General features: G+C 35.2%; 1 long non-coding RNA gene and 1 pseudogene across 1 annotated transcript; both read right to left on the bottom strand.

The window, feature by feature from the left end:
* Positions 1-48,471: 48,471 nt before the first annotated feature.
* LOC132267290 (uncharacterized) lies at positions 48,472-54,735 on the bottom strand. The gene is made up of 3 exons (XR_009468963.1): positions 54,518-54,735; positions 50,269-50,399; positions 48,472-49,171 (listed from the first exon to the last, which is right to left on the bottom strand). It is a non-coding gene; the product is annotated as an uncharacterized LOC132267290 (long non-coding RNA).
* A 4,163-nt stretch (positions 54,736-58,898) lies between these two features.
* LOC132267289 (ribonucleoside-diphosphate reductase large subunit-like) lies at positions 58,899-65,515 on the bottom strand (annotated as a pseudogene).
* Between the last annotated feature and the right edge of the window lie 6,574 nt (positions 65,516-72,089).

The following is a 72,089-nucleotide window of genomic DNA, read 5'->3' as shown; positions in this document are numbered from 1 at the left end:
TTACTCTTTAACTAGAACAAATAACTCAGCTATTCTGTTGGAAAAAGAACTCTTCTGGTTGTTCCATAATATTTTCCTCATAGGAAACAATATGCACTATTGTTATAATACTGTAAATGATTTTTGGTTCTATCCAAAATCTTTTAGGATTAAGAACCCTACATTTATAAATATTTCTTATCTGGTGAGGTAACTTATAACAAATTTCATCTATAGACAATATCCCCCCACAACTTTGGGATAATCCTGAAATTTTATATATGATATATTTCTTATGGTATTCTAACTCTTGAAATACCATATATTAAATATTTCACTTCATCTACCTTTCCAAGGTTCTATATTCGCTTCTCAACAAGCATGTATAACAGTCTCTAGTGCATATGTATTCACTTCATCTCTAGTTTGTTCTTATAATATGTCACAGATGTTACTGTGAATTAATGCTAGATATATTAATTACAATGGGCTCAAATTAATATTTGCTTCTACATCTCTTGTATTTATGAATTAAGTTATTCATATTTAGGTTCATGTTAAGTCAGTCATATTAACATGTCATAACCTTTCATGTGTCACACGTCACATAACACAATCATTTAAGCAAATAATTATCTTATTATTTAAGCTTTGGATACAATCACCACAGAGTGAGCACTCACTTCTCAGCTATCATTACTAGTTAAAAGTGAGTTCTTAGCTATCATTACTAGCTTAGATTAAGTACACTCTTCTCATATCTTACTACTAGGTTATGATGAGCATCCATTTTTTAGCTATTACCGCTAGCTTGAAGTTAAGTTTGTTTAGCTATCAATTCTAGTAGTTCATAGTTTTAGTACACAGTTATCTAAGCAGTCTACCTTGGTAGTTGAGTAATTTGTTTTGAAGAATATTCTTCAAAAATTACTACTTTACAAGTAGTATTATTCACTCCTACATGAGCAGATATGATGTATAGCTCAAATAACTAAAGGCTAAAATGGCTACTCATCACCCTCATGTTTTTTACTATCAAGTTGAGAGCTAGAACCAACTAATAGTGTTTCATCTTCCTCTTAGGTTCTAAGCACCTCATTAATCATTTTAACTTATAGCTAAGCTAACTAGTTTACAACTCAATAACATTTTAGCTTTTAGCTAAATTGTACATTAGAGCTAACTAGCTTGATTTAGCTTGTCTCGGTGTACTTGCTTAGTGTATCCATAACATTTTCCATTAAACTCTTTAGAGTTATTGGAAAATCTTCTCTTAGTCAGCCCATTCACAACTATACGTGTCTTAAATACTAGTATAGATCTTTTTCCTTTGACTATCGAGAGAATTGACATAGTTAGACTAGTCAATTTTTGTTTGTTGTATTAATACACAAACTAGTCATGAACTCATATATAAAGTAAATAATATCACACATTAACTATATTGTAAAATTAAATTATTATGTACACTAAGTAATTCAACTACATAGTTCAATATTATAGTATCAAATAAAAATAAACATTTATAAAAATAATATTGAACTTGCATAACAATATAGTTTCATATTATATCACATGATTAATTATATCATATAATTAATATAAGAAATAATAATAATCAAGAGAAGAATTTGCTTCCTTAAAGCTTTGTGGCTTATTCTCCAATAAACATGCTAGAAAATCAGGAATAAAAGATTTAGACGTTCTAGCCTTCTTACTACCTCTAAACTCATCTTTATTTTCATTATATGATTTATCCACAAGAAAATGATATGCAATACTGTTATGAGCATAACATATCAAATGTTATATGTAATGAACCACTCCAACACATGGTATGATACTGTTTGTTTTGAGCTTTATCCCAAAGTGCCACATACCAATTGGAGATAACACCATCACATAAAAGCACTTCACATTTTCCTTCCCTAAGTGATCTGGGACCATGCACCCATAGCTCACCCGGTGTGGTAGCCTGTCGGTGCCTCTTGCACTCGCCCACGGCACACCCACTCACAAGATTGCCACATTTTAGGTCCTACTTTAACTTTCTTAGGAATAGGAACTGCAACTTTAGTTAGACACCCCCCACACTTTTAAGAATTTATAGAAAGGTTTTCAACCTTTCCATAATTCATATGGTGTCACATTCGCTTTCTTTTGAGGTATTTTATTGAGTAAAATAATTTGCAGCAAACAAAACTTCCCTCCACAAATTCTAAGTTAAACCAGAATTTATCAATATAGCATTCATCATTTCTTCGTGAATGATACCATATTCTAAACAAATATCAGCACATGATGTTTTGTATTCATAAATTCTCAACCTCACTTTTGTAATGTTTAAACATTTCTAAGGTTTATCTTTATTCCGTAACAAATATACATAACATCATCTTATGCAATCATTGATAAAAATAACAAAGTACCTTTTTTTTTCACCTCTAGTTGGCACAAATTTAAGATAATATAATATACTACATAATATCATATTACAGAATTAAAATAATTCAACCAATATTGAATTATATAAATAATTCAATAATCTACTTATATAACATGTTTCAATTTCACATAATATTGAACATATCAATATTTAATATATTATCATATAATAATGTATATAACATTATTTTATTATATCTCAATTATTAATACAATTTATATTTCTTTATATCTTAAATAGAAGCATATAATAAAATCTACACAATGAATGAATCTGTCTTAAGATTGTTGGTAAAATATATGCTTCATGTGGCATTTAAGATATAACAAACCTTATACTAATATGTCATGAGATAATTAACAATATGCTAAGAAATCATTAATTAAATATGCAACTCTATATTTAATTAAATATGCAAAATAAATTAATAAAATCATAATAATCAATAAAGAACCTGGACCGAGGCTAGTATTGGATACTATGTCCTTAAGACAGATTCGCCCCGCTATGGTGCTAACGGACTCAGTGGCGTCTATCTCCCAGGATACAACGGTCTACATCCACCAGTAGCAGCACTACAAACTCGTGGATACGGCGAACCTTCTCTGTGTAATACTCTCTCTGACTCAAAAATGTATCTACATTATATAAATGCTGAATTGGGTGCAATCCGAATCAAATGGTTCGGACCAATCTTAACATGGCTCAATGAAATTGGATTAGCGTCTAAGTGGTTCGGACCACTTAACCTATGGTTTGAACCCACTTGGGTTGGATTTAAGTCTAGAGAGGGAGATAGAAGAAAATGAAAGAAATGAACCACTTGCAAATGATCTAAAGGGGGGGGGGGTATTTATAGAAACAGAAATGCCTTTTCGAATTGGGTGTATCTCTTCATTATTGGACACAACAATTGCAATAGGTTGCAATGGTTCACATGGTGTCTGTTCACCACTAGACACATCTATTCCAATAGGTTGCAATGGTTCACATGGTGTCTGTTCACCAATAGACACATCCATTCCAATAGGTTGCAATGTGCCTTTTCGAGTGGGGGCAACCATGGGTTATGATGGTTCGAAAAAAGGTGTAACCCTTTAAAAAAACTAAAAAGTGGTTTTTTTTTTTTTTTAATTTAAAAGGTGTAACCCTTTAGAAAAACTAAAATATGGTTTTTTAATTTAAAAGGCGTAACCTTTTAGAAAAACTAAAAAGTAGTTTTTTAATTCAAAAAACCAACCATCCAAAAAACCCACACATTTGTGAAACCCATTTAAATAAGCCCAGCTCAAAATTAGGCCCAATCCAAAATTCCAAAAAAGAATAATCTGGACTTTACAATTAGGCCCAAGCCCAAGCTTAAATCCTAAACTCAGCTTATTTAAATTTCAATTTGTTTCAACATTTTTTCTATGTGGGACAAACACTTCCCACATTTTGCATTCCCATTTAGGCTTATCAAAATACCATACTTTGGAGCTAATTTCTCATTCACCCGGAAACGGATTTAAGAAAGTAAATATACCACGTTCATCTCCTTGCGGAGAGAAACACGCTCGTCTAGAAATCCGCAAAAAATTATTAGCGGAATCTATTCCATATTTGATTCATGTATGGTTCATAAACTAACAGATTTTCATCTTCCAACTAACAGATTTTCATCACCAACTAACAAATTTACCTCACCAACTAACAGATTTTCATCTTCCTCTTAGGTTCTGTGCACCTCATTAATTATTTTAACTTATGGCTAAGCTAACTAATTTGCAACTCAGTAACATTTTAGCTTTCAGCTAAATTGTACATTATAGCTAACTAGCTTAATTTAGCTTGTCTCAGTGTACTTGCTTATTGTATCCATAACATTTTCCACTAAACACTTTAAAGTTATCAGAAAATCTTATCTTATTTAGCCCATTCACAGCTATACGTGTCTTTAAACACTAGTACTGATCTTTTTTCCATGACTATCGGGAGAATTGACATAGCTAGACTAATCAATTTTTGTTTGTTGTATTACATACACAAACCAGTCATGAATTCATACAAATTCAATAATATCACATATTAAATAAATTATGTTGTAAATTTGAATTACAATGTACATTAAGTAATTCAACTACATAGTTCAATATTATAGTATCAAATAAAAGTAAACATTTATAAAAATAATATTGAACTTGCATAACAATATAGTTTCATATTATATCACATGATTAATTATATCACATAATTAATTTAAAAAAAAAGATTTGTGACTCATTCTCCAATAAACATGCTAGAAAATTAAGACCAAAAGATTTAGACGTTCTAGCCCTCTTGCTACATCTATGCTTATCCTTATTTTCATTATATGATTTATGCACAAGAAAACGATATGCACTACTGTTATGAGCATAACCTATCAAAGGTTTTATGTAACGATCCACTCCACCATATGGTATGATATTGTCCGCTTTGGGCTCGAGCCCGCATGACTTTGTTCTTGGGTTTTATCCCAAAAAGCCTTCATACCAATTGGAGATAATGTCACCACATAAAAGCAGTTCACATTTCCCTTACCTAAGCATGTGGGACATTTCCCAGAAAGCCTTTCCTCGGTGTGACCTTGTGTTCGGTCCTTGTTCAGTTTTCCTCGAGATGTTCCTAATTTCGGGGACGAAATTTCCTTAAGGAGGGTAGGTTGTAATGACCCGGTCATTTTCCTTCCCTTTCTTTTTCTCAAATTTTACGGATAATTTTTTTTTCTTTTTTTTTTTTTGTTGAATTTTCTTTTCTGAGTTCTGTTATTCATCATTTAGTGTCGTCTCGAGTGCTCGGAAATAGTTTCTGAGACTCTTTCCTATGGATGGACAACTTCCTTTAAGGACCGAATCATTTTCATTTTTTTTCATTTTTTGGACACTATTCACTTTTCGTTTTTTTCCCGAGAATGATTTTCTTCGCGTAACCTCACTTTTTGTGCTCAGATTAGGTTCCGATTTTGCAAGCATCCATGATATGTTATTTCCATGATATTTGTACTTTTACTTTTTGAAGAAAAGCGTGCTAGTAGCTTACTTTTCCGTAAAAGGCATGGATGTATAGTTTCTTCGGAAACATTATTTGTTTTTGGGATTTTTTTGTAATTATAGAAAGTAATTATTTTATTTCTTAGGGACCTTTTTGTAATTTATTTTGGAAGATATTTTCAAAAAGGACCTTTTTGTAATTACCGAAAAGTGTGATAAGTGTCGCGCTCTCATTGGTCCACTTGTAAGCGTCTCATTGGTTAACACTTGGAAGCCTTGGATGAGGACATGTGGAGGGTGGAGATTCACCCACTTGTTGGCCTAGTATTGGTGCACTTGTTGGCTTGGATTGTTGACACGTGTAGGTTTAGATTCAGCCTAGAATGAACCATTGGATTAATGACAAGTGTAGGCTTCTAATTAAAGTCTAGCTTTTGTGTGTGTGTAGGCATGGTGCAAAACTAGGTGTAATTGACTTGCTTTGACCAAGTGAGTGGAGGATTACACCAAGGGGGTTAATATTTCATTTTACATGATTTTTATTTCATCATCTTCCTCACATAAAACCTTAGCCACCATTGAAGGAAACCATTAACCTAGGCTTAAAACCTTGGCTTTGACCTCCTTCCACTCACCTTGGACTCAAAACACTTGTCTCACCTTCCCTTATATAACCCTTGAAGGAAATTCAAAAATTCATTTGTTTGTTTTGGATTCAAGAGGAACAATCCTCTTGTGAGGGGGGGTGATTTAGGTTTTTAATCTAAGTGTTTTAATTATTTTTATACTTTACAATAAATTGTTTACATGTCTTATACTTAATTTTTAAATTAATAGGCTGTAGTATCTTGCATGAAATTAAGATAGGACATGATATTCTTGAAAGTCATGACTTGATCTATAACTTGTATTAGTATAAAGCCATTTGGAGTTGTTTTAGAATTTAGAGATTTAATTATTTAAAATTAATTAATTTCTATTTAACTGCTTCACTTACTTAATTAAGTTTTTGAGTTGATATATGTGATTACCATGATAGTACCATTGGCATATAATTATTTGGAGTCATTTGAAATTGATTTAAATTCTAGAGAAATTAATTAGTTAGTTTAATTAATTTCTATTCAAGTGTTACATTCATTTAAATTGACATTTGACTTGATATATGTAATGAGCATGGTATGTTCTTCAACATATATTAAATTGAGAATATTTGAATGAGTTTGGAAAACTTTATTTAATTATTTTCTTGTATGAAATTTAATTCACCTAGTTGTACCTAGTGTAGAATTAACTTGTAACTTGATTTTAAACAATGTCTTGACATGTTCTTTCATATATATTAAATAGAGAATATTTGAATGAGTTTTGAGAAAATTATTTAATTATTTTCTTGGCATTGATCATAATTTACCTTATTATAACTAAGGTAGAATTGGCTTGGAACTTGAAATTAAATTAGGCTTTACTATGACCTTTGACATATAATATATTTAGAATTTTTTAAGTTGCTTTGTAATCTTGAGAATTTAATTATTTAATTTAATTAAGTTCCATTTGTATGCTTTCGTTCAGGTAATTAAGTATTGATGTTATATTCCTGCTTAACTTATAATTTGCAACTTGGTGTATGATTACAAGATGATATTCCATGAGAATAAGTTATGATTTAACTTGTTGTATACACATTATACTTATATGACATTTAATATGCCATTGTAGCTTGAAGGCCTGTATCATATCTTGTGTGTATTCCATGACTTGATTGTGCATGGCAATTGGCAATGTGCATTGTGTATATGTGATATACTTGTTGCACAACTTGATGATTTTTGGAAAGCTTGTATGAACATTGTAATAAGTTAAGGCTAGAGTATGTCTCTAGTACGGGGGATGAGAGTTCCCTCTACAACAGATAGTGCGCACTAGGTAGTTCCTTGCGGACTAGTAACCCGAGATCACTGGTTTGGTCATTGAGGCCATATGTCCTTTGTCTTTCCGCCATTGGTTGATTTCACATTCAATTCCTAGTTGTAATTGTGCATTACTTTTAACTTGTGCTTGGGCGCATGGTACTTCATTTCTTGCTTAGTATACTTTTATTTGTATGCTTATGCGCCTTATATATCAAAAATGCTTTGTATACTTGGATGCCATGTATGTCAACAATGTTTATTATACTTAGAAATGTATATTTGAATATATATGTTGTATTCTATTTCAATATTGCTTAGCACACTTGGTATGTACACTTGCATATTGATGATTTACTTCCTAGATAACCTAGTAAACTTGTGTCTTGTATACTTGTCTTAAGTGCATTTCAATATTGATTGTATACGTATACTTGTATATTGAATATCTTGTTACGTGTACCGCGTGCTCCTATGTTATTTAAATTGCATGAATGATGTGGTTTATGCTAGAAATATTCTAAGGTAGCTTAGGATGCTCCCCAAGTCTCATTTTGACATAGACGTTAGGTGGCGTGAGTCCCTTTGACTTGTTTCACCTTAAGGTGATAATTTTGTAAAATGCTAGGTCTATACATGCTCATTTCCTACGAGTAGCTTTATGTTACTCACCCCGAAGTTACTGGGGATTTGTTTCAGGTACGAAGGCCTGGTGTGATGCTTATCATTCCTTGAATGACTTGTAACTTTTAAATTTCCATTTCATGCAAATGTTAGCATGAAATGTCATTTTGTATTTTATATGTCAAAACTTGTATCCTTGATTCCATATATGTAATGGGTACATAAGTACACCTTTTACGATGTGTTTGACTTGTATGAGATGAGGCCGGAGGCCAATGACATTTATATGGTATCTTACGAAATTCTTGACTTCATGAAATATAATGAAAATATTGAAAAATCGCAAGTCATTACTTCACCATGTTTGCATCATGTGTGGGAATTCATTTCTTTTTCTTCCATAGAGTCTTATTAATCATGTTTGAAGTGTGGCTAAGGGCTAAAGGGTAATTTGACTCCATTTTATATTTTTGGATTTCAAATTTTCCATTTCAAATCCATTTTTCTCATATTTGGCCGTTGAGGAGTCGGATTTTGAGTTGGGGATTCTCGGGAGCCGTGGACTATTCCCGCGTGCTTTGAATCATTTATTACACTTGCGTGCACATTCATTTCAACCTAGAAATGCATTTAGGGCCAAATGCATACTTGGTGCAAAGTTGCATTTTCTGAGTTTTTGACCCTTTATTGATCTAGGGCCATTTTGGGCAGTTCACAGTGTATTTTTTTTCATTTTCTCTCGCTTAGTCAGGTAGAAAACTCGATTTCGGGAGGGGTTTCTTTTTCATGTTTTCCCAGAAAAATTCATTTGACAGCCCGTGATTGCTCTCAGTTGTGGATAGATTCTGAAAAAAATCTATGTAGCAGCTTTTTGGACTCTCTTGACCTATGTTGATCTAGAGGGTATTTTAGGGATTTTACAGTGTGTTTTTTTGGTTTCCTTCTGTGTAGCCAGGTAGGAAACATGATTTTAAGGGGGTTTCTTCTTCGTGTTTTTCCAAAAAAAAATCATTTAAGGATCCGTTTTTAGCCTCAATTTTGGGGAAAAAATCAAATGGTGCTTGCTGTCAAAACACTATTCCTGCCCAGATTTTTAATCCGGAAAGTTAGTTTTTTTTTTAAACTTTGATGTTTCATATCTTCTTCGTCCCGACTCCAAATCAAGCGATTTTTTAGTCCAATTGTATGCACGGTTGCATGCAATTCTATCTAAAAATACCATTTTACCCTTTGTAAAATACCCTTACCGCATTGATTTTAAACCCAAAAGTTAGTTTTTTTGAAACTTTGACGTTTCATATCTTCTTCATTCGGACTCCGAATCAAGTAATTCTTGAGTCTAGATTTATTAATTTTTTCTTATCTATCTAATGGTATTCTTAGTTGCATCTAGTTTTGTCAGAAAAGACCATTTTACCCCTTGTAAAGTACCCTTACCGCACTAATTTCAAACCCAAAAGTTTGATTTTATGAAACTTTAGAGTTTCATATCTTCTTCATCTGGACTCCGAATCAAGTGATTCTTGGGTCTAACTTGATTAATTGTTTACTATCTTTCCAATGGTGTGCTCGATAGCACCCAATTTTATATTTTCAGAATTAACCATTTTGCCCTTGGGGCTAAATTTGTCCGATTTTCTTTTAATTTGTTTCCGCTGCTTTCTTTTAAGTCCCATGACTCATAGGAAGTCACATATGTGTCTTAGGAATATGTACATTCCCAAGGACGTTGCTTCCATGTGAAAAGACTATTTTGCCCTTGAGGGCATGTTCGGTCTTTTTCTGATCATTCATTTCTGCATTGTTCTCGTTGAGATCTGTAGCCTCATGGAAGGTCACTCTGGCTTCTTAGAGATGCATTGCATCTCCAGGGTCATGTTTTCTATTTCCACTTCCGCATTTGGATCCGTTATCGGGTCAATCTTCAATTCATCATAGGACATACTGGCTTAAAAAACCAGGGCCGTCACAGGTGATATCAGAGCTCCTAGGTTCGAATACCTTGGACGGCGGGTTTTGGGTGCATATCATGCTTGTGTTTCCATGCTTTATATGTTTAATTGATTCTTGATAACATGTTTTGAATTGATAACTTGTCTGTTTGCTTATGTGGCAATTTGCTTACAAGCTTACCTTAGCCGCTTTAATATACGATTTGTGCTTATTTATCTTAGCATATGGTATATGCTTGTTTATCATAGCATGTTATATGTACTTGTTTGCCTTAGCATACTGTTTATGCTTGTTGGCCTTAGTACATTGTACGCACTTGTCTGAGTTACCATGTTATTTATGCTTGTCTGCTTTAACATGTTATATATGCTTGTTCATCTTAGCATGACTATATGCAGTATATCATCATGCTTTACATCCTTCGCCTGTATACACTAACATGCTTTATGTGATTTTTACTACTTGTGTGAGTAGGTAGCCTGTTGTTATGTTGTATGCTAGCTGTTTACTTTTTATGTCTTGTTTTGACATTGCATGTTGTTGCAGCTTGGTTGGTAGAGAGATTCTTGGGGTTTGTCGTATCCCTTGGATATATGTTTTGATGAGTTTCTTCCTTGGGTAGGTGCAATTTATTCTGTAAGGAACCCACGACGAGAACCTTCTTATCCCTTTTGTCGGTTTAGTTGTTTCGAGACCTTGTTCTGACGGTTGATACGAGTAAGGCTCAGGTGAGCATAGAGTTACAGCTTTTGTCTGGTGGAATGAGGCGCGGGCCAGGTAGGCATCGTTTCGTCTCATTTCCTTCGTGGCTTCACGACGAGGTCGAGGAGTGTCCGGGGTTTTGGTATAGTCTCTTGGGGTTTCGTGGTGACCTTGATGTGATGACATCACTGGGGTCTTGTTTCTAGCATCATGGGACGATAAGTTGGGGTTGACTCCACTCCTTCCTTGGGGATTTGGGAGGCTTGTCTTCGTGAACCTCAACGGTGAGGTCTCCGTGTCACATCTTCTTAAAATGATGATTAGGGATTTGGATAGGTATGTTGACTTAGGATCCTTCTTGGGTTGCCTTGGACAGCTCTTATGAGCTACAGTTGGATATGAGCGTTTCGTGTAATTAATTGCATTGATGCAATTAATTACTCTCCCTTATCATTTTACGTTTCCGATAGAATCCTGTCCAATTCTCATCGAACTCGTTGACATCTTAAGTTGAGTTCTCTGCTGATGTCTCGTAATAGCTAGTGTTGGGATTATCTATTGCATCGTTGTTTCATTTTGTGTGGCGTTAGGGTTCCACCTTAGGTAGGGGCTAGTCTTGGGAAAGACTTATAGACTCCTTGTTTCACGAACCTTAGTGGTCATTTGGGGGATAGTTCCTTTCCTCGTAGTGAGAGATTGGACTCATCCAGGTTCGGTTGTACGTTTTCTACGTGGTGTCTTTTGAGAGGCATTCCATTCATTTCTTTTTATTTTATGAACTTACCATTTGTATGATCTCTTTTTACATGTTTATGAGCCATTATTTTAGGGCATGCCTTAGAAACATGCTTAGGATATATGACTATGTGGTAATTATATGTGGACGTAGATGGTGTATTTTCATTTACGGTATCCGTTAACATGCTAGTACCGTTAGTGGTGTATAGCGTGTTGTCATTTATTTGACCCCTATGTGATAGGTGGCATGTTTCATTTACCTTATGTGTACTGTGTGCTTAATGCTAAGGTATTATTTAATTTATATAATTTAATTTTGAGAGTATGCGATATGTGAGTAGCTGGTTGTACTGTTTCATTTTCCTACACTTAAGTTGGGGTTTTGTGACCTTGGTTGTCGGGATTTTCGTGAGTGAGCTACGTGGTAGACTTCTGTTTTGAGGACTTAGTTGTCCATGATAGGGATTTTAATCTAGCATTTTGTTTCCATTTCTGACCTTAGGATAGGTCTGCTTGGGATGGTGTCTTTCGGTTTCGTGGAGTCCGATCCATTGGCTTGAGGGCATAGACTTGTCAGGCTTTGGATTCGTGATCGAAGGTTATTGATAAGGGTGTCTTGCAATGTAAGAGTTGCTGACTCTACTTGCACTGAGGATTTAAGGCCTTAAGCGTAACGATGTCTGTGACATTATTGTCAGAGTTTTAGGATTAGCTATCCCAGCTCTCACAAGATGCCTGGTTCCCGTAGTGCTTTTGGTAATGATCATTTTCGACCTTGATGTCTTCGTATCGATAGGTTTTTCAGAGTTGAACTGGTTAGGGCAGGTTATGAACTAGTGTCTTATACTGTCATGCTACCGTACAAAGTTGTGTGTTCTGGGAGGGTGCTAATTGTTGTCGATGCTACCTTACTGACGAGTAAGTGTGGGCAGGTGCTAGTCACTATCATTGCTACCTCACATTTGAGTACCTCGTGGGCGGGTTCTGGTCACTGTTTGTACTGCTATATCATTCTTTTCTTTTGTCGTGTTTTGATGTTTCATTGTCTTGGGATTCTCTCAGTGGTTGACATTGACTTGACATGCCGATTCATTCGATGAGTTGTTTTCGGTTCGTGGTTTCGCGTTCCTTCAATTGGATCTTAAGGCTTCTGGAGTTGTTCTTTAGTTCTTTAAGATCTTTTCCTCGGTGTGACCTTGTGTTCGGTCCTTATTCGGTTTTCCTAGGGATGTTCCTAATTTCAGGGACGAAATTTCCTTAAGGAGGATAGGTTGTAATGACCCGGTTATTTTCCTTTCTTTCCTTTTTCTAAAATTTTGCGGATAAATTTTTTTTTTCTTTTTTTTTCGTTGAATTTTCTTTTCTGAGTTCAGTTACTCATCACTTAGTGTCGTCCCGAGTGCTCAAAAATGGTTTCCGAGACTCTTTCCTATGGATTGACAACTTCTTTTAAGGACCGAATCATTTTCACTTTTTTTTTCATTTTTTGGACACTATTCACTTTTCGTCTTTTTTCCGAGAATGATTTTCTTCACTTAACCTCCTTTTTTTTGCTCAGATTAGGTTCCGATTTTGCATGCATCCATGATATGTTATTTTCATGATATTTGTATTTTTACTTTTTGTAGAAAAGTATGCTAGTGGCTTACTTTTCCATAAAGGGCATGGATGCATAGTTTCTTCAGAAACATTATTTGTTTTTGGGATTTTTTCGTAATTATAGAAAGTAATTATTTATTTCTTAGGGACCTTTTTGTAATTTATTTTGGAAGATATTTTCAAAAAGGACCTTTTTGTAATTACCGAAAAGTGTGATAAGTGTCGCGCTCTCATTGGTCCACTTGTAAGCGTCTCATTGGTTAACACTTGGAAGCCTTGGATGATGACATGTGAAGGGTGGAGATTCACCCACTTGTTGGCCTAGCATTGGTGCACTTGTTGGCTTGGATTGTTGACACGTGTAGGCTTTAGATTCAGCCTAGAATGAACCATTGGATTAATGACAAGTGTAGGCTTCTAATTAAAGTCTAGCTTTTGTGTGTGTGTAGGCATGGTGCAAGACTAGGTGTAATTGACTTGCTTTGACCAAGTGAGTGGAGGATTACACCAAAGGGGGTTAATATTTCATTTTACATGATTTTTATGTCAACATCTTCCTCACATAAAACCTTAGCCACCATTGAAGGAAACCATTAACCTAGGCTTAAAACTTTGGTTTTGACCTCCTTCCACTCACCTTGGACTCAAAAGCATGGAGCACAAAACACTTGCCTCACCTTCCTTTATATAGCCCTTGAAGGAAATTCAAAATTCCTTTGTTTGCTTTGAATTCAAGAGGAACAATCCCCTTGTGAGGTAGGGGGTGATTTAGGTTTTTAATCTAAGTATTTTAATTGTTTTTATACCTTATAATAAATTGTTTACATGTTTTATACTTAATTTCTAACTTAATAGGTTGTAGTACCTTGCATGAAATTAAGATAAGACATGATATTCTTGAAGGCCTTACTTCATCTATAACTTGTATTAGTATAAAGTCATTTGGAGTTGTTTTAGAACCTAGAGATTTAATTATTTAAAATTAATTAATTTCTATTTAATTGCTCCACTTACTTAATTAAGTTTTTGAGTTGATATATGTGATTACCATGATAGTGCCATTGGCATATAATTATTTGGAGCCATTTGAAATTGATTTAAATTCTAGAGAAATTAATTAGTCAGTTTAATTAATTTCTATTCAAGTGTTACATTCATTTAAATTGATATTTGACTTCATATATGTAATGAATATGATATATTCTTTAACATATATTAAATTGAGAATATTTGAATGAGTTTGGAAAACTTTATTTAATTATTTTCTTGTACGAAATTTAATTCTCCTAGTTGTACCTAGTGTAGAATTAACTTGTAACTTGATTTTAAACAATGTCTTGACATGTTCTTTAATATATATTAAATAGAGAATATTTGAATGAGTTTTGAGAAATTTATTTAATTATTTTCTTGACATTGATCTTAATTTACCTTGTTGTAACTAAGGTAGAATTGGCTTTTAACTTGAAATTAAATTAGGCTTTGCTATGACCTTTGACATATAATATATTTAGAATTTTTGGAGTTGTTTTGTAATCTTGAGAATTTAATTATTTAATTTAATTAAGTTTCATTTGTATGCTTTCATTGAGGTAATTAAGTATTGATGTCATATTCTTGATTAACTTATAATTTGCAACTTGGTGTATGATTACAAGATGGTATTCCATGAGTAGAAATTATGATTTAACTTGTTGTATACACATTATACTTATATGATATTTAATATGCCATTGTAGCTTGAAGGCCTATAGTATATCTTGTGTGTATTCCATGACTTAGTTGTGCATGGTAATTGGCAATGTGCATTGTGTATATGTGATATACTTGTTGCACAACTTGATGATTTTTGGAAAGCTTGTATGGACATGTAATATGTTAAAGCTAGAGTATGTCTCTAGTACGGGGGATGAGAGTTCCCTCTACAACATATAGTGCGCACTAGGTAGTTCCTTGCGGGCTAGTAACCCGAGATCACTGGTTTGGTCATTGAGGCCATATGTCCTTCATCTTTCCGCCATTGGTTGATTTCGCATTCAATTCCTAATTGTAATTGTGGATCACTTTTAACTTGTGCTTGGACGCATGGTACTTCATTTCTTGCTTAGTATACTTGTATTTATATGCTTGTGCGCCTTATATATCAAAAATGCTTTGTATACTTGGATTTATATACTTGTATGCCATGTATGTCAACATTGCTTAGTATACTTTAAAATGTATACTTGAATATATATATGTTGTATTCTATTTCAATATTGCTTAGCGCACTTGGTGTGTACACTTATATATTGATGATTTACTTACTAGATAACCTAGTATATTTGTGTCTTGTATACTTGTCTTAAGTGCATTTCAATATTGATTGTATACTTGTGTACATATACTTGTATATTGAATATCTTGTTGCGTGTACCGCGTGCTCCTATATTGTTTAAATTGCATGAATGATGTGGTTTATACTAGAAATACTCTAAGGTAGCTTAGGATGCTCCCTGAGTCTCATTTTAACATAGACGTTAGGTGGCATAAGCCCCTTTAACTTGTTTCACCTTAAGGTGATAATTTTGTAAAATGCTAGGTCAATGCCTGCTCATTTCCTACGAGTAGCTTTATGTTACTCACCCCAAAGTTACTGGAATTTGTTTCAGGTACGAAGGCTTGGTTCGTGATACTCATCATTCCTTGGATGACTTGTAGCTTTTAAATTTCCATTTCATGCAAATGTTAGCATGAAATGTCATTTCGTATTTTATATGTCAAAACTTGTATCCATGATTCCATATATGTAATGTGTACATAAGTACACCTTTTACGATGTATTTGACTTGCATGAGATGAGGCCAGAGGTCAATGACATTTATATGGCATCTTATGAAATTCTTGACTTCATGAAATATAATGAAAATATTGAAAAATCGCAAGTCATTACTTCACCATGTTTGCATCGGGTGTGGGAATTCCATTCTTTTTCTTCCATAGGGTCTTATTAATCATGTTTAAAATGTGGCCAAGGCTCAAACGGTAATTTGACTCCATTTTATATTTTTGAATTTCAAATTTTCCATTTCAAGTCCATTTTTCTCATATTTGGCCGTCGGGGGGTCAGATTTTGAGTCAGGGCTTCTTGAGAGCCGTGGACCATTCTCGCGCACTTAAAATCATCTATTACACTTACGTGCACATTCATTTCAACCTAGAAATGCATTTAGGGTCAAATGCATACTTGGTGCAAAGTTGCATTTTCTGAGTTTTTGACCCTTTACTGATCTAGGGGCATTTTGGGCATTTCATAGTGTGTTTTTTTTCATTTTCTTTATGTTGTCGGGTAGAAAACTCGATTTCGGGAGGGGTTTCTTTTTCGTGTTTTTCCAGAAAAATTAATTTGATAGCCCGTTTTTGCTCTCAGTTGTGACAGATTCTGAAAAAAATCTATGTAGCAGCTTTTTGGACTCTCTTGACCTATGCTGATCTAGGGGTCATTTTAGGGATTTTATAGCGTGTTTTTTTTGTTTCCTTCCAGGTAGCCGGGTAGAAAACGTGATTTTAAGTGGGGTTTCTTCTTCATATTTTTCTAGAAAAATTCGTTTAAGGGTCCATTTTTAGCCTCAGTTCTGGGAAAAAAAATCAAATGGTGCTTGCTGTCAAAACACTATTCCTGCCCAGATTTTTAATCCGGAAAGTTTTTTTTTTGAAACTTTGACGTTTCATATCTTCTTCGTCCCGACTCCAAATCAAGCAATTTTTGAGTGTAAGTTTATTAATTTTTTCTTGTCTATCCAACGGTATGCACAGTTGTATCCAATTCTATCTAAAAATACCATTTAAGCCCTTGTAAAGTACCCTTGCCACACTGATTTTAAACCCAAAAGTTGATTTTTTTGAAACTTTGACGTTTCATATCTTCTTCATCCGGACTCCAAATCAAGTGATTCTTGAGTCTAGATTTATTAATTTTTCCTTGTCTATCTAATGGTATGCTTAGTTGCATTTAGTTTTTTCTAAAATGAACATTTTACCCCTTATAAAGTACTCTTGCCGCACTGATTTCAAACCCAAAAGTTTAATTTTATGAAACTTTGGAGTTTCATATCTTCTTCATCCAGACTCCGAATCAAGTGATTCTTGGGTCTAACTTGATTAATTTTTCGCTATCTTTCCAGTGGTGTGCTCAGTAGCACCCGATTTTATATTTTCAGAATAACCATTTTGCCTTTGGGGCTAAATTTGTCCGGTTTTCTTTTAATTTATTTCCGCTGCTTTCTTTTGAGTCACATGACTTTATGGGAAGTCATGTATGTGTCTTAGGAATAATGTACATTCCCAAGGACGTTGCTTCCATGTGAAAAGATTATTTTGCCCTTGAGGGCATGTTCGGTCTTTTTCTGATCATTTATTTCTGCATTGTTCTCGTTGACATCTGTGGCCTCATGGAAGGTCACTCTGGCTTCTTAGAGATGCATTACATCTTCAGGGTCATGTTTTCTGTTTCCACTTCTTCATTTAGATCCGTTATCGGGTTAATCTTTGGTTCATCACAGGACGCACTAGCTTGAAAAATCAAGGCCGTCACATGGTAAACCCGAGAAGAAAGTGAGTACAGGGTCTTTACTTCCCCTAGGTATCAAAAATGAACTTACTCAATTTCTCAAGAAGAATTAAGACGTATTTGCATGGGCGCATGAAGACATGCCTGGTATAGACCCAACTATCATAGAGCACCGCCGAAATGTAAATCCTAACTTCAAACCTGTCAGACAAAAGAGGTGGACTTTCGCTCTAAAGAGGAATCAGGCTATAGCAGAAGATGTGAAAAAGCTCTTAAAAGCCAATTTTTTTCCAGAGGTGTACTACCCCGACTGGCTGACAAACATGGTCCTAGTGAAGAAGGAAAATGAAAAGTGGAGGCTATGTGTAGATTTCACCGACCGTAACAAAGCTTGCCCAAAGGATAGCTTTCCTCTCCCAAGAATCAATATGCTCGTTGAAGGAACGGCTGGACACGAACTCCTAAGTTTCATGGATGCATATTCTGAATACAACTAGATATCTATGTACACCTCAGATAGAGAAAAAATGGCCTTCATCACTGATAGAGGTTTATACTGTTATAAAGTAATGTCTTTTGGGCTCAAGAATGCTGGTGCAACATACTAGAGGATGGTGAATGCAATGTTTAAGTATCAAATTGGTAGAAACATGGAGGTATATGTTGATGACATGTTGGTGAAAAGCTTAAAAGCTGAAGACCACTTGACTGACCTATAGGAGACCTTCGAGGTGCTTAGGAGGCATAAGATGAAACTTAACCCCAGCAAGTGTGCCTTTGGGGTTTCCTCAGGAAAGTTCTTGGGATATATGGTAAGCAGAAGAGGAATTGAGGCCAATCCAAAAAAGATCAGAGCAATCATTGACATGAGATTGCCAAGATCAACTAAGGATCTACAATGACTAACAGGGAAGATTGTTACCTTGAGTAGGCTAATCTCTCAGTCAACTGACAAATGCCTACCTTTCTTTCATATGCTAAGGAAGGCTTTTGAATGGACCCCAAAGTGTGAGCAGGCGTTCAAAGAACTAAAGCAATACCTTAGTTCTCCCCCAATACTGTCTCGAGCCATACCGGAAGAGAAACTATACATATACCTTGCGGTCTCCATGACAGCTGTAAAACCCCTAATTTTAAAAAGGATATAATTAGAATTTAATTATTTATTCTATTGTATTTTAGGTGTTTACATGGCTATGTGTTTATATGGTTTCATGTTATATGTTTAATTGAATTAATTTTAATTGTAAGTGTGTGCTTAAGTGTTTTGTTTAAATTAAGTGTTATATGAAATTATTTGTTATTTGATTTTGATGATGTATTTGTTTAATTGTATATTATTTTTTGGTTTTAAATGATTAATTATTTTATTTTTATTTTAATTTTTAATTTAAAAAGGAGTTGAATTTGGATAGTAGTAGTGGACCAAATAAAAAAGTCATATAAACTACTTAGATAGACCTACATGGGTAAGCGTTATGACCCATGGGTATTGTAGGTTATTATTATTCTTATTCTAATTAATAATGATAAGGAGGATTTAGTTATATCTATATTTATATATATATATAAATATATATATATATACATTATATTTATAAATGGTTACATAGATATGTGGATACGTAATATTATAAGGTAGTATTAGTATTACTGTATAGTTATATTATTTATTTTTCTTTTTCTGTATAAGCAGACTTGTATTACGTATAGGATTAGGGTTAAATATTATTGCCTATATATATGTATTTAAGTCTGTAGAGGAGGAGGCTAGGTTTATACGTGAGTTGTGTCATACTTAGAGAAAGAGAAATAACAGAGAGGAGAGAAGAGAAACCGAAAGACAAAAAAGAGGGTTTTGGGCCAAAGAATTAGGCCGGACCAAGTAGGAAGGTTGAGGGTCGTTCGAGGGTTAGAACCAAAGCAGAGGAGTCCTTGACGACAATCACGATCGCCAGAAAAACTTGGAAGAATAAGTTAAGGTTTCAATTCGAAACCTAAAGGCAAGTTCTATCTCTAACTCCTTCCCCTAGACTTGTGTTCTATACATGCCTAGGTAGTCTCCAGGAATTAATTTTATATTAAAATTGATCTAATATGCATGCTTGAATTGAATTAAAACTGTTTCTATGGTTAGTTTATGTTTTGGATTAAATCTTGATTTTTTTTTGCATATAAGCTTGTTTTGATTCATATTAATGATGCCTAATTATTTCATATAATTAATTGGGATTGCTTGGGACTTAGAATAGAGGGTTAGGAACTTTAACAAGGGCAATCAGAAATTTAGAAAGTAGCCAGAGTTGATGGAGCCGGCTCCATTAGAGTGAAGCAGGCTCCACATCTTAAGGAGGCGGCTCCTTCGCAATGGAGCCAGCTCTACATTTTAATGGAGCTGGCTCCCTTGCTGGCAATGTGTTTTTCTTTGGATTTTTGGGTTTTTAGCTACTATTTTGATAGATACAATGTTACAGAGTCATTTAAGTTGCTATAGATGATTTAAATTGACTGAGATAGACGTAAATAATTTATAGAATGTGTAATATACACTATTATGAGTATGGTTTTGAATAATATGAAATTGAGAATAAGTTTGCATATTATTAATGAAGGATTTAATTGCCTAGTAATGTTTCAAAAATTTAATGGTTGTAATATGATTTATAATCATGAGATATCAACAGAATAATATGATTATGTTTTTACATATTTAATTACGGATATGCATGTTGTCAAGGATTAGGGAAAGTTTAATTGCTTTTTGTTATTCTAGCAAATTAAATGGATTGTTATGAAATTTCTTTTCAGTATTTTAGTATAATGTGCTTAGTTTATATTTCTGATTATCATTACATCATGCTCTGGATTGTAATTGATGTTTAAATTTATCATTTATTGCATCAATTATTGGATTTGTGGATGATATGCACCAATATGTGACGGTGGCATATTAGGGATGGATTATATCAAAACGCTAATTCCTCCCTATTCATACATAAAAGAATGAATTAACTAAAAAGTTAAATCCTATATGGATTCATGTCAAGTTAACTAAAACAGTTGAATGACATATTGGATGTTTTATTTTATGTTCTGTATTAGGATGGATTATATTCATATATATATATATATATATATAGTTATGAGTTATGATATGAGCTTGAGTCTCAGGATCATGGTTTGGGTGCGTATATCGCCTAGGATGGATAACTGGATATAGTAGACATTGTGTACCCTGGTAGGTTTAGGTATACATGCCCACTTTATGTGGATTTTGCATGTTACCTTCTATTCAGGTTGAGACAGACCTATGGACTAGTAAGCGTCTTATAGTGTGTGTGTATATACATATATGGACTATTTAGCTATTGTTAAGTTATCTAGGATGTATCTACGTATCGGGTCTCTACTTAGACTGTAGCAGAGTAGAACTTGTTTGTGGGCCTGACCGACCATCATTTTTTAGGTATTCGTTAAGAGTAGGGATTGTTCGTGCTGAGCAGTGATCGTCTACGTCATTCTTTTGGATTGTCTTCATAGGAGTTCTCTTTATGATTTCAGTATCTAGTTGTAGACCGTTGGTTGTTCAGTTTTGGTTTTCCAGTGGTCCACATATTATGGATTCCCGAGTTGTATATATTAGAGGATTTCTTGTATCCGAAGAATTTTTTTATGAGGTATTATTTATCATTTTAGTTTCTGATCAGCATTTCAGTTATTCTTATTGTCATTTGTTGTATTCTGTGTTTGATTATTACCTATTTGTTTATGATATCCTCGGGTATTCGAGCGTGGGCCTGGCCAACCCGCATCTGAGAATCCGGGGGTATCACAGTTGGTATCAGAGAACTCCAGGTTCAAGTGTCCTTAGGAGCGTCTTTCGTTATATGACTTCCGCATTGCGTCTCTTAAAACTTAGAGCCCATATTAGGATTCGTTGTACTCTATCTACGGTTCGTTAGGAGGAGATAACGTCAATTATATTCTGTAGTCACGGAATGGTTAACACTAGGAAGAGGATGAGGTCCAGGGCGAAAGCGATAAAGACCCAAAGGAATAAAAGGGTACGTTGTCGATTTCTTTGCCAGAAGGCAGAATTTGAGATTGAAGGTTTAGTTCCAGGTTGGCATTACTTTAAATGTATAAACCAAGGAAGGATTTAGGTGTACGTAATAGGTCACCGCATATCGAGGCCAACACGACTTCAGTTGTTCTCAAAAAGGAGACAAGCGAAGAGGATGAGCCCAAAGAGGATCCTAATGGAGGATATTTCAGCGTATCCAAGAAAGAGGGTACTAAATCTAGAAGATGAAGGATCGATCGAGGATGATCTTATTTGCAAGTAGTATAACGAATAATAGTAGTAGAATTGGTGTTGATCAATCTACATATAGTTAAACTTTCTTATCATCTCTAAAAGAGATATATAAGAAGTACTCTTCAGGAGTTTGGGAATGTGATGGAGTTCTTATCAGAACGAGATTCATGATTTTATATCACATACAAGAGAGCATTGGTATTAGGTTGTGATGTTATAAGTTACTTTATAAAGTCTCGTTTGATGGTTTGCATTCCGCGTATAAGGAGGTTGAGGGTTAAGCCCTTGGTATTTGCTTAGGCAAACGAATGTTGCTTTTAAGTTATGTTTAAAAGGATATGTTTCGAGGTTGGATGATTACCTACGAAACTATAAAAAGGAAATTTTGCGAAACAATTTTTCAAGTTGATTTCAGATGAGACTTTCTTTTCTAGAAAGAACGATGTTTTAAGTAGGATTTTATTTTTTTTTTGTGTATGTCATACGTGTTTTATTTTCGTTAATTATTCGGGATTTGACATGTGGTTTAGTTTGGGACACAAGTATGTGATCAGCCAACTACTATTCTTATAACATAGAATAATAGCGCTATATTACGCTAGGATTGTGAGCATGTGGTAATAGGATTTGGTAGATATACATAAATTGAGCCAATCTATTAGACCTGGATATGCATCATTATGGTATGTTATTTAGGATGGGATAGTTAAACCATCAATACGAGTCAAATAATCAAGAATGATTAGTTTGCTATACTTTACGCTAGGTATGGATCTGTATTTTATAACAACGCCATGATAATGGTGGTTGTTAATAATTCAGTGTTCATGAGATTATGGTAAATAAAGACCACTGTAACACTATGATGGTTTATTGGAGGTGTAGGATTTGCAGAACGTCTTCTTTGAAAAATTTCAAAAGTTATTCCCAAGACGGAAGGAGGATTTAGTACTGGTTTAAGTACTTATTGGAATGACACCGATTAAGGATAGTAGACTGAATAAATTTTCATCAATCTATCCTTAATCAAGATTTTATTCACCATGGCGTGTCATTAGTAGAAGTTGCCAGTGTTGCACATGGAGGAGGAAACTAAGTCTTTTCACTTGCATAAATAATATGGGGAAATTTTTTTTTTAGGTCACAGTTCGCAACAAATGGTTGTTGCTAAGAAATTGATGACTTGTTTGGAGGACGAAAAAGTTGCATATTCTTTTGAATTTAGACAAGAAGTCAAATTGACACTTACTTGTATTAAAGAAGCAGGGTGTGTCAAAGATAGGATGGGGAGACCGATCACCTAAATAAAGAAGAGGTGCACGGTGGGTATGGGAAAGTTGTAGTTAGTGGACTTTCAATTATTAGAATTACCGGTTGACTTTCATTATCGGTAAGTTTATAATAGATCAGTGATGCATGGATTCAGTTGTAGAGTTAGCTTTTGATGATGCTCCGATTTAAACAATGGGTGCAGACGAAAGCTGGTGGTACCAGACTAACGGTACTTTCTGTAGACAAATTGGAAGGAGGATGTAAGGGCTGGGGTTCACAACTCTTATTGTTTTATTTATCCTAGTGGAAACATGATGGTTCATGGTATGAAGCAGATGTTTGGAGGACAGGCAGTAGGAGGGATATAGTGATTTTGTCTCCTAATCTAATATTTATTAGATAGTCGAGATGGACCATCAAAGATTACTGGACCCTTTGTAGCCATTTCCTATACTGAAGTGGAAATAACAGAGCATTTTTCACAGATTTAGTTGAGGGATTGTTGATTTTACACAAGGGTCAGGATTCTGGTTGGGATAATGGTTGACTGATAAATTAAATTGGCTTTATTTTTGTCTATTTTGAGCTGGTAAGATATCAGTTTATACGAATAGAATAGATCACGAGACGACTTAAATGCATAGAAGTGGTGATTCACACTTTGCATCACATTCCGTCTGGTGGAAGTAATAGGGAAGTGGATGCTCATAATGACCGATATGGTAATTAAACCTTCGGGTAATTATTGAGAAATCGGTTGAATTTGTAGCATGCGTAATAATAACACTTGTTATTACTATGGTAATTAAGGAGGTCAACTTAGAATATCAAAGCTGACCTTGGAAGCAATGTTACTTTACTCAGATAGAGCTTAAGGTACTGGAGGAGGATTAGTAGGTTCAGTGAATGATGTTGAAGTGACTGAGATGTCAAATTCGTAAATTTTTTTTTTTCTCGGAGCACTTAGATAGTGATATGTTACATCAAGACATCAAATGTCAGTTTGGATGAATTGGTATGGGTAGGGACATGTATATAACTGTCTCTAAGAATAACATCTGTTAGAAAGATGGAAAATTGATAACTGGATACCATTGGGGATTTTTGCCCCTTATTATATCAAAATGGGAGTAGGACTAATCAGGAGTGGATGGTTGGTAGAAATTATCGACATTGATTAGAATTTTAATTCCATATGGATTAAGAGTGATGGATTGAGTAAGTTTGCTTATGAACATTAATTACAGTAATGTATACTTTGGCGTTTCATATCAGTTCTACATTGCACTGATAATGGAGTACGTTATCGCATGTGGATGTCCGTTATAATGGATGAAAAGTGCTATTTAAAGGGAGCTTTATGAGGATTTTGGAACAGCAGTTTTGTTTCATATCTCTAGATGGAGAATGTGATCGAGAATGTAAATTTGATTATGAAGGATATGCTTGGGACATATATCCTAGGTTTTTATGGATAATTGGAAGTGTTTACTTCGCTTTGCAGATTTTTTTTTGTGCTATTGTTGTCACAAGGAGGTTAGTGTGACAACGTTTGAGGTTTTGTATATTATATAGTGCAGACCTCTCACTGGTTGGTTTGAAATGAAAGCAAAAGTTGTACAATTTGACGCTGACTTTAATTAAGGATACGTCGGAGAGAAATACTCTCCTTTGTAATGGATTACGCACAGTTTGGCGGCGGCAGTAGGATTTTGTAAATAGTTGAACTCGTGCACTAGAATTTTCTATCAGGAAATGATTGATTGGGATGTCTTCCATATCGGAAGCAATGTGCGTTTTGGAGGAAGGTCAGTTTTTACGTATTACATTGACTTTTCACGGATTGTGTTTATCAATTGAGGTGGTAGCCATTGATTAGCATTACTAAAACATTAATGTTGGGTGCATATAAGTTTTGCAAATCTATACTATAGAATTTAGAAGAATATGGATTTGTACCCTGGTCTAACTATTGGGTAAGGATGAGTTGTTGTTAAATACAACATATATGTCGTATATTTTTTGTGTTTCTTAAATATAGGAACTATAAATTTTCTATGAGGATTTGGAATTCAGTGGAGACCATACATAGAGGTAGAGTCCACAATGGAACGGAAATGAATTTTAACAATAAAAATTCAGAGTTTTGTGAATTCCGAGGACGGAATTCCTTTTGTTAGGGGGGAAGAATGTAATACCCCTAATTTTAAAAAGGATAAAATTGGAATTTAATTATTTATTTTATTGTATTTTAGGTACTTACATGGCTATGTGTTTATATGGTTTCATGTTATATGTTAAATTGAATTAATTTTAATTGTAAGTGTGTGCTAAGTGTTTTGTTTAAATTAAGTGTTGTATGAAATTATTTGTTATTTGATTTTGATGATGTATTTGTTTAAGTGTAAATTATTTGTTGGTTTTAAATGATTAATTATTTTTATTTTTATTTTTATTTTTAATTTAAAAAGGAGCTGAATTTGGATAGTAGTAGTGGACCAAATAAAAAGGTCATATGGACTACTTGGATGGACCTACATCGGTAAGGGTTATGACCAATGGGTATCGGAGGTTATTATTATTCTTATTCTAATTAATAATGATAAGGAGGATTTAGTTTTATATATATATATATATATATATATATATATATATATATATATAATTATATTATATTTATAAATGGTTACAAATATATGTGAATACGTAATATTACAGGGTAGTATTAGTATTACTATATAGTTGTATTATTTATTTTTCTTTTTTTGTATAAGCAGACTTGTATTACGTATAGGATTAGGGTTAAATATCATTGCCTATATGTATGTATTTAAGTCCGTAGAGGAGGAGGCTAGGTTTATACGTGAGTTGTGTTATACTTAGAGAAAGAGAAATAACAAAGAGGATAGAAGAGAAATCGAGAGACAAAAGAGAGGGTTTTGGGCCAAAGAATTAGGCCGGACCAAGAAGGAAGATTAAGGGTTGTTCGAGGGTTAGAACCAGAGCAAAGGAGTCATTGACAGCAGTCACGATCGCTTAAAAAATTAGGAAGAAGAAGTTAAGGTTTCAATTCAAAACCGAGAGGCAAGTTCTATCTCTAACTCCTCTAGTTTATGTTTTGGATTAAATCTTGATTTTTCTTGCATATAAGCTTGTTTTGATTCATGTTAATGATGCCTAATTATTTCATATAATTAATTAGGACTGTCTAGAACTTAGAACAGATGGTTAGGGGCCTTAACAAGGGCAATCAGAAAGTCAGAAAGTAGCCGGAGTTGGAGAAAATGGAGACTGGGAGGAGTAGAGGCGGCTCCACCGTTCAATGGAGGCGGCTCCATTAGAGTGGAGCAGGCTCCACATCTTAAGGAGGCGTCTCCTTTGCAATGGAGCCGGCTATACATTTTAATGGAGCCGGCTCCCTTGCTGGCAATGTGTTTTTCTTTGGATTTTTGGGTTTTTAACTACTGTTCTGATAGATACAATGTTACAGAGTCGTTTAAGTTGCTACAGATGATTTAAATTGGCTGAGATTAACGTAAATAATTCATAGAATGTGTATTATACACTATTATGAGTATGGTTTTGAATAATATGAAATTGAGAATAAGTTTGCATGTTATTAATGAAGGATTTAATTGCCTAGTAATGTTTCAGAAATTTAATGGTTGTAATATGATTTATAATCATGAGATATCAATGGAATAATATGATTATGTTTTTACATATATTATTAGTTATATGCATACTGTCAAGGATTAAGGAAAGTTTAATTGCTTGTTGTTATTCTAGCGAATTAAATGGATTGTTATGAAATTTCTTTTGAGTACTTTAGTATAATGTGCTCAGTTTATATTTCTGATTATCATTACATCATGCTCTGGATTGTAATTGATGTTTAAATTTATCATTTATTGCATCAATTATTGGATTTGTGGATAATATGCACCGGTATGGGACGGGTGGCATATTAGGAATGAATTAGATCAAAACGTTAATTCCTACCTATTCATACATAACGGAATGGATTAACTAAAAAGTTAAATCCTACATGGATTCATGTCAGGTCAACTAAAACAATTGAATGACATATTGGATGTTTTATTTTATGTTATGTATTAGGATGGATTATATTCATATATATATATATATATATATATATATATATAGTTATGAGCCATGATATGAGCTTGAGTCTCAGGATCATGGTTAAGGTGCGTATATCGCCAAGGATGGATAACTGGACATAGTAGACATTGTGTACCCTGGTAGGTTTAGGTATACATGCCCACTTTATGTGTGTTTTGCATGTTACCTTCTATTCAGGTTAAGACAGACCTATGGACTAGTGAGCGTCCTATAGTGTGTGTGTGTGTGTGTGTATACAATGTGTGTGTATATATACATATATGGACTATTTTGCTATTGTTGAGTTATCTAGGATGTATCTGCGTATCGGGTCTCTGCTTGGACTGTAGTATAGTAGAACTTGTTTGTGAGCTTGACCCACCATCATTCTTCAGGTATTCGTCAGGAGTAGGGATTGTTCGTGCTGAGCAGTGATCGTCTACTTCATTCTTCCAGATTGTCTTCATATGAGTTCTCTTTATGATTTCAGTATCTAGTTATAGACCGTTGGTTATTCAGTTTTGGTTTTCTAGGGGTCCACATATTATGGATTCCCGAGTTGTATAAATTGGAAGATTTCTTATATCCGAAGAATTTATTAATAAAATATTTTTTATAAGGTATTGTTTATCATTTTAGTTTCTGATCAACATTTCAGTTATTCTTATTTTCATTTGTTGTATTCTATGTTCGATTATTATCGATTTGTTTATGATATCCTCAGGTATTCGAGCATGGGCCTGGCCAACCCGCATCCGGGAATCCGGAGGTATCACAATAGCTGTCAGTTCAACTCTGATACGAGAAGAAGAAGGGGTCCAAAGGCCAGTGTACTTTGTGAGTAGAGCACTCAGGGGTGCAGAGGAAAGATATCCAATGATGGAACAGTTGACCTTTGCTTTAATTGTGTCCGACAGGAAACTGAGACCATACTTCCAAGCGCATACGATAGTGGTGCTGACAGATCAAACCCTTCGACAAGTCCTACACAAGCCAGAAAGCTCTGGTCGACTGATAAAGTGGTCAGTAGAGTTAGGAGAGTTCGACATTTAGTACAAGCCAAGAATAGCAATAAAGGCCGAGGTGTTGGCTGATTTATTAGCTGAGTTTACCCCTCTAAAAGAGGAGAAATAACCCCAATTTTTGACAAAACCAGGTTCAAACAAGCATATGAGCCCAGAAGTAGTCTCGAACTTGTTCATGGATGGGTCATCTAATGCTCAAACTAGCGGAGCTGGGCTTGTTTTTGTTTCCCTAGAAGGAGAAAGTATACAGTACGCACTTCAATTTGGTTTCAAAGCAACCAACAATGAGGCAGAGTACGAAGCCTTGATAGCAAGATTAAATGTGGCAAATTGATGTGCACAAATGTGTACCAATTAAAATTACCACTTATAACAATAGCACATATATATATATATCAATACAGAATAAGGCTATTATAAGGGTTTGTCGAACCACAGGGATTGCTAGCTTATGGCAATCAAGATTGTAAGATTAATTTACGGTTTGATTTGTGAAAGAAAGTTTTTGGATTATTTTGTTTGTCACATACATAAAATGAAATTAACTAAAATTACTAAAAAAAAATTTAGATTATCAGTAAATAAGATAATAAAGATAAGGGCTAGGGAAATGACTTCACCACAAGCCTTGTAAACATGCCTAATTGCAATTAACTTGGGGAACAACTTATACATGTAACCATGATATGTAGAAATGCATGACAACTACAATATCTTCTAGAAAATCATACATTTCAGGACTAAGCATAACCTATCTTTAGTTGGTATAGCTCATCCACCTAAACTAGGTTGTGGTATGAACCATCTTCCCTAGGCATGGCCTATCAAGGTCCTTCAATTGTATGTTGCAGCACATGAAATCAGTTAAATATCATAGATTATCTTCAGTTGGTATGGGTCATCTACCTAACTAAATTAATCTAAAGGTGTAGCATGGTCCATCTTCCTTAAGTATAATCTATATAAATACTTAATTACATGCCAATATAACCATTGCATAATCTCATCCTTATTGTCACTCTAAGAATGTAATTAACATAATCATGAAGAAATAATTTCTAAGACAAGATAAAAGTCTCAACAAGATTATATATAAAATGAAGCACAAATACATCAAAGTGTAATCTCTAGATTATACAACTTGTCACAAATATGCAAAGTTCCCCAAATTTAGATACAATCAAGACATAATTACTTGGCAAGGGTTACATCAAATCCCTAGGAAGGGAGTTAGCCTCTCATGTGCAAGGTGTAAGCCTCCATTGATGATGAAGACTCCATCTCCATGAGCTCAGAATTCTGCCCCTTCTTCTTCCTCTCCCTTTCTAAATATTTCTCTCTCTATCTTTTTCCAATTCCAACTTTCCCAATCAAAACTTTGAGATAGATAATGATGGGTGGTTGATATATAAACTCAAAATGCCTTCCAAAGAGATCATATTTCGTAGCCTTTGAATCACAAAATAGTTGGAGACATGCCTTAAATCAAGGAAAAAAACTTTGACTAAATTAAAGTGTGACAACTCAACATGTTAGCAGAATTATCATGTTATTCTTCTATATTTTTGACCTATCAATTGTCCAAATTAGCCTTTCCTCTCAATATATAAAATATAGTTCTATAAGTTAGCTTTCTAAATCATCAGACCACTTAAAAATTGGATTTATAACCAGAGAGATATGGTTAAAATACCAAAGGAGTGCAAAGCTGGGTTCTGCCACCTGGCAGCACATTGGTGTCCTCTTGCTCTCTATTTTTGACCTCTGAAATGTAAGAATTAGACTTCCATTAAAACATACCAAACATAGAGCTCTGAGTCCTCTTTCCATAGAATCAAACAGTTTGTTATTTAGAGTTTGGAGCAGAGAGTTATGGCCTTTTTACCGAAGGTGCATAGAGCTGAAGACATGTGCGTGCACGAGACAAGGCCTCGCGTCGGGACGCCATAACTCGCGTCGGGACGCCAAGTGCTTATGCATGCCCAAATGAAACTATTTTGCATTTCTTCAACTTTGACCATTGAGTCCTTCTTCATCCAAATGTGTTGCTGAGAGTTTTCATCGCATATTTGGGCCATCTCTTCTTGAAAACCACTTGATGTTTAGACCCGATATGACTTGTGTTCCAAAAACCCTTAAAACCTTATTTTTATTCCTTTTTTGTAATTAGACCTGCAAAAACATAAAAATGGAGTAAATCTATATACACAGATCAAATAATGGGCTTAACTAATGCAATTAAGGGCGCTTAAATATGCAATATTTGACGCTTATCACAAATGCCCTAGGGGTTGAGCAATTAAAGGTGTACACCGACTCCCAGTTGGTCACTGGACAGGTTCGAGCGGAATATGAGGCAAGGGATGAGAAGATGAAGAGTTACCTACAGAAGGTGGAGGAATTAAAGAATCACTTCCAGAGATTCTCAATTCATCAAATACCACAAGAAGAGAACGGGAATGCAAACACCTAAGCCCGGCTAGCTACCGTATTAGAACCTGAGATCAATAAGACAATACCACTAGAATATTTGGATGAACCATCTATATGTCAAGAGAGACAAATTGAAGTGCAACAAGTGGTATTAATGTGGAATGGGTAGATCCTATCATCAGATATATCAAAGATGGGGTGCTACCAACAGACCGAGCAGAAGCTCGAAAGGTCAAGATGCGAGCAATTAGGTATACGCTTATCAAAGGGGTGCTCTACAAGAGAAGCTTCTCCCTGCTGTATTTACGATGCGTTTCTAGCGAGGAAGCTAACTACATCTTGAGGAAGATCTACCTAAGAGTTTGTAGAAACCATGCTGGGGGTAGGTCACTTGCCAAAAAGGCCATCCGACAAGGATACTATTGGCCCACCATGCAGAAAGATGCACTTGACTTCATTAAAAAGTGCAACAAATGTTAACGATTTGCCAACATCCCAAGACGACCATCAGAACAAATGACTCCCATGTCAAGCCCATGGCCATTTTCTCAATGGGGAATGGACTTGATAGGCCCTCTCCCCAAGGGCAAAGGGCAGACTAAGTATGCCATTGTTATGGTTGATTACTTCACTAAATGGGTAGAAGTTGAGCCTCTAGCCAAGATCGCAAAGAACAATATAAGGAACTTCGTATGGAAGTCAATAGTTTGCAGATTTGGGATTCCTAGAGTGATTGTCACAGACAATGCAAAACAGTTCGACAACTCTCACTTCAAAAAATTTTGTTCCGAGCTCGGGATTCAAATTCATTTCTCATCGCCAAGACATCCCCAGGCGAATGGAGTGGCCGAAGTCACTAATAGAACAATCCTTCTGATGATCAAGACTCAACTCGAAGCTTTAAAGGGACTGTGGCCTGAGCAGTTGCTGAATGTATTATGGGCTTACCGTACTACTGTAAAGACTCCCATACAGGAAACCCCTTTTCTTTTAGCATTTGGAAGCGAGGCAGTAGTCCCTGTAGAGATTGGCCTAACAAGCTTTAGGATAGAGCACTATGAGCCCAAGCATAACGAAAGAGAGTTGGAAGCAAGCTTGGACCTAATCAAAGAAAGGAGAGACCAAGCCCAGATTAGGTTAACTGCCTATCAACATATGGTCTTCAAGTATTACAATGCTCGGGTCAAGCTTAGGAGGTTTTCAGTAGGAGATTTGGTACTCCGCAAAGTTACTCAAGCAACCAAGGATTAAACCATGGGGAAATTGGGTCCCAAATGGGAAGGGCCTTACAAAGTTACGCGATGTCAGAGACCAGGAACATACTGGTTGGAGGACTTAGAGGGGAAGCCACTGCCTCACCCGTGGAATGTTGAGCATCTGAAGAAATATTATCAGTAAACAATTTTAGTTTAATCTCAATTTATTATTTGTTTTTGCTAATACCTCTAGTTTCAATAATTGTTTCATTCTCTACAAATGAGTGTCTTCAATAGCCCTGTTATCAACTTTACTTTTAATAAAGTATTCCCTACTTGGATCAGTTGTTTCAAATAATTTATTACCATTTTGGTATGTTAAGATAGTCATGTTAAATGGATAAGCTAAGTGAAGTTTGTACTAATCTACTTCCCTTGTTAAAGGGTGAGCTGGGTGAAGCTCATAGTAATCTACTTCCCTTGTTAAAGGGTGAGCTGAGTGAAGCTCATATTAATCTACTTACCTTATTAAAGGGTGAGCTGAGTGAAGCTCATAGTAATCTACTTCCCTTATTAAAGGGTGAGCTGAGTGAAGCTCATAGTAATTTACTTTCCTTATTAAAGGGTGAGCTGAGTGAAACTTGTATTAATCTACTTCCCTTAAAGAAACAAGCTGAGTGAAACTCGTATTAACCTACTTCCCTTATTTAATGGACGAGCCGACTAAAGATGTCAATAAAATTAAGTATTAAATAACATAATGCGACAATCACAATGGCAAAACATAATTGTCCATCCTACTCATCAACCTTACAAATATAAATGGAAACTAATTGCAAAAAAAGAGAAGTCTCAACCACAAAGAGAAAAATGGGAGCAAATAAATGAATAGCTACACATTTATCCTGCTCAGAGTCACTCGCTTTATCTAGTTGAATGACATAAAAGTCTTGGTCTGAAAATTCAAAAACAGCATGATTCCGAAAATCTTCGAAGCCATCAAAGTAGGTCTTTGACATAATCTCCTTGAAGGTTGGTGAGACTTTAAACTCATCAACTGCATTGGATCTCCCCACCATTAATTTCTGGGACATCTCCTTGTTGAGCTCTTGCACATAGGATGCATGACAAGCTCACTCTGCCTCTACCTTAACATGCTCTGCTTGTAAAACGGCCTTATGTTTATCACACTCCACCTGTAAATCAACTTGGTGTTAGGAACGAATAGAAGCCAAGAAATTTGTGTAATGCTTCCCTCCTTTCGCAACTAGACACGATAAGTAATAAGCGTGTGTATTAACCTGTACACATATGGGAACAAGAAGTTAAAATGAAGAGAAAAAGAAAAGCTAAATAAAAAATAGAGGATGGTAAGAGATTTAACCCGTGCGAGATCATGCATAAGTCGGTTTACAATCTCAGTTGGAGGGTGAGAGTTCATATACATTATATCCTCCTTCGACAAAGACTCACTTATCTTCTTAAATGCAAGTTGAGCATTGCCTAGAACTGATGCTGCTAAAGAGTAGAGGTCTGAGGGGAGTACCACTGCTTTAATAACGAGTGGCCTAGTCTCATCCACAAGCTGATAAGGGAGTTACGATTTAGATACATGTGGAGAAACAACTAGAATACGTAAGACTCCTTGTGCTGTAATAGTGGGCTTCTCCTTTTTCCTCTTCACGGGGGAAGTAGGTGAGAGGTCACTTGAGCCTTCTTTAAACTGAGCTAGAAGCCTCTTATTAAGTTTTCGGGATATAGTTACAGAGGACTTGCCAACAGGCTGAGGACCAAGACCATGGGTAAACAAAGTCTGAGGCATCACGAGTGAAGACCATTCCCTCACTGAGTGATTAAAGGCTTCATTTATTCGCTGGAGATCATTAGATGAAATGGCAATCTCTTTAAAGCCTGAGAGGATGACAACTCTGTTAATAACTCAAAATTTTCTTTTTAAAAAAAAATGAGGGTATTATTATGGATTACTCACCAATGGAATTCTGACTACACCACGCACGAGGAATAGAAGTCCCTATTCAAAGGAAAGCACTCTCATCAAGAAAGAACTCCCAGCCATCACCAGAAATGAAAAAGAAATGGCATTTCCATGGTTTATGCTTAAAGGGATTTCTAGAGATAAGAATACTATCCCGTGGGGAGAAGTACAACTAGTCACCCCTTTTGGGAATGTAGCAATGAAGAAATTCCTGAATAGTTAGCGAGGTATTACAATAAGCTCACTACAAAACTAAGCAGCCCATCATTGTTCTCCAGGCATTCGGCGAGAGTTGAGTCAGGGCAAGATTAAGGTGATGAAGTAGTTCCCTAATAAAAAGAGGGATTAGAAAATGCAATACGACAATGAAAGCAGACTCATAAAAATAAATCTCAGTTAGGTAAAAGGAGAATGCTTTATCATCAAGTGCATGAAGTCTGAGAGCAACACTGTCTGAAATTGAATAAGTTCGCCGAATCTGATCCAAATCATGTGGGGTAAAGGAGCCTGCTATATCCTGTACCGGATGTGTCTTTGACGGAAACAAATTAGACTGGTGGTGTTCCTCATCTAACATAGTGTTGGATTCTACGTGAAACATACTGGTAGTAACACACGCCGCTGTATGCAAGAGCCTAGCCTAACGGTGACCTATAAAATTTTCTAACTTTGGTCTTGGTATACTGAGTCGAAGGAAGAAGCAACAACGAATTAAATAGAAGAAGGAAGAAAACAAGGGTATGGAACTTACCACATCAGTACGACTGGTACTACTTGGCTTTCTGGAAGATGGAAATAATTTGAATAAATTCTACTCAAACCATCTCGATTTATAGAAGAAGAACGTAAAAAGATAAGGAAGAGATTTATGGTGGAGTTCTAATAAAAATCTGCTTCATGAGGGACAATCAGCTCCCAACGGGCTATTTTGTGTAGGAATTTACTTCTATAAGGTGGAATCGCAGACGACATGTCAGTCAGAGAATAGGATTCGGAGTCAATCCTCGAATAAGACAACCACACTAGCAGCCCCACATGAGTCGCCTATGTGCCGAAAGGTAGGCTACCAACATGGCAGCTTGCCATATATACGAGCTGCCAATGTGGCACTACGACAAATTTTTCAAAGACGTCCAAGCTCAACCCCCAACTGATGTTCGCGAAATGGCAATATGAGTCGAGCTAATAGACAAAGCTCTATTATCTAATAATCAGACCAACTTATTGTAGAAATACGGGGTGAACGGATCTACAATTCTAAATATCTATTATTATGTAATATTTGGGAATTAGCGTTCCGGTGGTTTGACAAGCAATCCTTCGAAACGGGGGGCAACAAATGGATGAATAATTTAAATACCCGAGGATAGGGGAAGGCTGTTAAATTAACGCACTATCTTATAAGATTGAGATAGGCTTTATAGATTACGATAAGGAGTAAGACTAACTACTCTCATAGGTTACTACGGTAACTCTGCTTACATCCTGACCTAAGCCTTATAAAAAAAGGGGTTAATCGACGTTTTAAGGTATGAAATAGATCCTAACTCAATTTCTTGATTTTTCTTTGTACACTGACTTGTTCATCGGAGCCTACTCCACTGGTAACACACCGATGCCTGTAGGATCACTTTTTCTTCTCTTTGTTCAGGAAGTCAGATCAGATCCAGGTTGCGCAGAATCCATCATCAACAACTTTGAAAATAATTAGATATTTGAATATTCTCCAAATTGTATAATTGTTGATTTGGAAAACTTTAAAGTTTAAATCTATACTAATAGCTATCAGGTTGTATAGCCAGCTTATCCTCACCAGAAGAGAAGTGAAGTTTTCACTTTTCAAAGTTCAAGCCATGAAATTTTTTTTTTTTATTCTTTGGCAAGATAAAAGAGTTAGTAGTTAAGAGTTAATGGGAGATGATGAGAACTGGATATGAATTTAAGAGTTAGCCATTTATATTTATATAAAAAAAAAATTATAATAAATTTTTTATAAGAAAAACAAAATAATGTTGCGAAATTAAGAAAAAAAAAAAAAAAGAAAAAATATATTTAATCCACACAAATAATTTTTTATAAGAAAAACAAAATAATGTTGCGAAATTAAGAAAAAAAAATAAGAAAAAATATATTTAATCCACACAACTAGGGGTGCAACTTTGGACGGGCTAGCCCAGCCCAACCCGAGTCCAGCCCATAAATTTTAAAATCTGGACATATAAATTCATAATTCGGGTTTAAGTCGGGTTGGGTTTTATCAAAACCCAACCTTATTCGGGTTGGGCTGGGTTCAACCTAAACCCAACCCGAAAGCCCAAATTAAACATAAATCCTTCTCTTCTCTCTCTAATCTCTATATCGACTTCAGGTTTAACACAAACCCTAACTTTCTCTCTCCCCATCCTTCTCTTCTCTCTTTATATCGTCTTCCTACCGATCTCCCGCGAAAGTCGAAACGAGCAGCGAAGCTCGCAACCTACCGGCGACTCCCTCTATCTCACATCTCTCAGCAACTCCCTCACCTCTATCTCACATCTCTCGGCGACTCCCTCTATCTCACATCTCTCGGCGACTACCGCGAAAGACGAAACGCCGCTCTCGCCACCAGAGAACAAGTTTTCTTTAAATTCACACTCTTTCCCTATTCACACTCTTTCCCTATCTGGGTCTTCGATTCTCAATGCAATTATCATTTCACACATATATGTTGTTCAATTTATGTGGATCTTTGAATTTTGATCACATTTTTTTTCTTTGGTTCGTTTGATTTGAGCCTTTTCCTTTGTTCCAATACTAGGGTTTTTTGTGTGTGTGTGTCACTGTGTGTGATGCCTATCTAGTGGGTTGAGGTAATAATTAAATTATTTTGGAGTATTCATAGCAATAGTTTCATTTTCGAGCATGTATTCCAACGTGGATAGTCTGTCTGCCCATCTCATCAATTTACACGTTGCCTTATTTCCAGAGCTCATATGCCTGAAATAATACACTATTGTGAATCTATATGATTTGGGGAGAGAAATTTTGAAGTGCATTCATTACCCATTTTAAGGTTCCAGAGTAACTTACATAATCTGAAAGGTTTAAATTTTCTTGGAGACCATGTAAACAGTTATTTGGCTTGCAACTGATGATTTTCAAAACCAGAACTCTGAATCTATAATGGAGTATATACCATGTTTTACATATTCAGGGAACATAACCACTGCATTGCATGAACCAACAAAAATAATAAGTACTTAAAATTGTTACGTGCCGTTTAAGATGTTATCGAGAGAGATTTTACTTACTATGTTCCGACAATTCGGCTTGTGTTTGCTTCAAATTCATTTTTTTGGAAAGTCGTAGCCATACCAAAATCTAATATCTTAGGCTTCATCTCACTATCCAATAAAATGATGGTTTTTGTGTGTGTGTGTGTGTGTGTGTGTGTCACTATGTGTGATGCCTATTTAGTGGGTTAAGGTAATAATTAACTTTTTCGATCTTTAAATTATGCTCAATACTTAAAAGTGTCAAACTAATGGTTTTTTAAATTTTATTTTTATATGAAGATACATACCAGTTGATGTTATTTGAAAAATATTATCAAAGGGCACTTAAGGTGCTTTAAATAGTACTCATCTCATTAAACTATTGTTTCAAGTTTCAACATGCCACCTTGTAAAAAAATTTTGAGACAAGAGGAAAATGAGGTGGCTAAATCCGAGTTGGATAGATACTTGGAAGATGGTGTGGAAGAAGATCAATCAAATTTTGACATTTTAAGTTGGTGGAAGGGAAAATCTTCTACATACAGCGTACTCACTCTTATGGCCTGGGATATTTTGGCCATTCCCTTGTCAACGGTTGATTCTGAATCTACTTTTAGTACGAGAGGTAGATTGCTTGACAGATTTCGAAGTTCTTTAACTTTGAAAATTGTAAAAAGTTTGATTTGTGTTAAAGATTGGCTAAGAGCTTCACCTAATCCAGTTGAAATTGAAGAGACATTGGAGGCTCTTGAGGTTGTTGAACAAGGTATTGAATACTTAATTTGTCCCCTTTCTATTTAGACTGTCTATATTTATTTATATTAGACACTCAAGTAAGCTTATCCATTGTAGCAATAAGGTTCAAAATTAAGTAAAAATAAAGGGGCCTTGTAGCAAATCCATTATACACTTGAGTAAGTTTACTGGGATCGATTTTAGTATAAACAGTCTAATAAATAAGTATAAATAATTTATGTGGCCCCTTTATTTATGTGGCCCCTTTAATAATAAGTATAAACATAAATTGTTTAGACTGTCCAGTAGACTATCTAAGCATCAAATTATTTATACTTTTAATTTGCATTTTGTAGGAATTGCTGATGATTTTGAAGGTTAGCCATTCCGTGAATAGTTGGCAATTGAAAAAAGAAAAGTTAGATGGAGATGCAGCTTTGAACAAATTTTTCTGGGAGATCTACACTGTTGATTTTGATGTTACATGAGAAAATCTTTTGTAAGACTGCTATTGGCTTTATATTTGATACATTTATTGGTTTTCTTTTCCACTAGTTTATCTTACTTGTGTTATTGAAGAGTGTACTTTTTGTGTTCTAACTTCTGTTAAGCATTACTGTTTCACAAATCTCCATCCCAAGTAATAATATTATTTATTTTATGGGTGATACCCTACAGATTGATTCAAATGGAACGGTGTTGTCAACTAACTGGAAAGAAGTGGGTTCAAAGGTTGAAAAAAGCCCTCCAGATGGTATAGAGATGAAGAAATGGGAATGACCATTTAGTTATGTACTTCAGTTGACATTGATCATTTACCTCTTTAAGATTGATTGTGGATTATGACTTCTGATTGTTTGATTCCTCGTAGATTTGTCATTGTTTAACTTTCTCAATAATTGATTGTTGATTCTTGAGTTCCAATAGCTTATTCATTTCAAAATGATTCAATTCTGTATTATTAGGTTTACCATTTGACTAAGCAGAACAGTAGAGCAGGGTCTAGTCAGTTTTTTTTTTTTTTTTAATTGCGCTATATGAACTTATAGGGCTTTGAATATGTGTTTGAACTGCATTGGGAGGACTTTATTTATTTATGCTGCAGAGTCAGATGGGTTGAGTCTGACTGAAGATCTCCAGAATCCAACACTAAGGTTAAGCATATTTCCCACAGATGAAACCATTCTTCTTTAATGTAATGTTATGCTTCTTACTGATTTAAGTGGAAAACTTCCAAGTTTTTTTCTATAAACAGTTCCATAATTTATTTTCTAAAATAGCTCCTAACTCCAATTGAAATGTCTCTTTAAAGTTGTAATTACAGGTTGTTAGGATTTTGTTGGAATCTCAAGTTTTCTTCTCTTCTACTCTATGTTGTTGTATTCTTTGTTCTATGCAATTTTTTCTATAAAAAATATTTACAATCTAAATGAACACTTGGCAATGAGCAATGAGTTCTTTTTTCTGTTGTTTAGTGTACTTCATTAATGTGCTATTTACAAGTATAAAGTTTGAACTGTACTGCCCAGATTACATACATTGTACCATGGCATTTTCATTATTGAAATTGTTATAATTAGAGGGGGGCAAGCTTGAAACTGAAAGATATGGGTTTTGATTTTTTGAACAATCTAAAATGATATGCCTGTTTTGAACTTTTGATTCTTGTAGATAGATGGATAAACTGAAATATATGGGTTTTGAACTTCTGATTCTTGTAGATTTTGTAGTTTGGCGTTGGAGAGAAAAAAAGAGAGGGGGCAACTTTGCAGTTAAAAATATTTTTATTTTTTGGTTTAGTTACTAAAAATATAATCAAATATATAGATATATATATATATATATATATATATATATATATATATCAACCGTGAACCCGACCCGACCCGCCCGAACATATTTGGTCCGGGTTATAACCCAACCCATGTTGGGTGCAATTCGAGTTGGCCCAACCCAACCTGTTTTCAGGTTGAGGTTGGGTTGGGACTGGGCTGGGTTAGGCCAACCCAAGTTGCACCCCTACACACAACAAGAACACACGAATATGGTATGTAATGTCTTGTCTCTCTTTGATTATTGGGCCTTGATGTACCTAATATTGGGCCTTGATGTATAGGCTCTACACTATACCCATCAAATTATAGATTGACATCCCAAATGCCCATAAAGCTCTCCAAAGCGATTAAGACTGTTAGGACCAAATGGCCAATTTGGGTGCAATTAAGTGATTACATGGCATGAGACATTAATCAGAACTTGGTTCATTAACAAACAAGTTCTCAAATTTCAGGCTTCTTTAGTATCACCCATAAATTTAGGCCCAAAACACCCATTGCTTTTTAGTCCAAAACTCCAATTGCTGAATCTCATCAGCACATGGAAAACCCAAATTTTGTTTCAATCAGAATGGCTCGTGAAGCCCAACTCCCATAAAAGTCCAAACAAACCCATATTATTAAACCTTGTATCCAAACGCTCCATGTATTATCCTTATATCCAAACGCTCCATGTAATATCCCTATGTCAAACCACCAGCCTGTATATAATATCCTTTCCGTCTATTCTCTGAGATCTCATTAGGGGTGACAAAATTTGACGCGACCCGCCAATACGACTCGAACACGACACAAGTTAAACAGATTTGAGTTAACCTTAAACAGATTCGAGTCAATATGATTAACCCGTTTAGTTAATTATGTCGTGTTTGGGTTGAGGAGTTCGACCCATGTAACCCATTTATACCCGTTTAACTATACGTGTCATAAGCAAATTTATATTTAAGTTCCAAAATAACTATCTAAACTTGTATCTTATAATTTATTCTTAGATTAAAGATTATTTAGTAATTTAGTTGAATTGAAACTTATATTTTTCTAGTATTTAATATTTGATTGAGTATTATTAATAATTTAAATAATAAAATATTTGATTTTATTAAATAGATCATTAAACGGATTACATGTGTAACTCGTTTAATAAATAGGTCGGGTTAGTGTTAAGGGTTCCTGACATAATTATTAAATGAGTCGTGTTCGGGGTTGAGCTGTTTAGTAGAATACTCTTAGATTGACACGACACGATTACGACTCGCAAATACGAATTGCAACCCTAGATCACATATCTATATAAATCTTTGGCTAAATCAGAACCAATGCAGAGATCAATGGTATGTAATGTGAGGTATATTTTCTAATTGGCTAATTTCGTTGTCAAAATAAGTCCGATCGAGTTGTAATTTTTCAGTTCTAAAATTCAAGATTGAAGATCGGATGCGGATTTGAAGAAGTTCAAGTGTTCATGATTTACTACACTCCAGGATAATAAGAACAATACTTTAGGAAGGTATGTGAGTGAGTGAGAACACTTAGGGAGTTTATAAGGTTGAAGGAAACAGAGATTTCACTTCTGTCCATTGGGAACCAGTAGGAGAATCCTTGAACCGGTAGCAAACCTTGGTTCACAGTAGAATTCTTCACTGCCCTTCTTGAACCGGTACCATAGTTGGGAACCGGTAGCCAAAGTGCGTTAGAAAGGCTTCTGACCTCTTGAACTGGTACCACAATTGGGAACCTGTACCAAAAGTCCCGACGGCATTAGAACTTTCAGTTTCTTCTTCTGACTGTTTCCTTTTTTATCACAACTTCTTTCCAAGTCCTATGCATGAAATTTTTCATATTTTCAGAGGGATTAGGACATTTTAAATTCTATATAAACCTTGGTAGTCATCTAGGTTTATTCATGGCTTTAGGGAACATTAATTATATATTTTGAGAAAGCCTTTTAGAGAGAGAAAATTCAGAAAATCAAATATGATTATTCTGAATTTGTTTATGAGAACACACACACATATTCATGAGTGATTTAGTGATGTTGTTCTCTATTTCATCATAATTGGAGCTATATTGAAGATTCAGAGATTCCGAATGAAAAGCAGGATTTAATTATTCTACATCAAATTCTAATCTTGAAAAACAGAAGTAAAAGCGATCACACTTTGAAAGAGTTGGAACATTCGGGGAGTGTTTTCTGATCTACCTACTACTCTTCAACAAATATCAAGCATAAGCCTAAGGTCAAGTTGTTGTTGGACGGGGAGTCGCAAAGCCAGAGGATTGTGTGTTTGGTAGAACGATAAGGTGTGAGTCAGAGTCAAAGTTCGGTGTACTTTGTTTCAAACATAGTGGATCGGTTTACTTTGGACTGAATAGTCCACGAGGTTTTTCCCATGCAAACAGTTGATATATTTTATCAACTGGAGTTTCCTCGCTAAAAATCCTAGTGCAATCTCTCTAAACTTAACTTGTTTTACTTTTCAGTATTTATATTTATGATTGTGGATGTTTAATTAATCATACAATTTAATCAATCATAAATTGAGCAAGTTGACCTAATAATCAGATCTAAGTAAAGGAGTTAATCACAATTAAAATCAACTAATAGCTTCCGCACCCCGCGTTAACTCTATTTTCACATGTAATGTCTTGTCTCTTAGCTCACTGATTACTTGTAGTCAGTTTTTGCAAGGAAAATTTAAAATTTCAAGGTTAAATTTTGTTTAGTATGATATTTTTTTTATTGGGTTATTAATGTATTCCTTTATTGGCCTATATAATCATTACATTACTCATTTTTTTATTTTTTTTTTATTTTTTTTTTTTTTGTCTTCCAGAACTAGCGACTGTGAAAGGTTTGCTTTCAGTGGTCTTATTATTGGGGTTAGGTTAGGGTTTTGGTTTGGGGGTCAGGACATATGGCTCCTCAGTCTTCAAGTAGCTAAAAACTCTTATTATTCTTCTTTTTGGTAGATTTCCAATGGCATTTTTATTATGTTGTGACTTGTTCCTTTCTGTAGATTTTTACATGTTTTTTTATTGATCTTGAATTTGAATCAAGTTTATTAGCCACATAGTTTTCTATTTCCTGTTATTGGTGTTTTATTTTAAAAGTTTAATACCTTTCAATATTATGTCTCTCAATCCTAATAATATAGGCTTATATGCATCTTGGAATGGGAAGAAGGCTTTTTGGATTGAGTAGGCTCTAAAAAAACCATAGGTATGTTCTTTTTATTACTTAATAGTATTGCATTTTATTAATAGTATGTATTGGAAAAATTATCTGTTCATAAATTAATAGATAATTAGGCTTATATGCATCTTGGAATGGGAAGAAATCAATGTTGCATTTTGACCCCTTTATGCATAATTAGTTATTGGATAAATAAAACCATCAATCCGACTACTAAATTAATATATTTATATAATTACCTAAAGTGCCGATCTATGGATTCCGAAGAATCCGCTAAACAAATCAAAGTAATTACTAAGTAATAAAAGAGTCTACACTTCTCTCATGCTTAAGAGTCAAATGCCATGACAGTGATATGGAGCAATTGCATACGACGGCTCTCACAATATATCTCAACCTAACGCGATCCAGTTCAAGTCTTAGTTAATTAGGAGTCCATCCATAATTACCAACTATGTTCATATATTTATCGTCATCACATATATATAAATATCTCTTATAATCAAGCGGACACTATCAATTCCATAATGAATCGAAACATAATACATTGAATTCACCAATTGTATAAAGCATAAATATTTCATATATGTTAGGAACATATGTCACTTTAATTCAAATAGGAATTCGCTATGCCAGGGCACACAAATCCTAACAGTTAATTGGGTCCACGCAAGCTTCCAAAAACATTAACAGCGAGTTTCTTTCTTTCTATAGAATAATTGACAAAAGATGCTCCTTGGAAGAGAACTAAATGAGTTTAAAAGTTGTCTTCTGCAATTAAGTGTTAAGGAGGGAAATTCTTCCAAAGAGAGAAAAGATCAAGTGTTAAGGAGGGAAATTCTTCCAAAGAAGGAGAAAATATCAAGTGGACCTGATTACTTAAAGAAACATAAAGCAATGTTTACTTCTAAAAATCCTTTAAACAAACACTGGTTATGATTAGTCCATGTTTACAAATAATTTAGTTCACAGTGATTGGTATATAATGCTTCTTGAGCACCGATTATTCACATTAGAGTTCTTAGGATCTACAATAATTTCAACACTACTCTATAGTAGGTGCCACCTTTTCTAAGGAATATCATGTTTCAATATATATGATCATACGCCTCTTTTACAAGTGGATTTATGCATTTTCTTTCACAACTGGAAGCACAAACCTTTAGCCTTGTTCTTTGGTTTCAAAATAGCTCCAATAGCACCCAAAAAAAATTGGGAAGTCTTCTTTTTTTTTTTCCTGGCAATCAGAGAATAGCCATATGGCATCTACACAACACATCCATAAAGGACAGTACAAATGCAATAAAGGCAAGCCATAAAAAGGCAAATAAAACCTGAAGCAAAAGGAAGAAAAATGAAGACTAGGCTCCAGATTTGCTGAGAAGAACAAAGGAAGCCACCACATGAGACGAGCATCAACGGGAGTGACACAAAGGTCAGGCCATCAGCAAGACAACTGGTCCAAAGGTCCATCTACAAGGCCCCTTCGATTAGTGGAAAAACCACCCAAACCGCGCACAAGTCGAGGAACACAAAAACCGACATAGATCTGATATCTAGTCGGGAACAACAAAAAACTGACATAGATCTGATATCTAGTCGGAGAAAGAAAACCCAGATCCACCCAGTCCGGCAAGAAACAAGCCAAACCAAAGCAGATTTAGCAAAACAAAAGCAAAAATGGCGTGAAAACCACCCACAGAGCGTACATACTATTACACACCGATTTTATTTAGCCCGTGGGAGGCTAAAAACATCACTTCCCCACTCCCATGGAAGGAAGCAGGGAGAAAAGAGAGAAGACGAAGTGGGAGGCGGCGGCGGCTGAAAGAGGGGTCGGTGGAGGTTTCTAGAGAGAGAAAAGAGTAATTGGGAAGTCTCATGAGTTAGTTTGTTTAGTTATTTTTATTATTTATTTTTATATATGTTACTTGTTCAGATTATTTAGAGAAAGAGTTTTCTATGGTGCTGGCGATAGGTGGGCGGTTTTCGGATTTCGTTGGATCCTCCTGTGCAGATGTTTCACAATTGTGTCACCGTTCCCAGGCCCGAGGGGACTGATGTTTCTCTTTTCCTACAGCCTTGTGCAGCTGATGGGAGTCCCTGGGTTTCCGTTGTGTGCCATGCGATTTCAACATCAGATTGTGATGTGTTCCGAAATTACCACATACATTTAAATACAGCCATCATTTTCACTCATCCTCACTTATTCTCCATTCAAAGACCATTCAAACAACGATAATTTCAGAGATCTGCGTGAGCCCGCTTGTTATTGTGAGGAATGTTACATTTAAACATAGCCATTATTTTCACTCATCCTCCCATCAAAGACCATTCAGAAGACAACAATTCCAAAGATGCACAAGAGATCGCTTATTATTGTGAGGAATGTTAGTGTGACCAGAGATGTGTGACAGTCAACTTATCATTGTGAGAAATGTTCCTGACCTTTCTTGCGTGTTCAATGAGGTAGGCCTGAATTTCCATGTTATTTGAAAATTACTGTTAAGTAGTAGACTTTGCAGTATGCCCAACTCTGCCCCTATTTTAATTTTCTAAAGTCCAAATTATTCCGAATTCATAATATAGATTTCATTTGATTACATTTTCTTATCCAAAATCCATCTTGCATTTTTTTCCCATAGGTTTTTACATGATTAAATTGTAGAACGCGTCCTACAAATTATTTTTTTCCCATTGTATTCCTTGTTTTTTTTGGTTAATTCTTACATTTTTTAGTTTAGTAGGATTGCAGTATCGTTTTGGTGATTTTGGATATGCCACCGTAGTCCTCAGGTAGCTAAGTCCTCGTATTCTTCTTATTTTTAATAATTTTTTAGTAGCATTTTTATTATGTGATTGCTCCTTTCTTCAGATATTTACGTGTTTTTTAAATTGATATTGAATTTAAGTTAACATTTTTTTAGCCACATAATTTTCTATTTTATGTTAGGGGTGTTTTGACCTGATGCTAGCATAATGTTACAAGGGGAAACTTGTCCCACATCGGATCCGGATGGGAAGTGACATGGGTATAAATGGGTGGGTATGCAGCACTACCCAATAGTTCGAGCTTTTAGGTAAATAGGTAAGCGCCCACCCGTTACAGTTAGTATTAGAGTCAGACTCAATCCTTGATCCGGTGTCACGCCAAGCGCCCGGCTCGAAAGGCGTCCGGGTGAGCCACCCCAGGTAGGCAGGGTGGCCCGACCGCAATGAAGGCGTTGCGAGTTCGGGTGGGGGAGAATGTTACAAGGGGAAACTTGTCCCACATCGGATCCGGATGGGAAGTGACATGGGTATAAATGGGTAGGTATGCAGCACTACCCAATAGTTCAAACTTTTGAATAAATGAGTAAGCGCCCACCCGTTACAATAAAGTATCAATGCAAATACTTGTAATTATTAATGATACTAAATCTTTTGAAAGTTTTAACACCTTTCAATTTGTGTCTCCCAATGATATAGGCTCATATGCATCATCTTGACGAAGGCGGCTAATGGTATCAAATTTTCTTATATATCATTAGAATATTCCTTCTTTTCTTTTTATTATTACAGCTCCTAAGTCGTTCAAAAGAGGGCCACTAGCTAGACTTTGATGCCTGACCAAAGAAATAATATTTGTTTTTTATAATAACATATCATATTGTTTTACCCATGTTCCGTAGTTCTTAAGTTATGGGATTAGTATTTTGGATTGCAAGTTTGTTTTTAGGGTTAAGTACAAAAAAACTCTTTCATAATATATAAAATGTGTAATTACTTCATTTATTGTTTACTCGTTCATAATATATAAAATGTGAAATTTCTGGATTACCCTTACTTCATCATAAACAATAAATAAAATGACAAAAGGTGAAGTATCAAAATTACCCTACAAGTAATAACATAACAATATAATGTAATCCCTGTATTCCTTACAAATTACCCTAACACCAAACATACCCACATACTTGAAACACCCCATACACGTAGAAAAAAAAAATTAGAGAGAGACAATGATGAGAGAGAAAGAGGGAGAGAGAGAGAGATTGATTTTGTTCACACTTCTTTAAGCATATAAAAACAATTAGTTGGGGTATTCTTGTCAACCAAAAAGGGTATTTTTAATTTTTCAGAAAAATATGGCATCACCAAAGACTATTTTTCAATAGATCTATTCCATGGGGGACAATTTACTAAAAAATTTAATAATTCAAGGAGTCATATACACTTTTTTTTCTAGTGGGGTGTTTCTTGTACATTTTTTGTATAGCAGGGAGGTTTTTGTACTTAATCTTAATATTTGGATTACTTAATATGTGATTGATGATTAAAAGATATCTAGACTAATAGTATAATCTCTCTATCCTCAAAAAGAATGGAAGGAGTTTGAGTCGGGTATGGACAAAAAATGTGAGTGAGTGTGGGAGTGTTTTGTCTTTGTCTTTGCCTTTGCCTTTGCCTTTGCCTTTATCTTTGTCTTTGTCTTTGTCTACCTAAAAATCGAAAGGTAGAGTAAAATAGAAACTCATTCTCAAACTGATGGGAGTAAACAGGAACAGGAGGAATCCAACCTAGAATTTTTTATGCATAAAAGAAGTTGTTTCATTAACAAACAAGGGTAGCTCAAAATTGTTTTTCAGACTCGTTTAATACACAAGCCCAACTGTAACAAGATTGGCGTTATGTTGGTGACAGAGCCCATAAAGTTAGGCCCATCAGCCTAAAATTTGTTTTTCTTTATTTCAATTAGCCCATTATTCAATCTTACTAGCATTATGCAAAACACACATTTATTGTTTCTAATTTGAATGGCCCATCAAGCCCAACTCACTTAAAAACCCATAGTACACATTGTATCCAAACATTCCATGTCAAAAGAGACAAGATTTGGATAAACCGAAAACAAAGAAAATAATAACATTCTTATTTGAAGAGAGGCCTGAAACAACCCTACAAGGCTACAGCTTCATCTCTAGTAGACTTTGTTTCTAATAAATTCCTTATCTGCTATCCAAAATTATAATACCCATTATCATGTAATTGTTGTTGTCAGTACCACTCTAGGAGAAAGTATTGGTGTGCCCGGTGCATCGTGCACCGGGCACATTAGAGCCGTACGTGTACAACACGCGCAGAAATTGATAGTTTCTGATGACTCGATACACCAAACACACCGAATATATTCTCCTTGTTATAGATGTTCGTCTTATTGTTTGTCAATCGCTAAAAAGTTCATAATGTAGATAACAGTACACAATCTGACATTATTCAAACCAATAACAAATGCTGAAAAAATAAAAATGAAAACCAATGAAAATGGCTAAGTAGTATAATGGATGCTGATTGGCGTAGTTTGTACAGCAAATTCTCATACAACAATAAACAAAAACCAATTTTTTTTTCCCCTCCTCTAATTTAACACATTACAATCCCATTTGCATTCCTTGTTTTATAACATAACATGCAAACCAAATGCATCAACCCCACTTCAAATAACCTTTGATTGTACTCAAGCAGAAAAAGTAATGTAAGGAACCAACGTATAAATCATCCTATTTGCCTTGGAAATGCTTGCTGCCACCAAATATTTAGCATTCAAGAAAGTAGAAGACTTCTTCACATTAAACAAAATATCTTAAAGTTTACATCCCGAAAGCTCCACAACAAAAGGGGAAACATAACATAACCGAACTTAGACATAATAGACCATGTATGTTCTACCAACTATCCCAAAATACTGCCAAGTTAAAGTTATCAAAGGTTCACATCTGTAAATGGCGTAATATAACTGAAACCATAATCAACGTTTAGAATCATCGAACATCAATTTCTCCAAGAGTCTCTTGCGATGGGTAAATGGGCAATCAAGAAATTGTCATTCTATCAGGATGGTCATGTTTGGTCAGGAAAATGTAAGCACCAACAATTGCATTCTCCTCTATTCCAATCGCCACTAACCCATTATAGATTTCTTCATATTTTTCCTTTTGGTTAAACTTCTCATAAAGATTTTTTTTTGATAAGTAAAACTTCTCAAGAAGATCATTTTCCTTTTCAAGAGCTGCAGTAGCAATTTTCAGTGCTTCAATCATTTCATCCAAAGAATCCCTTTTTCTTTTTCCTTTTGAAGAAGTCCGTACTCTGTGTCTTTCAATCTCTATGTAGTTTCTTCGTTTTCGGCGCATAAACCAATACACAGCAATGGAAGTGACCAAAGCTGCAATATTACGTCGTCTTTGTTGCCACCTTAAAATCATATGTATTTCCTCATTTTTTTGCCTGTCCATCTAAAATGCAAAATGATATATATTAATAACCAAAAATGCAAAATTCTCTCATACAATAACACAAATTAGAAATGAGTGAGAGATGATTAAAAGAGCAGGAGAAACACGGTTAAAGAATAAAAAATGTGCATGCAAAAGAACAGCAACTTTACAAAATTGTGAGCACAAATCATGTTATGCTAATAATATTTAATATTGAAACATAAGCTCATCTGAAAGCAATCCATAAATATTTTAAAATAATTAACGCTCCAATATTCTCCGATTTCTTTATTACCAACTACTAATTCTTCTGTCAATCTTCATCATCGACATGGTCTCTTCCTACTTTACCAACCAAAGCAAGACCAAAACCAGATGACTTTTCAGCTATATTTAAAAGGTTGTTACAGATGTACTGTGATGGATGATTGGATGCTGAGTTTATTTTCTACTCTCTCAAATTCCCCTCTTCCATGTGGACATGTATTATTATATGCTGTGGAATATGGAAAAATACTTGATTAATATTTTCTCATGGAATATGAAGAACAGAAGTGAATTACTAATACAAAACCATGGGCTTTAGTAGATGGGGGTTAAAAATAGGATATACAAAACCATGACAAATAGATTGTTTTTCAGAAAATTTTAATTTTGAATAATGAATTTTAATCTTAATAAATATTTTCTCAGTGATTCTTAAATAATGAATTATAATCTTGAATTTGGCAACTGAAAGTATTCATTATCCAAGTAGATGCATCACTAAATAAGTAGATGACGGAAACTGGTCCTAAGATGTATATAGACTTCCATATAAACATGTGCAGCCATATATTTTTCAGAATTGATCAAAAGAATATGCATGTCATACATATTTGGGATTCACAAATAATTCTACCAGTAAAGACAGCCCAATACAATGAAAACATCAGAAACTGAGAAATCAGATCCATTTTTATAATAAGATACTCCACAATCAGCTTAGTCAGATCACTAGTTCGCAGCAACATACCCACAATGATCAAAAAATACAACGAAATAGACAAAAAAAAAAAAATCAAAAGAAAAACAGAGCCCACAAAATGAAATCAAACAAGAAAAATGTACGCAACCTTTTGTGCTTTGTAGAGAGAATTGTGTTGGAGCAATGCCGGAAATGGAGGACGCTGGAGCTGGAGAAGAAAGCTCTTACTGTGAAGAGCTCTGCTGCGCCAAATGCTTGTGAATGAACGACTTCAATGCCCTAAAATGTTACGATGGGACTCAAATGTCATATAAATTTTCTTCTTTAAAATATTGAGGAAATCTTCGGTATTATGAAAGTATGACTTTAACTTTCTATTTTCCTCCAAATCTTCTCATCTTTGAAAGGATAGCAAGCGAGAGAGTTAGAGGGATAGCTTATCCCTCCAAATCTCTTCAAATTCCTTTTTTTTTTTTTCTCCTTAATGGAAAACCAAACATAAAGGTCACAGTCTCTCCCTTTCTTTTCTGTTTTTTTTCCAAATCCATCAACCCAAACAAAGCCTTAGTCTCTCACCCAAACTCAGATTACAACTTTGGAGGAGACCCAATGACTTTATTATTAGGGTTAGATCATCGTTGTGGTGATTTTGGGGGTCAAGGGATATACCGCCTCAGTCCTCAAGCAGCTGAACCACTGATTCTTCTTCTTTCTAATAGATTTCCTATGGCATTTTTATTATGTCATCACTTGTTCCTTTCTTCAGATTTATACATGCTTTTTGATTGATCTTCAATTTGAGTCGAGTTTATTAGCCAGATAATTTATTATTTCTTGTCGTTGATGTTTTATTTTGATGCTAGCATAAGGTATCAATTCAAATACTTTTAATTATTAATACTAAATTTCCCAATCTTTTGAAAGTTTAACACCTTCCAATTTTATGTATGTCAATCCTAATAATATAGGCTTAATAGATCTTGAAAAATGAAGGCTTAATAGCGTGAGTAGAATCGGGAAAAAACATAGGTTCGCTTTCTTTATTTATAGGGATAATTACACTGACCTCCCCTAAGGTTTCATCATTATACTTTAACCACCCCTCTTATTTGCCAAATAATAATGACCTCCCCCGTTAGAGGTGTTGAATGAACGGCGTTAACGGATGGAGTGAAATTCCAAAATTGCCCAGATTAAATTTATTTGTATTTTATTACAAACAAATTTTAAAAAGACAAAAAAGCCCATCTCTCAAATCCAATTCTCATCCTTCACCTAAGCAGACCCAAAATAAGGGTTCTATGGTTTATAAGTGGTAATGGACATTACAGTTGTAGAATTAAAGACTCACTCCCATTCATTTGCATTATTCGGAAATCCATGTAGATACGTGTTAGATTGAAAATCAATTTGCAATTCTATCATTACTATGGTAGGTAACATAGGTAACTATGAATAGACCTATTTTTTTTACTCTATTTTGCTATCAACCCTTGGAGATTCTGATTTTTGGTGGAGGGTCTAGTCATAGTGGTGGAAGGTGGCAACGGGTCCATGGTTTGGTGGCGCTGAAGGTGGGATTGTGGGAAAATATAATTGGGTGTCCAGATGCGGCAAAGAAGAGAGAGAGATTTAATGGAGACTTCTAGGTCCAGGTTTGTGCTGGAGTTAATGGAGGTTTCCATCATCGAAAAATGTTCTTTGAGCTGTTCTTGCCGATTTTGTTGCTATGGTTTGAGGCTCTACTCCCGCCGACTTCAATGGAGACTTCTAGCTGTGTCGACTGTTTTCTGTCGTCGCCAGTGCGATTCAACCAGGACTGCAAGCTTCACCGCAGGTAAGACGTTATCCTTGCCGACTATTCAGAATTTTTGCACGCCATTCATCACCAAGCTCTCACTTGCCGCCGTTTAGAGCACCGCAGTCCTCCAAACTTGCTGCCGACGTTCCATGTTTATCTTCACCGCCGTTGGTTCTTTATGCTTGCAGGTAAGAGCATCGTCGCAAGTCCATTGTCAACATTTCAGTCTCACCTTTGCTCACCTTCACCATTGGTTCATCCCTGCCGCTTCAGCGTCGGCATTCATTTCAGAATGCCGCCAAGCTCCTTGGTCAATCCGAGCATCCGTTTCCAAACGTCGTTCCTTGCCTAGGTCAGCTCGCGAACTGAGGAAAGAGAGTGGAGAGAGAGAGAGAGAGAGAGAAACTGGAGAAAGAATCTGAGGGGGGAGAAATAATTGTGGGGTATTTTAGACATTTCAGTTGCTTTATTTGCATAGCTTTAAAGGGTATAATAGGAATTTGAGAATTAAAAATTGATGACATCATCATTTTCCGTAAGTAACAGTGCTTTCCATTAACAGAGGGGAGGTTAGTGTTATGAGTATGCAAACCACAGGGGAGGCTAGTGTTATTTGACAAACAAGAGGGGAGGTTAGTGTATAATGACGAAACCTCAGGGGAGGTTAGTGTAATTATCCCTTATTTATATTTATATATATATAAAAAAAATAAAAATAAAAAAATAAAAAGTCTCCTCATGAGTTCCCAATCTTCCATTGTGTGCCATGGGATTTCAATAACAGGTTATGGTTGTATTCTAAAATTGCCTCAGACATTTAAACATAACCATTATACACATTCACACACCCTCACTTCTTCTCCCATCAATGACCATTCAGACGACGAAAATTACTTGAAATATTACTGTGACCTGAGAGACAACTTATTATGGTGAGGAATGTCCCTAATGTTGTTGAAGTTTCTTGCGTGTTCAATGAGGTGTGCCCGAATTTCATGGTGTAGAAAATTAATAAGTAGTAGATATTGCAATTTGACCAACCCTGCTCCTCTTTTACTTTTCTTAATTCTAAATTATTCCAAATTCATAAATAAGATTTCATTTGATTTTCTCTTCTTTTCTGAAATCCCACTCCTAAAAATATTTGGTATTTCTTGGTATATAATGTTCACTGAAACTGCATTTGCATAACATTGTCTTGTACAGACTTACTTTAAAGTCATCAATTATCCTCCACAATTTAGTTTTTGCATCTTTGGTAAAGAAAAACATATTGATGGACTTCACAATCATTATCTTTTAATTGAAAATGATTGAAATAGTCTGATGTTTAATGGAAATGGATGCAATTTTTGGACTAGAGAAGGCTGTTTCTTGGAAATGGTTATAATAAGTTCCCACAATTATCAGAGCATGACATTATCTTCTTACGTTTTAAATACTGTTGCCAAGGTTTATATTGAGTCAATTTCATTCTAAAATTTCCTATGTATGTCCCTCTATCTAATTCTGAAATCCTAGAAAATATCTAATTTGGTCATTTTTTTTTTCCTAGTTGGTACTCACACACACGTCTCTACTGAAAAGTAAAAGGCTGATACCGCTAGGCCACTGGCCTGTTTGTAATTTGGTCATTTTAAGTTGGTTCAAAAACTTTTAGATATTTCTTGATTAATTTGCTATGTACTGAAGTTTTTGGGTTTTTAGCCTTTTTGTTTGTACCATTTTGGAGAATATAACTAGGGTTGTAAGGGATAGTTTTTATTCAATTTCACTTAATAACATTATGAGTCCTGTGTAACTCTTGTTAGTTTTGGTTCGAGATTAAATGTGTTGCTTCCTTGATGTATTTACTACAAGCTTCTTCTTATTAATTTGATGCCTATTAGAAGCAGCATAAGAACATTATTACAAGCGGCTTCTAATTAATTCAGCCTCAAACTTTTGTTAATTCTGGTCACTTGATTGGCTTGGGTTGACACCCTGATCATCCTTTTGTAGCAGCTTGCATATCAATGTTATGGTTGTATAAATTTAAGAACCATAACCTGGGAAGCATGGACACAGACAAGGATACGGACGACAAGGCAACAATATGTCAAATAAATAAATATATATAATATTATACAAAAAAATATATATATTCATCTCCCTATGTTTTTTCTGACAAAATGGACCAAAGAGAAATGCTCATCTTCGTACGTAACAAACAAAACAATATAAATAGCAAACAACAAAGAAAATATCTTATTGATTAACAATAGGCAAGCTATATTAAATTTATTAACCAAATCAATTCAAAAATCAAAAGAAATTTGTACTGGTTTATGCATCTTATTTGGGTTTTGACACCGGACCTATCAAAGAGTTTGATCGGATTTGACATAAAGTAAGAATTAAAATTCTGATTTAAAAAACAAATCCATTAAAAAAAACCCAATCAGGGCATGCAATCCACAAACAACATCCAAAATTTTTCTAACAAAATGGAGTAGAGAGAAATAGAGAGTCGAGTGAAAAAAAATAAAAAAAACCCTAAGGGGAAAGAGATAGAAGATGAAAACCCTAATCCTAGAAGTATAGAGATGAAAAATACCTGGCTGGTGTTTGCAAATTTCTCTACATTTTTTCTTCTAGCTTTCTCTCTTAGTCTCTTACTGATTTGACTTAGTATAAGAAGTGAGAGAGAGACGTTGCAGACTTGCTTCACGGTCCAGCCTGTCCAGGAACGAAGTCGAACAGAACAGTGATGAATACTGTGAATGTCTTGTTTGACGCTTTTAAAACTCTTTTTTTTTGTTACAACTTGACCCCAATTTTGAAATTTCCCCCGCTTTATAAAACAAAAAGTTACAAATTTACCTAATGCGTATCCAAAAATATCCCTCGCATATCTTGGAGCTGTTCGATATTTATAAAATTGTTTTAAAAAATTAGATATTTTTCTAGAGTATTGGATAAGCGTTAGCCAGAAGTATCTCGATTTTGACTATTAGTCTATTAAAGCTATAATCAAATATTATAAAAAATGTTTGGTAACATCTATTTTTAAAAGTAAAATATAAAAATTATATTTGATCAAAAATATTACAAGTTTAACATTAAACATATAAAACCACTAAATTGGTGTTTTAATTTTTTATCACTATTTAAGAAACGTTTATATTTGGACACAAAAAAAAAAAAAAAAAAAAAAAAAAAAAAAAAAAAAAAAAAGAAAAAAGATTAATTACAATGACATCCCTTGAGGTTTAACATAATGACAGCTATATATAAGTTGGGCCATTTTTTAACGATGACGCCCCTGAGATTTGATAAAGTTAACAAAAACACCCCAATGGTCCAAACATGCCCTTAAAATATTTGAAAAGACAAGAGTGCCCTCAATATTTAATTCATTTTAATAGTAAAAATATTAAACATTTAATAAAGACTGAAACACCCTTGTAAAATATCCGAGTCTCACACAACCACGACCACCCCTACCTTCTATTACCACCGGTTTCTTTACGCCCCACCACCTCATGTCTCTTCATCCTCCATACTACCACCGCAAAGCTCCATAACAGCCACCATTTCTCTCCATTCTCCACCACCATGGCAAATTAGAAACACTAATTTTCACTACATATATATATATATACATATATTAAATATTTTGGGGAAAATACCATTCCGACCACTGTTACCATCATTTCTCCGAGCTTCCTTGAATTGATCAACCTCATTCTCTGACCTATAACACTTTAGGGGCATTTTCTTTACCAAACAATACGTCGATTTCGAACCCTAGGGTTTGTGGAATTTTGTTAATTAATTAAGACTGATTTGATCTTCATCGGACGGTGGAACTTGAGGTTTTTGCAGTGGCGACAAAGACCCACCTTTGTTCTTCTTCTTCTTCTTCTTCTTCTTCTTCTTCAACAACCCCGAAGACCCACCCATGTTCTTGTTCAACGACGGCAACGAGCCCGAAGACCCATCACCAGTAATCAAACTACAAATGACGAAGACCACTTCCATGATCGAGGAGCTAATCAGCGATTCCCTAAGGCAGCTCGCCGTTGCAGACATTGGCTAGTAAATTACTCACCATTGCGATTCTGTCATAGAAGGAATATGGGTATGTGTGCCAAAGAACGAAATCTCAAACAAGCCTTGACCACTCCCGGAGCTACAGTCCACCTTCCATGGCTATTTTGACATACTCTCTCTCTCTCTCTGCGACGGTGCTCCCCAATACGCGAATCTTCAATCTATGGTGAAGATGGGTTGTCTCACCCACGACGGCGAAATTGACGATTAGGGTTTCGGGGCAAGGAGCACCGTCGGTATTGATGAATGGCTCTTAGGGTTTGATTGGAACCAATACGCGATGTTGATCTGCAGCGATGGTGGGTGATGGTGGTAGTGGTGGCGATGACGGGTATGGTGGGTGGTAGTGGTGGCGATGCCGCTGCTCTATTTTCCTCTCTGTCCTTCCATCTATATATATATATATATATATATATATAAATGGGCAATAGTGTATATATATATATGGGCAAATTTGACTTTTCATGAGTTCTAATATTTTACAATAAAAATGAATTAAATATTGAAGGGCAATATCGTCTTTTCAAATGTTTTAAGGGCTTGTTTGGATTAAAATTATCACAGGAGGTGTCTTTGTCCAAAAAACAGCTAAGTTGTATATGACTGTCAATACATCAAACCTCGGAGGGTATCGTTGTAATTAACCCCAAAAAAAAAATACCAAACAGTTCACCACTACAGTATTCGACAAAAACAAAAAGCATATCAAACAACCCTAAATTAAGCCTGTATGAAGAATTTTCTATTGAAAAATGTGTATTGTTTTAACAAATAAATAATCTTATGAGTGAAAAAATGTATTATTTTAACAAAATTTCATTTCAATTAATTATTTTTTTATTGAAATTCTGGCAAGAAATATAAAACTATAAAGGCTACTGAATAATAACGGAACAATTGGGGGAAAGAGATCTATAACTTCGCAATTAAAATGGTAGATAACCTTAGAAGGTAAATGCAGGTTCTCATTTGGAAAAAAAAAAAAAAAAACATTAAGAATTTTTTTTTGGTCAAAGTAATGATAATATGATCCGGAAATTAGCAATGAGTGATAATTTGGACTTTTTGAGTGAGTCAACAGTGCAAAGTTAAAGAATCAAGATTTAAGGATTTGGTACAGATTTAACGGCATCTTTTCATGCAAAGGTAAAGTTTACACATGATCATCTTTAGAATCCGAACCCCACAATAACATGATTTTAGGTTATTTTCTTACAAATAAAATTTCCATCTTTTCCTATATTCCAAAACATAGTGAATTGCTTTAAATTAAATCCTCAGTCCGATTTCAAAAGTGGACAAAGGAATGATTCAATACAAACTTTTTTTTTATAATATAATTTTGTGGAACGAAAGTTTTTTCAATTATCACGAAAGTTTTTTTTTTTTATAATATACTACAATTGATTTTAATCAAAAAAAATTAAAAAGCATGATTATTTATTTATTTTGGTAAGTAAACAATTTTTGAAAGAGAAAAAATGATGGTTATGATCATGGTGGAATAATCCTTTGTTGTATTAAAAAAACACTCTTCAAAATGGAATATGCGTATCATATTCACTTCCTCCCAGACATACAAAGAGAGATGTGTTTCCTAAATAAGTCTCTCTCTCTCTTCAACATTGGTTCAAATAAGGAAATAAAAAAAGGAAAAAAGTGGCAAAAAGTGTCACATTTTTCATGATAATCATGAAAAACCTTTCATCATGTTTAGCATTTTCCATGCAAAAAATATTAATTTTAAATACTAAGTTTCCTAATCTTTTGAAAGTTTAACACCTTTCAATTTTATGTCCTCTCAATCCTAATAGTATAGGCTTAAATACATCAGGGAAGAAGCCTTAATGACAGGCATGACTTGGGGAAAAAAATAGGGTAGTGGAAATTTTGGTTGCGTCAGTCCGTGTAATACACGTGCGCGTATTGTATTACAACATGGTAATGAATGGGCATCAGTGCAATAGGTGCAACCAAAATTTTCTCGTGGGTTTGGGGGGTCTCCAAAAGATAGACAGCGAGGAGGTTCGACTTCGCCGGAGATCGTCGAAAGAAGGAAGGGACGGACTCTTGTGGGGAAAAACAGACAACATTGTGAGCGTGTGAGAGAGATAAATGAGTATGAAAGTGTCTAATGTGTGAAGGATAATTTAAGGAATAAATTCCACCGGTCACTTCTCCGTAATTAAGTTCTAAATTTAGTGGCTATTTATCTTTTCTTCATGCTCTGGAAATAAATATTCAAACTAAAACTTACTTTTAAGGTATTTACAGATTTACAAGTGGTAAAATCTATGGGCCACAGCCAACAAGGGAAAATAGAAAGAGAAATTAATAATGCATCCTTTAGTGGAAGTCATTAACATCAAGGTTTCTACTGATTCAATTTTTGCCTTTCGCAAAATTGATGAAGTCCATTTAAAAATTTTGTACTAGTTCAAGAACATAATCCTCAGAAACTTTTACAAGACACCACTGGACTAAACTGTCTTTTTCAAAAACAAAGCAAAAACAGTGTCCAAAGTGTTGCAACATCATAAGTCATAATCCACTTCGGATATAATCTATCGGTTTATTCGCTGCACTTTAAAACTTAACAAGCCCAAGGTCTGGAGTTCGAGTCCCGCTGGATATTCTTTGTGGCTAGCTTCCGTTATTTCTGCGGTGACTTAACCGATCCGGGTAGGGTGTAGGGAGACGTCCCTCCCGGTTTTCGGGATTAATCAAGTTGTTAAGGGACCCTAAAAGTTCATGTCATCCCAGTCACTCCGGTTAAATAAAATAAAATAAAATTAAAAAAACAATAAGTCATAATTTTAGTGTGACAGACAGCAACAAGACTGGTTTAATGATTTTAATCCAACCAAACCAGGATTAAGCTGACAACCAGTTAGAACAGTATTCATTAACCAAGTACAAATACAAACGAGGAAACCAATATACATTAGCAACATAGAGTACTGCATCATAACTGTACAAGGAGTCGAAAGCCATTTAGGCTTCAAATGGTAAAATTCGGTGAGAGTTTTGACAACCATATCCTATCACCTTCAAAAGTATCAGTCACCAACTCCATCACAGATTTTACTTCCTATCAACATGCAGAAAAGAAATCTATAGCAAAAGTAACAACATATCAAGCACTCAACTTCCACAAGCCATGCACTCTTCACGGTCCTTTAAAGAACATACCATCTGTGACATTTTCGTCTCCAAATCATCAGCTGCAATCTTGGGTTTTTCCTGCAAGCCAAACATTTTACACATTTTGTGTCAATAAAACAAAATTGATTAAATGGTATAAGTTGCAAAAATTAACACCACCCATTACTTTGAGCATAGAAGTATCCACAGTAAACTTGATCGCATCAGCTGCAGCACGTGATCGTAGGTAATACATGCCTGTTTTCAAACCTTAATGTATCCAAGATAAAGGAGAAATTATATCATAGAATTTCAACTAACAATCACATTGACAATTCAAAATATATATATATATATATATATATATATATATATATATATATATCACAAATGACTATCTCTCAGATTCAGGGGCTGATTCTATTTTATGATAGAATTAAACAAACAGCATTCTTTACACCACATAAATTATATTATTCCACCTAGGTGAAAGGAAAAACCTCCATCCCTAACAGATAATTGACTGGTAATGGAATATAAATACTTTCTTCTTTTATTTTTTATTTTTCCAACAGTGATTCTAATAACCATCCAATAATTTTCTGCCACATTAGTCTTTCAATAGAAGAGCACAGATGTAGAACAGAGGTTTTCACCTTGGACCATGCTTGAAAATGCAAGGAAGTAAGTTTCCCGAAATTGGGTTGCTCCATGTGTATATTTAAACTTTGACTCTGGTCTATGAAGCATCCACGATCAACAGCCATATCAACCAGCGTCCTTTGCTTGATCTCCCAAACAGTCCTGAATGCAGCAAAAAGAGATTAGCACGTTCTACATAAGAAGAGATTAAAACAACATGCAATACACATACTGGAAATGGAAAATCCATACTTGTAAATATCTTTCAGCTCATCAGGAATTTCTGGTATTTTCTGAACAGAACCATCCTCATAAATTATCTTGTTCTTAAGAGCAGGTGACCAAATATCCATCTCAGTTAAATCGTGAAGAAGATGCTTATTCACCACAACAAATTCACCACTGAATAGGGGCAAGTATGTGTATCAGGTGACAACAAGAGACAACCAATCTTCAAAGGAATCAAATATCATATGATTGAAATGCAAACCTTAGAACTCGGCGACTGTAGATGTTGGAAGTATATGGCTCAAAGCATTCATTATTTCCAAGAATTTGGCTGGTTGAAGCAGTGGGCATAGGTGCTACAAGAAGTGAATTTCTGACACCTTGTTTAGCTATCATTTCCTGAAGAGCATCCCAGTCCCACCGATTTGAAGGTGTTACTCCCCACATGTCTGGTTGAAGAATACCCTGCAAAGTACAATTTTGACTTAAATAATCCTACTTAGTATTATGCAAGAGTGTCAATTTATGGCCTGAGATTTCCTATGTATTCTCTACAGAATAAAGAGGGATTGCATTAAATTGTCTCGAAGGGGGTATGCATGCTTTTTTTTTTTTCTTTTCTTCTTGTTGGTAGGTGAAACATGTAATTTTTAATTTGAATGCTGGCACGTTGTATCAGGTAAGAATTTACATGAATTGGAATGGATTAGGAAACCATCCAAAGCACATAATGCACCTAAAGTATTTCTAAATGTGCAACAATACAATGCCAGCAAAAAATAAAACAAAATAAAAGCTGATGATATAATGTCTGAAACCACTATCAATAAAATTTGCAACAGATGACCAATGAACATTGATCTAGAAAGTAGTCAAGTAGCCCGCACGCAATAGCAGCGTGGCACAGGAGGGTCCATTCAGAAGGCATACCTTGCTCACAGGACTTCCACTGTATGTCACATAAGGGCCTTCTTTTGTAGCTAACTCAGAAGAAGCTTTCAGGGCATGGTAGTATATGGTCTCAAATATTGCTTTGTTCAGCTGTTGAGCCTGCATTCCAAGTATCAGATCAATTATAAGATCTAAGTGATCCAATTTGAAGAGACAATTAAGTAGCATGATAAAAAATGACTAGTGATTTTTACCTCTGCAGAATCAAATGCCATGCCAAGCAAAATGAAGGTATCTGCAAGACCCTGGACTCCAATACCAATGGGCCTGTGTCGTAAGTTTGACCTTTTTGCAGTTTCAACCGGGTAGTAATTAACATCAATTATTTTGTTGAGATTCGAAGTCACTATTGCAGTAACCTGTCCCAACAGCAGAAAGAAAAAAAATTTAAGCCCAACTTAATTTTTAACATAACTTGAAAAGATAAATAATTCAATCTTCACCACTGAAAAGATGAATGTCAAAACACACATACACAAGGCAACAACAAGAGAAAACAAATCAGACCTCTGCTAGTTTGTCGAAATCAAAATATCGATTTTTAGAACCTTTACTGCCAACCAGCTTGGATGGATGTGACTCCATTGGAACCCCCTGCAACAAACAACAGAAAGCAATGCCAAATGAATTAAAAACAAAACAAAAGAACTCCTTAATTATATATGCATTCCATGAATGACCTACCTTCTCTCCAACAAATCATGGCAGAGCAATTGAAGCCAGATTGCATACAGCAGTTTCTGCTGGACTTGTGTACTCAATTATCTCAGTACACAAGTTTGACGACTTAATAGTGCCCAGATTCTGCTGGTTGCTTTTTCTGTCGCAAGAATCCTGGAAAAATGTAGAAATTTAGTGAAAAGATAATAGAACAAACCAAGCAATATGAAATACAGACTTTAAGTTGGTTTCATAGATCACCTTAAATAGCATATACGGCGTTCCAGTTTCTATCTGGGACTTCAAAATTTCAAACCAGAGATGCTGTGCTGGTACAACCTTCTTTGCCTTGCCCTAAAAAACAAAGGCAATATTCATAGTGAAATTCTAATAAACTCAAATGAAAAAAAAAAAAAAAAAATCAAATCATGAAACATAGAATTGAATTTACCTTCCTTTCGTATTGGGTATACAAATTCTCAAATTCTTCACCCCAACAATCAGCCAAACCCGGAGCCTCATTTGGGCAAAACAGGGACCACTGCCCATTACTTTGCACTCTCTCCATAAAGAGATCAGGTACCCAAAGAGCATAAAATAAATCCCGAGCCCGGTGCTCTTCCTGCAATAATGACATTTGTCACATAATTGATTTCAAGGAATCAAAATGAACTGCATATGGTGAAAAGAGCAGCTAGTATTGCCCAAATTAAATCATATATAACCAAAGCAAAAGCTATCATATATGCAGTATTCTATGTAACAAAAGCACAACAAAAAGATCAACCACAACCAAGTTAATCAATTTATTTAACCATACCTTTCCATGGTTTTTCCTTAAATCCAAAAATTCAAATATATCAGCATGCCATGGCTCCATGTACGCAGCAAACGCACCTTCATGCAGCATGTAAAAATTTTTAAACAAGGTACCACCAAGGCATAAAATATGTTTAAAAAGAACATCATTATAATGGGTATACCCTTCCTCTTGTCACCCCCTTGATCAACATAACGGGCAGTATCATTGAACACTCGTAGCATTGGAACAATACCATTGGATAACCCGTTTGTACCACGAATATAACTACCTGTAGCACGGATATTATGAATAGAGACACCAATTCCACCTGCCGATTTGCTAATAACCGCACACTCCTTCAAAGTATCATAAATTCCTTCAATACCATCTTCTTTCATGCACACCAGGAAGCAGCTACTCAATTGCCAAGTCATATCAAAAGAACAATGCGAGTTAGACAAGCATGTGCATCAAGACTACTGGCAAAACTAGAAAGCCCTGATGGCCATAAAAATAAGTAGGGATTTGCATGCAACAGCAAAATTATAATAAGCAAAATGAGGTTAGTTACAATATGATATGAAGACTTATCATACGTGGGGCCTTGGTGTTCCTGCATTGAAAAGGGTTGGAGAACCATGAGTGAACCACCGCTGGGACATCAAATGGTACGTCTTGATAACAGAATCAATATCATCCTTGTGGATACCAACGGCAACTCTCATTAACATGTGTTGTGGCCTTTCCACAACCTTCCCTCGGACCTTCAAGAGGTAGGACCTCTCAATGGTTTTGAAACCAAAGTAATCATAGTCAAAGTCCCGGTCATATATTATCTCACTGTCCAAACGAGCAGCATTCTGAAACAAACAAATTGTTGATAAACACATTTTTCATAAGACCAAAACATCACCTTAGTATTTTAATATCAAAAAATAATAAAAATAAAGAAAATAAACTGCAACTTCTTAATTCATGAAGCATTTTGGTGATCATTCAAAAATAATTGTTGGAACACCAAGAGTCCAAAGGCTAAAACTAGCTATTATAAAACAATCTTCTATCTCACAAGCTTATAAGACAAAACTTATCACAAAGTGGTGGATTTTAGGCCTGTTTTTCCCCAAAGCTTGTAATGAACTAGTTAAATTTTTTTAGCAATACCATCAGGTGAACTTTGTGAAATTAGAATTATGTAAATGCATGAATAACTGAAAGACTTCAGAAAAGATATCCAATACATATTCAAACATACATGGGTCATAATAACATACCAATCATTTGGCTTAGTAAACAATATGCAGTTTTCACGTGGACATGAATTGCCCCCACTTCTACTTTGAGTGGCCATATAAGTAATATCTGTCTAGTCGTCCACATTCAAGAGCAAATTATGTCCAAATAAAAAGTTACTGATGTTAACTTCCACAATAATGGATAAGTTAACATAGCAATATGATATGTATTGCTACGTATGTAAGTGTGTGTAAACTATATATTAAGGAAACAATGCAAGCACCTACCTCAAAATACTGCAAAGTTGCAGTCAGATCATTCCTAAATTATGGGTATTTTTTGGCAAATTACATGGCATATTCAATGTTCAGAAAATTACATCACACAATTGAACCAACTTCTGAGTTCTGAAAAACAGGACCAAGTGTTTTATTAACCAGAAATTTTGAACTAGGAACTTAAATCTCTCCTCATAAGCTCTTTAGCCCCATAAATTACAAAAATCAGCAACTACAAATACCTTCATAATTATATCATAAACATCATCAGCAATCAGAGAGGCCTTCTGTCCAGATCCCTTGCTAACATGGTTGTACATATCTTTGATCCTGCCATGACCACACAGATAAAAAACAAACAAATTTAATTTTCTATCATAAAACAGATAATTAACAACAAATCTTATTATAAATACCAATTCAGATGCCCTTACGTGTCTGAAAATGATTTCTTTGTGTTCTTGTGCAGATTTGAAATAACAATCCTCGCAGCCAACTGTCACAAACAAATTTCCAAATAAAGGGGCAAATTAAATTGCAGTACATCCTATTTACCCAATTACAATAATTGATCAAGAATCCAGACAAGCAATCCAAAGATATACCCAAAACAATTATTTATGCAAACATTTATATTTGTAAAACCCATAATCGAAAATCAATAACTGAAAAAAAACCAAACCCAGAATACAGTAATCAACAAAATCATAATTGAAAAAAAAGAAAAAAGAAAAAAAGAAAAACCACCATACCCGCATCCAAATATCAACAAATATAAAAGGATAGCCCCAAATCAATAGCCAAAAAATGAGGAAGGAAACAAAAAACAAAAGCAAACAATTTATACTTACAGAAGCATAATCAAGGTGATTAGCAGTCATGGCAGCAGCAGTTTCGGCGGCCAATTCGTCGAGCTGGCTTGTAGTGACGCCCTTATAGACCCCAGCACAAACCTTCTGAGCCACAAGCACTGGATCGCAGTGATCGCTGCTGAGCCCATAACTCAATTTCTTCAAACGAGCAGTGATCTTATCAAAATGCACCGATTCTTGACGCCCATCTCTCTTCACCACATACATCTTTCACCGGGTATTTTTCAAATGTGGAATTTCGTTGAACGGTGCTATGAAGTTGGGATACGAAACGAATTATATGTAGCATAAAGAAGCGTACAGAGAAAGTTTTAGGGGAGAGAAAATCCAAGAGGAGCCAGAGAGTTTGAAATTTCTAATTAGTGTTTCCCTCTCCGACAATTGGTTTTTTTTTTTTTTAAGTTGCCCGCCAATTGGTGTAGTGGTAGATGGCGGGTAATTAGGAGAGGATCCTTCTCCGGTAATTAGAGGGTTACAGATGGAGCGGGACCACTCTTGTTTAGTCTTCTTCGGTTGGAAGCTATATTAATCATTGTATTCATTTATGTGTACTGTTGTAGTACAGCTTCTTTTTTTTTTTTTTTTTTTTTTAAATTAAGGGTAGAATACAGAGACACTGTCTGGGATAAGGATATTCAGACGAAAGTTCATTCATTTTTGGACAATGACACCCCTTTAAGTTTGAAAAATTGACAAACAGGCCCCTGAAGATGGTGAATTGACTTTATTACCCTTTGAAATAAAATTAACATTTTAATTGACTTAAACACCCTTGAATTATACTCTAACCCAAATCCATCTCAAACTCAAACCCACTCCCAAACCACCGCCACCATCTCCATCCCCAACAACCACCCCTGTGTATAGGCTGTTTTGGTTTGAATCTATATATATAGGAGTGTGTATATATATATGTTTTGGGTTTTTATCTCTCTCTCTCTCTATATATATATATATACACACACACACACAAACAAACAACCAGTCACCACCACCCCAACCTCCATAATCACCACCCACTAAAGAAGACGCCGAAGAGGAGCTCTGACACCGCCACCTCCTCGACCTTGCCGGAGCTCGGCCTCGGTTTAGGCAAACTCGACCTCGGACAAGCCGGGTTTGACTTGCCGACTAGATCCACGGCCAACCTTCGATTCCATTGGCCCATAGTGCGGCGATGGTGAATGGATATTGTCGTTGTCGTCGCTGCATATTGCCAGCCACTATAACATCGCTGCCGCAAATCGTCACCACCACGGCAGACCGTTCCCAACTTTCCATTACTGCGAATCGATTCGCCGGTGAGGACAATCTGCAGATCGATGGGGTTGCCGGAATCCTTAAACCCCATAGTTGCTAATGAATCATCCGAATCTCCATCTGCACTCCAACCACCGCCGCCGCCACCAGTGCTGTCGTTTCCCCGTCCTATACCATCATTGCCACCACCACCACCAACAGACGAAATTTGGAATTTTCCCAGCAAGTTAAAATCAAAAAATTTTCCATGGGGAGAGCACATAGAGGGGTATTGAGGCGTGAAAGGCGATAAAGAATTTGGGAAAAAGAGGGCTTCAGAACTAGATCTTTGTTTGGAAAATGGTGATTTTTGGTGAGAGAGTGATAATGCCCACATAAAGGGCAGTAATGGAGCTGTGCCATGGATGCCATTTTTCCAACGACAAAACCTAGAACATATATATATACACATTCCTATATATATAAATTCAAACCAAAACCGCCCATACGCAGGAGTGGTTGTTGGGGGTGGAGATAGTGGCGGTGGTTTGGGAGTGGGTTTGGGTTTGAGATGGGTTTGGGTTAGGGTTTAATCTAAGGGTATTTAAGTCAATTAAAATGTCAATTTTATTTCAAAGGGTAATAAGGTCAATTCACCATCTTCAGGGGTCTGTTTGTCCATTTTTCAAACTTGAAGGGGTGTTATTGTCCAAAAAAAGGCGAACTTTCATTTGAATGACCTTATCCCAAACCTCAGGGGGTGTCTCTGTACTTTACCCTAAAATAAATTACACTGACATTTCTAAGGGTATGTTTGGTACGGTGGGTTTGAAGGGGGAGGATAACATTAGTTATGAGAGATAGAAAAGGAAGGATAATTTTAACCCCCTATCGTGTTTGGTTGGTTAATGAAGGAAAAGAAAGAAAAGGATAATAATCATGTTTGGGAAAATAAAGAGAAAGAAAAGAAAGGGAATTATTTTTTAATAAATTGACTATTATACCTTTTTATATATTTTTTTTTAAAAAAATAAATAAATACATACATATATATATATATATATATATATATATATATATATATATATATATATATATATATAGTCTCCTATACCTGCACAAGAAAAGAAAAAAAATAAAATTAAGGCAAATCATTTCAGCCTCCCCCATCTCGCCTCCATCTCTATTCTGCTTCTCAACTCTGAACTTGCCCTCTTTATCTCTATCTCTCTTTCTCTCTCTGCACTACAAGAATCAGAAGTTCAAAACCCAAACCCATATATTTCAGTTTATCTTTCTGTCTACAAGAATAAAAAATTCAGATTGTTCAGAAAAATCAAAACCCATATCTTTCAGTTTCCATCGCCGCTGTTCCAATTCGGGTTTGCCGTTCGCAAGCTTTAGCCACTGCTCGCCGTCTCTCATCCTTTCTGCAACTACTAACTTGTATGCATATTGTTTTGAGGGTAAAATTGGCATCACAAATATTGCATCAGCCATTGCCTTCCCTTTCCTTCCATTTCCTTCCATTTCCTCCCAAAAATGGGAGGATAAGCAAATCACTGTACAAAACTATACATAACCCTCCAAACCCTTCCCTCTCCTTTCCTTTCCTTCCACCCATTTTACCCAAACACAATTTTTTAATCACCCTCTATCACATTCCCTTCCCTTTCCTTCCATTTCCACTCTACCAAACTGAGCCTAAGAGTGTGTTTGGATGGGTTAATTTGGAAGAATACAAAAAGAAAAGAAAAAAAAGGATAGGGCTTAAGTGTGTCTGGGTGCAGGGTAGGGTTGCAACTCGGGCGGGCCCAACCCGAAATAACTCGAGCCCAGTCCCAAATTTTGTGGGCTTGGGCAATGTTTTTCTAATTTCGGTTTGGGCCTAGGCTATATATTTTGAGCCCGAATTCAATTCGGGCTGGGCTTGGGTTGATATGGATGAAGTCTGAAGCCCAACCCAAGCCTGAAAATATTATATATATTTATAATTATACTTAAGTCACAAAAGTATAATAGCTAAGTTGGTAGTGTGCTTGGAATTTATACTTAAGTTTTCAAGTTCAAGTCATGGGTGCAACATTAATTGATTTATTTTTTACACACAAATTCTTCTGAGGTGGGCTAGTGCGAGCTTGGGCTGGAATTGGGTAGCTAGGCTTGGGCTGAAGATTTTATATATGAGCCTAGTCCGAGATGTGTGCCAATGTAATGACTCGGTCATTTTCCTTTCTTTCCATTTTCCTCAAATTTTACGGATAAATTTTTTTCGTTGTCTTTTCTTTTCTGTGTTCGGTTTCTCATCTCTTGGTGTCATCTCGAGTGCTCGGAAATGGTCTTCGAGACTCTTTCCTTTGGATTGACAATTTCATTTAAGGACCGAATCATTTCCAAATTTTTATTTTTTAGACACTATTCACTTTTCGTCTTTTTTTCATTTGTCACTTTGTTAGCGTAACTCACTTTTTGTGCTCGAAGTTGATTTCCGACTTCATGTACCTTCATTCTATGTGGTTTCCATGAAATACGTATCTTTAGTTTTGTAGAAAAATACTCTGATTGGTCCTGGTGTCTATAGGGGCATGATTGCAAAGTTCTTCAGAAACATTTTTGTTTCTTGGGGTATTTTTCGTAAATGTCTTTTGAAGATATTTTATTTCGGGAAATTTTTAAGAAAATATTTTTAGAAGATATTTTCTTTCTGGGCCAATTATACAGTTAACCTTTCTGTAGGGGCCATTATGTAATTAACGTAAGTTATTGCAAAATACCTCGTTTTGAGCCTAGATTCTCGTATGGGATTCATTTCCACATTTCGTCGAGTCGTGTGCCCTTGAAATTTCCTTTTGGACGTTTTTCCCCAGTTTTAGGGTTTTCGGCCCTAGTCAGCGCCAAACTTGTTTGGAGCATATCTCTCTGTTCGGGACTCAGTTTTCGACACTGTTTCTTTCATTGTTCATTTGTTTTCATTTTGGTTCTTTTTCGTTCACGGAGTTTTGCCGTTTGAGCGCGTTTACTCAAATTCCACTTTTTCGGACCCGGCGGGGCCCGTTCGGGGTACTTTTTGAGTTTTTCTATAAATAGGGGGTCTTAAATGAAAAATTCAGAATTCTTCATCTCTCTCCCCTCTCTTGGCCGGATTCCATGGCAGCCCAAGGGGATACCAACTTCTCTGTCCTCTTTTGAACCTTCTCCTTTTAATAAAAAGTCATAGTGCCTTAGTGTTTAATGTCCGTCTTGGCAAGGCCTTCGATTCCAACCGATTGGAATCCCGTTTTGGCCATTTTTTAAGTTCTAGTTTGGAGCCAAGTTTGGATTTTGGTGTAACTCCCTTGGGGTTTAATGATCACCGTGTTGTCCCTGACAAGACCCCGAACTTTCAAAGGATTTGGAGCGGTTTCATTTTAGTGGGGAATTTGAGATTTCATCTCAAAGTGAGGTAGGGGATGTCTTAGGTTCATTTAAATGCTGTATTGATGATTTTAGAAGCTTATACAACTTGTATGCATGCTTTAGTCCAAGTTCTAAAATTTAATTTAATTATTTTCTATGTTTAAGATTTAATTCTCATGATGGTATACAACTTAGAATTAAATTGTGGCATGCTAGTAAATGAGGCTTTGGTATGTTTGTTAACATATATTAAATTGTAATTATTTGAATAAGAATTGCAACTTTTATTTAATAATTTTCTTTTATAAAAGTTTAATTCACAGGGTTATAACTTGCATGAAGTCAACTTGTAATGTGATATTAGAATAGGCCTTGGTATGTTCTTTAACCTATGTTAATTTAAGAGCATTTGGATGAGTTTAAAAATTTAGAGATTTTGATTACAAGAATTAATTAAAATATATTTAATTATTCAATTGGCTTAATTAAGTTTTTGAATAGATATATGTAACGACTATGCTATGTTGTTTAACATATATTAATTAGGGATTATTTGGTTAAGATTTGAAACCTAGAGAAATTAATTAGTTTATTTAATTAATTTATGCTTCTATTGCATTAATGATTTAATATGTATTTGACGTTGGTTGTATGTTTAAATCACAATTTTGGACTTGTATTAGATTCATGAGTTTATGTTTTCGATTTTGAGTGGTATTGTTATAGCGTGTAACGAATCGCACACTGAAGATTCGATATGTGATGTTATATTATATCGTGTAATGAATCGCACTCTGAAGATTCGATATTTGTCATGCCATAGTAGTTGTCGACTTAGAGTATGTATTGTATGTGTTACCAAATTCGGTTGTGCATGGTAGATAGTTGATTATCTTGTATATACATGTTGAAATATACGTTGTTGCACAACTTGTTGATTTTGGAAATTTAGGACGTCATTGTATGACTATGGCTAGGGTATGGTTAAAGTACGGGGGATTGTCCCCCTATAGTCTAGTGCACACATAGGGAGGTTACCCATGGGTTAGTAACCCTAAAGTAACCACGTTGTCGGTTTGATCCGGTGTGATATCCGAGTATCCACCTTGTTTGATTTCGCATTTTATTTCAAGTTGATAACTAGATGAAGTTGTAATTTGTTGTTCCTTATTTGATTTCCCATTTTAAGTTTCAAGATGTTAACTTTGAGAAATCATGCTTTATGCGTTGTACTGGAAGTTCCAATGTTGGTTGAATTGCATCGATATTGTGATTTGTGTTTTATTGTTCTAATGTAGCCTAGGATGATTCCTTAGACTCATTTGGAACATAGACGCTAGGTGGCATGAATCTATATCTTGTTACGTTGTATAGTATGCTTCTATATTGTTTAATTGCATAAATATTGTAGTTTATACTAGAAATGCTTTAAAGTGGCTTAGGATGATCCCTGAGTCTCACTTATGACATAGATGTTAGGTAGCATGATCATTTTGAATTGTTTCATATTAATGTGAAAACCTTGTAAAAAGTTAGGTCTATTCATGCTCATTCCCTACGAGTAACTTGTTTACTCACCCTGAAGTTACCGGGTTATTTTTAGGTACAGATACCTTGGTTCGATATACACATCATTCATTGGATGACTTGTAACTTTTAAGTTTAAATTTCATGTAAATGTTAGTATGAAATGTCATTTTGTAGCTTTATATGTCAAAACTTGTATCTTTGATTCCATATATGTAACGTGTACGTAAGTATACCTTTTACAATGTATTTAACATGTATGAGATGAGACTGGAGGCCAATGACTATTATTTTGCATCCTATGTAACTTTTGACTTCATGAAATAATATGAAAATATTGAAAAATGGCAAGTCATTGCTTCACCATGTTTGCATCGGGTGTGAGAATTCCATTTTTATTCTTCCATAGGGTCTCATTAATCATGTATGAAGTGTGGCCAAGGGCCAAATGGTAATTTGAAGCCATTTCATAATTTTGAATTTCAAAATTTTCATTTCATGTGCATTTTTGTCTTTTTGGCCGTTAGGGGGTCAGATTTTGCATCGACGGTATTTTTAAGCCATTGATCATTGTAGCACGTCCTAATAGGTATGTTACGTCTGCGTGCATGGTCGTTTCCGGGTAAAACTTCTTCTTTGGTGAAATGAGCCTCCTATGGACTCGTTTTGCACTTTTATTGCATAATCTAGTTTAAGGGCATTTTGGGGTTTTCTTTCGGGAAATAAACCCCGGACTTGACATGGTCACTTAGAAAACGTGATTTTAGGGGGGGTTTCTTCTTCGTATTTTTTTCAAAAAATGTCTTGATACCGAAAATTCCTAGCGAAGTTTAATTTTCTGTTATTCATTTTAGCAGTTTTTTAACCTTCTTGACCTGATTTTTCTTGGGGGCATTTTTCCTTATTTTCCAATTTTGGTTTAGACCATGGTTGATCAGAAAACATGATTTTGGGTTGGGGGGGGGGGGGGGGGGGGGGAGGGGGGTTTGTGTTTTTCCAAAAAATCTCATCTTGGCCCTCAAAAACCCATTTTTTCCCGAAAAACCCTTGCTGTAAGCGTTTTGCTGATCTGTAGTATAAGTGTACGGGTGGTTGGAT

This window comes from Cornus florida, unplaced genomic scaffold, assembly GCF_030987335.1.
Source record: "Cornus florida cultivar Cherokee Brave unplaced genomic scaffold, ASM3098733v1 CherokeeBrave_3.0.0_Hap2_Chr07, whole genome shotgun sequence".
NCBI classification, from domain to species: Eukaryota; Viridiplantae; Streptophyta; class Magnoliopsida; order Cornales; family Cornaceae; genus Cornus; species Cornus florida.
This window is presented reverse-complemented; position numbering and strand designations above follow the sequence as displayed.